Consider the following 72,089-nt stretch of genomic DNA (forward strand, 5'->3'; position numbering starts at 1 on the left):
ACATTTCTAGGTCCCCTATTTCATACTCTTTATCCTTTTGAGTCAAATCAGCATACCTCTTATGTCCATCTTGGGTTACTACCATCCGTCCTCTGATTAGATCTATTATATCCATGGCCCTTTGGGCTACTGCGGGTCCGAGCATCTTGCGCTCTACAACTTCATCCTAACATAAGGGAGATCGACATTGTCTTCCCTCAAGGATCTCATAAGGCGACATCTCGATAATGACATATGATCTATTGTCGTAAGAAAACTTAATCCGTGTTAAGTGATCATTCCAAATTCTTTCAAGTATATTGCACAGACTCTTATTATAGCTTTTAGCATTAGAGCTTTTGCTTCTTAATACCTATTCTTTTCCAGCTCGTAATCGCTACTACCTTCTGTTCCTAATATTATACTGGTTATACTTTTGCTTGTTAGCGTTCTATAACCTTTTAATAACCACGTCAACCTTAGTATCACGAATGTACTTCCATTCTGAATACCACCATAACTTTACTACTCCTTTTTCAGATGTTTCTATTTCCCAAAGTTTGATCAATCATATAGAAGTAAAGGAATTTGTTGAGAGATCACTATGATCATGAACACTTGTTCTATTGCATAGTTAGTACAGAAGGTGGCCAGCCTTTAGTACTTGGCAAGCAATTAAACAACAGATGGTATCCTACTAGGCTTCTATCACACAGATAGATAGTCATTCGGCAATACCTCCCCTTCTGGAAGGGTTGTTCTTCTCAGCTTACATGAAATGAAAAAAAGAGAAAAGAGCGAACTGAAGAGAATTGTATATATATGTAAAAATATTGCCATAAAATATCTGGCTTGGAATCTACCTCTGAACTATAGAGGTTTGTCATAGGAGAACAAAACATATATGTATTTATATCAACATCGAGTATTATAGCATCATATTTCACATGCCTAAATATTTTCGCTATCCCGTCCATCATTCTATGGACCCATGCTCTTCCTCGAGCTTATACACAATCACCTTTGAAACTACCTCGATATCGAAAATCGAATCTGGGATCCCATTCTAGACCTCATCGTTACTAGAACCCATTTCTATACCGCAACCTTCTTCGTATGGATAATACTACTCTTTATCGATAAGAAGGAATAAATATATCATAGGTAGATAATCGACTTAATTAGTCTATCAATGTTCTATTAATGATAACTTATACACTACCACGACCCGATTAGTGGTACTCAATCTCAACACCCATTCCAATACAACTCTCGCGGTTGTAATCAGCTCATTACTCGCAGAATCATTGCTACATTACTATGGCCCACCACTGACCTACTGTCGTCATTCAAGTTCCATGAAATCTTAATATCTAACCATACGAAGTCCATACATGTCGTATCAAATCCTTCTAAGGAGGTAACATAATCACCATTCCTGATTCATGAAGAACACTCCTGATCCTGACATACATTCATGACATGAAGCAGATAAAATTGCAGAAGAGTTTCAATCAAAGCAACGATAGCAGGTTAATACCATTCTTAATCGTATGCCTTCAATTGAAGACTTAACTCAAAGGTTCGTTTAGTCCTTTTTGAAATATGGTCCTGGATTATTCTCAAGATAGGACCTTCTAAGATAGATAGCCCGTTCATGGCAATTACACGAATTAAACCTTTACCAACTACTATTACGGTTGGGTATTGCACAGTCATCAGAAGGAATGTCAATCTTCCAAACCATAATACAACCTTTACGGCTTCAACCATCATCACTGTATTCCTTTGGCACAAGCGCCTATAATTATCCTCTTACCTTTAAAGTGTCGGCCACCTCTTTGGCCTTTCCTGATAGTAAAATTTCCCTACAGTCAATGTCATTTTAACCACCTCCAAATAAATTTTCTACCTCATTTCAATCACAGCTTATGTGAAGATGTTTTCCTTAAAATCTGATGAGTAAAAAAAATCACCATTTTTCGATAAGTTATTGCCTCAGTCTTTAGAGGTTAATCACTGTCACGACTGACTCTCAATTATACTTAGAACATCTTTTATCTTAAGTCCTAATTGCCTGGAACAATTTTGACCTTTACTGGTTCGATCCATACTTTCTCGTGGTTTAACACGTGCCCCACTTGGCATCATTATAATTACGTCATTTTTCCTTTATCAACATGTTTACTCTTGAGAATTTTGAATTTTACCTTTCTCCTTGTAAAACCTCTAAGGTTATCCTTGAATCGTTCCTCCTGTATTTCCTAGATACAGGGCATATCAAAATACCATTTACTAATACTAAAACCATTGTCTATATACTTCTGAAAAATTTCTCCACTGATTCTTAAAGGTTGTTGTTACCTTAACCCTTTCCAAATCATACTGTCAAAACTCATACTATCCCTATTAAAGGTGAAATGCCAACCTTTATGCATTCCCCTAGGATTCATTTTAAGTTACCGATGTTCTATCCTTAATTACACCTTTAAAAAGGTACATGCATCCTTCCATGGATAAATCAAGTCATATATCCTTGATAAGGGTGTCTTATTCAATCATTCCCACCTCGATAGTCTATACCTAACTTCATAATAGCATCCTTATTCAAATTGAGGTCAATCCATATGGCCTCCAAAAGATAACAATGGTCATCCGCTTTTCTTTCCTGATTTGGTAATGATAACATGGATGTTCTGGAAGACATTGGTCATGTTCAACGTGAACTTCTTCTTAATAATTCCTTATTTACTTTTGTTGTTTATCTCAACAGTCACCTCAAGGTTGGGATATCTCTCATACCTGGCGTCTCCCTTTCTGGGTATCGAGCCACCGGTCTTACATTTCACATTCTTGAAGGTCACTTCCTTCATCCAATTTTCCTACTTTCTTACTTTCTTGTCTCCTTAGTCTATCCGCGTCTTATTATTTATCCTTCGAACTATCTCAAGGTTTCCTTAAATCCTCCCAACTTACTAGGGATAAAATATATGTATCTCTTATGCCTTCACCCAGCAATTTTAAATCATGGTGAATCACCCTCATCCTGACGATTACATACTTTTCTATTTCTATTGCTACGAGTCTTTAGGGTTTCCTCATACCCAATTCCTTTATCATTCCTCAAACTCTATTGCCTTTATATTCCTTTCCACTTCAGTTTCTTTTTATTTTCCTTTCTCCTATCGTTATTTCATGAACCAACACAACATAAGCATTGATTTCAAACATCCCGTCATTCTGGATTCGTGTCCTTAGAACGAATCTTAACAACTTTTACAACTTAGCTTCATAATTCATCATACTCGTCTTCCTTTGTTCTGGTTCTAAAGCTTTTACACTATCTCCATAACCTTGGGAAGTACTTTCCTGAAAACAATTGACTGAACTTAAATCAGTTTATTATAATCTCTTGCTCCGTGCCTTCTTTGGCCTTTCACCAGCGGGTGGTCTCTCTCTTAGGAGGGTAAGTGACAAAAACAGTCTTTTGTGATTCGTCAATCATTCAGAATCTCAAATGATTCCTCTATTTCCTTTAGCCAGGCTCTTACCTCGGCTGGGTCAGCTTGTTCCTTGGAACTCTGAGAGCTTAGCGACTTAAAGGTCCTGAAAGAATTTCCCACTACATTGTTTCCTCAAGGTGGTGGTTGGGGATAATAGTCTAAGTTCTTTTCAGACAGGTCCATGAATTGCCGTATAGGAGTACCGTCTTGAGTCTCCTTTCCTTACTTGACCTTCTGTTTCCTTAGTCTGAACATTCCCTCCTCCTCCCCATAATCGGGGTCATCCTACATATTTTAAATCCTCATTTTCCACTTCATCATGTTATGGGTTCCTTCTATCTTGATGGCGACCTCCCTGACTATCACGTTCAGCGTTTGCTCTAAATCTTATTCCTCAAACTAGCTTTCATCTAAGATCTCATCTTTAAGCTCTTGAACATTTGGAACCCAAATTCTGTAGGAATACCTCATTATTTCCTTATCATCTTTCTCGGTATTAATCTCTTATCTATTTGTTGGCTCTCTTCCTTCATTCATCACTTTTTCTGGCACAATCTGTTCTTTTCCAATAATTCGGGCTGTATTGCAATCTCAAACAGCTTTTCGGTACCGGCTCCGGTTACCTTCACTTCTATTTCCATTTTCTCAAAATCTCTTATAAACTCTCTCAAAGACATTATCATCTTGAGTCTCTCCTTTTTACTAAGGGCATCAGCCACCACATTGGCTTTCCCCGAATGATAAAGAATCTCATAATCGTAATCCTTGATTATCTCTAACCACCTCATTTGGCGCATGTTGAGCTCTTTCTGCGTGAAAATGTACTAGAGCACTTATGGTTTGTGTAAATCTTGCACTTCTATTCATACCAGTAGTGCCTCCAATATTTAGGGCAAAACTATTGCCACGAGCCCAAGCTCATGGGTGGGGATATCGAATTTCATATTACCTCGATTGTCTTGACGTGTACGCGAGTACCTTGTTGTGCTGTATAAGAGCACCCTAATTTCTTATACGAAGCGTCAATACAAATCACAAAATCTTCTTTTCCATCCGGCGACGCCACCATAGGAGCCGTCACCAACCTTTGCTTCAGTTCTTGAAAGCTATTCTCGCATTTCTCTGTCCATTCAAACTTCTCAGTCTTACGAGTAAGTCGCGTTAAAGGGGGCTACTATCTTTACAAACTTGAACGAACCTCCGATAGTGACCGACCAATTCTACCTCTGGTAGTCGACCTAACCATGGTCATCAATTCATCAGTGGTCCTTTATTCATTCTTGTCAGGATCCTCCATGGGATCCTCCTCAGCAACTATCCCTTCTAGGACAACATCCTCAACATGAACATCATCCGATCCCACGTTAGGACGCTGTATCGGATCCATAATCTGATCTTCAATAAGTAATAAAACATCATCGCGTTGTTGCTCCTCAACCTCAGGGTTCGGAGTCCTGCTACCATATACGATAACGAACTACGCTTCTATCACGATATTTATAAGGGTTCCTATAAGGGTTTTAACTGTCAGTACTACGTTAGGTAGCCCGACTAGGAACTTGGCAAGAGCTCTTATTATCTTAGTGAACTTATTATCTTAACATCACATCATCTCTGAGGTTTATAACGCTTAGCTCTGATACCACTTCTGTAACACCCCCAAATCCGGGGTCGGGGATCCGGGTTGTCACGAGTTCCATTTCCCTTAATAACACCCAATCTTAATACACAATCAACTACTCTATACTGTGACCCCACAATAAACACACACACCACAAGTTATAGTCTCAGAGATGAATATCCAAAAATAATCACAAGTCGTTTTATTCCACAATTATATGTCAATACACCTTAAAAGGGTTTCTGAATAAATTTACATTTCTTTGCCATTATTACAATTCATAAATATACATAATTCTGGTACATCAAAAGTTGAAAGCCTAGCCTATTGATAGTTCCTACCTCAGCTACAGCGACATCAACGCCTATAGGAAACTGCGGAACGTTTCCTATCCGCTCGCGAATTGGGAGCTTGGTCCTGTTCATCTTGTCTATCTGATGTTGTGTGATGAAAGAAGAAAGCAAGGGTGAGCAACAAGCCCACCAAAATAATATATATAATGATTAACAATATATGAGCCTTCTCATAGTACTCATGAAAGTCTTGGTCAAAAGAAATGAACCAAGTTGATATCTTAATGTGATGAAGTCGCAAAATATTCAGTATATATACATATATACTTTTCAAAATCTTGGAAGTCCTCTTCCATGCATAATATACACAGAGTTTCAGTTTATAACTGTATAAAAATATCGTTGCAAAGTGATCTCATATATCTAACCTTGTCTCAACGTTTTTCTGAAAATCTTTGACATGCATAAGATAATCATTTACTAGATATAAGTTTAAAAGATGAAGTTACAAGATACTCCGATATACTTATATCTTTTCCACATACTACTTGAACTACCACCGTTCAAGTTATAATGAGCTTTCAAAAGTTCATCACATAGATGAGACTACAAGACAAGATTTGAATAGATTCAATCTTTGAATATCATTATAAATAATGAGGTTACGAGATACTTCATTAAGTCCCGATATATATATACACCTATATATATACATTTCATACACTCCTTGAAAACCTCTGTTATGAAAATTATAAACAGAGTTGCAATATCCAATGAATTTGGAAAGGAGAAAACCTTGGCATAAACCTGATATCTTGCTGATCAGGCAAAGATACCAATAAGTAACCTTTTCTACTAGTAGATGGACGAATTCCCCACTGGTCATCACCCTGGTCGTAATAGGACCTTATGCTGGACTGCCACTCAGCCACTTACACATTTGATGGACTCCCACTGAGCCACTTACACTATCATGGACGCCCACTGAGCCCATGTTGCTTATGCCGACTCGATAGATGGACTTACTTCCCGAACTTTGGGTAAGTAATAAATTCATTTACCAAAACTGCAACCTTGTTGCGAATATAAAATACACCACAGAGCCGGATCCCTCTGGTTTTGAGCGAGTATTTAAATCCCCTTTTTAAAAGGAAGATCTTAAATATATAAAAAATGAGTTTTGGGATCCGCTCTAACTTTTGAAAATCATTTTAAAGACTCGAAAACACTTTAAAGAGTGTTTGGAATAATGCTGATTTAATAAAGTAAATCAGTCTTAATATAAAAGAAATATCTGAATATTATTATTTAAATAATATTCCCATAAAGAATAATTGAGGTAGAAGTTGGAAAACTTATACTTGAAATGAGTATTAAATAACCAAAGATATACTTATACGAAAGTACTATCTTTATTTGAATAATCAAAAATAAGTTTGATTATCGACACCTTATTCTTTAATAAAATAAAGAAAATATCTTAGCAAATAATCGGAGTCATAGATCCTCAAATGAATATTCAAATAATATTCATTAAATAATATAAACTGAGTCATAAGCCCTCGAATGAATACTCAAATGATATTCAAATAATAAAATAAACTGAGTCATAAGCCCTCGAATGAATATTCAAATAATAAAATAAAATGAGTCATAAGCCCTCGAATGAATATTCAAATAATATTCAAATAATAAAATAAACTGAGTCATAAGCCCTCGAATGAATATTCGAAATAATATTCGATTAATAAAATAAAAGGAGTCATAAGTCCTCGGATGAATATTCAAGTAATATTCAATTAAGTAAAATAAAGGTATCGAATAAACCTTATTCGATCAATAGTTTTGAAAACCATATCCATATATATATATATAATATACTCGGGAACATCGACTCCCGGTTTAGAAATATATTCACCTTTGGGTCCCCTATACTAAGGATATACGCAACTACTGCTTATTTCTAGCATAGGTATTATGCAACTATAAGCATTGAAATCAACAGATAGATAACCAGATTACGAAACAGACATGCATATATACCATATCAGCATGCTCCAATATATCACAAAAATTGCTAATAACAATCATGCACTTATCACAAGATAATGCATATACATATATTTACATCACAACAACAGTATAACGGGTAGAAAACTTGCCTGAGCGACTGGGGGTTACGAATGGCTCGGGACGAGTCTGGTAACCTATAAGCAACAAGTAAGTTGGAATTAAACCAAAGTCACTTGTAAATCTATACTCTAACCAACTCAGACTCTAACGCTCGTTTTGCGCTTAACGATTTACTTAAGTCGCTCGAGTACCCTCGGCTCCACCATTTTTAATAATTTACCCATTACGAGTTTTAAGGCGATTCTTTCGCGAGTGTCTTATCAACTGCCTAACACACTCTACATAAATGTTTCATGCTCCAATTAGTCATTTAAGGGCCTTAACCAAGGTTTCAAAGTAAGGTGAGGGGAAAAGGTTCGTTCGCGAAACACCGTTACGTAAAACGATCGTTTCTCCTAAATCGTACATCGGATTCAAGCAAACCACATATCAAAACGAAGCTTGAAACATAACCTATCTAAGCATGGAAGTGGTTAGTTTATAGAAGTGGGTGTTCGGGTCCAACAGTTAATCACAAAACAGTTTATAGAAAATCGGGCATTACGACGGCTATAACCTAACGATTTCCAAAGTTTAAACTATACCAAATCATCACCAATTCAACAACAATCCAACATCCATCAACATCAAACTAAACCCATTCATCTAAGCACTATTATCATCCAAACAAACCAAACTTAAAACTAAGGGTTCAAGAGTTTATACCTTCCTTGGAGAGTGGGTAGTCACTAACAAGCCTCTAGGAACCTTGATCTATGCTTAATCAACCTTAAGCTTTCATGAAAATCAAGAAAATCAAAGTAAGTTACTATTCACTACTATTCATCATCATCTTTGATGAGTGGATTAGCTATGCAAACCATGGAATCTTGATCTTAAACTCATGGTATAACTAAGTTATGAAATATAGGATCCAAGGAAACAAACCTTGTAATTTTCCATGGCCTAGAACTTGAGTTTTGAAAATCTATTTCTTTATTTCTTGAAAAGGCCGAATGGAAGAAGAAAGAAATGGGGGAGAGCTTTTGCTTGCTTGTCTTGCCTTGATATTTGTGCAAAGAATGCATGGTTGTGGTTAATTATTGGCTAAATATCTTGTTTTCACTTGCTTATGTCATTGCTTGCATCACTACTTTGCCACATGCCTCATTCTTGTGGTGTGATGATGTCACCTTGCTTCTAACCACATGTTTTAGCTTATATTAGAAGCTTCCTTCTCATGTTACTTGCATGTGCTTGCCCCTTGGACGTTTATTTGTTTTACGGTTCGCTTAACTCTCTTTCTCGTTGATCGTTTGAGGGATCGTACCCGGGATCTTATTACTTGGGTTCCCTTAACCTTTCTCAATACATTATATTCCTTTTTATAATCCTCTCTTATAATCCTTGAATTTAAATCCCTTTAATCATGTTACCTTATACTCAATTCTTTCGGTATCTGGTGGATTTTCGAGAAAAATCAAAGTGTTCGGAATTGGATTCTGACGATCTTTACATACACTTATTTACTTTATGGAATACTAATACGATCTTAGAATATCCATAACAGAACCCCTACATAGTGTGGCATGAAAAGTTTTCTCATTCAGCAAAAACACTATTCATAAGGGTTTCAAAAATTTCCAAAAATTGGGGTTATTACACTACCTCTTCCAGTGAAGGAAGAGAATGTTCAATGCTGATCCACTTATGCTAGTTCAGGTATCTCTGGCCAGAGTGAATGAAATTAGAAATGAGTTTCTAATTTACATTAAATAGAACTAAGCATAGTGAATGGGAAAGCAAATGATTAAATAAGATAGGCTTGACACAAGTTCCATGCCTTGTATTTAATCGTGACATTGCAGGGTAGAAGGAATTGATTGTACGGTAACTACTCACTGAATAGGTTCTTGGTATTCTAAGCAGTGAATTCGTATTATCCGGATAGTCGCGATATGCTGAGAAGTATTCCTCACGATGTAGAATAAATATGATTAATTTATTAATTAATCATATTTAATGAATTAGAGAATTTATATAAATAATGATAAAATAGTTTTATTATTATTTATTTCTACTACCGGCTTAATATTGAACCTACAGGGTCACACCATAAAAGAGAATGATTTAATGGTGAAGGAATTAATTAATAATGGCTGGTAATTATTTATTTGTGAAATAAATAATTAATTAGCAGATTTAATAACTGATTAAATAAGATTTAATTAATTCTTAATATTATTAATTTAGAATTTAATTTTGGAAATTAAATCAAGTGAGAGAATTATTTTTCTAAAGTGTTTAGAAAAGGGATTAATGATTAAAAAGTGTTTTAATTATTAGTTAATTGGTTAATAAGAATAATCAATTAAAGGGTTAATAATAATAATATTTTATGGAAAATTTTCAGCTGAAAATTTTGCTTATAAATATACTATTATAAACCCTATTTGCCTCAACCCAAATAATTAACCTTAATTCTAAAGTAGAACAAGAGGGAGGCAACTAATTCTCTCAACCTCTTCCTCCTCCATCACATTGTACTCTTGGTGGATACCGGTGGAGTGCTTCACACTTGAGGAGCAGCTGCTAGGGATCTCCGCTCATCGTTCTTGGATCGCTATTAAAGACCTCCATCTTTCCATTAACGTAAAGCTTCTTAAGGTAAACATACTGAACTACGAATTAAATATTATTTTTCGCATGGATCCTGCGGAGTATTTTGGTTTTTTTCAAGATTTAAATTAACGTTATCGTTGCGTTTATGTGCTAAAAACCCTTCAATATACACCTATAATAACCTATGTAAAGTGTGGTAGTGTTAATCATTTGTCTATTAATTGCAAACTTGCTATACATGCACCCATGTCTGCACCTTCTTCTTTTCCTAACATGCCTATCATGCCTGTGAATGTTATGCCTGCACATAATTTAAATGCATAATTTCCTAATATGCCATTTGCACAAAATCCTTACTCTACATTTAGTATGCCTCAAATGCCATTTAGCATTCCTTACTGGAATAACATGTTTGCTCAAAATATGCCCTTCCAAGTAAATCAACATGTGCATGATAACTCTGTAATGATGAATGGTTTCAAAGGCTCTGCTCAAATGACTAAGGATAAATCTCATATACCTAAATCAAATGAGGACAAGTCCAAGAAACCTAAGAAAAAGGCTAACAAAATAGGACCCAATGAAGCTTGGGAACCAAAATCAACTTGATTTGATTTTGTTGTATGCAGGGAAATAGAAAGAATCTTTGGTATTTGGATAGTGGGTGCTCAAGGCACATGACTGGAGATTCTACCCTGCTCACTGAGTTCAAGGAGAGAGCTGGCCCAAGTATCAAAGCAGATCAAAGCATCATTCAGAAAGAAGCTAGACTCAACAATTGAACAAACCTTTACAATTACTACACATGGATTTATTTGGACCAGTCAATGTATTATCCATCTCAAAGAAAAGATAGTGCCTAGTAATTGTGGATGATTTCTTAAAGTTCTCTTGGACATATTTTCTAAAATCCAAAGATGAAACTAGTGAAATCATCATCAATCACATAAGGCAAGTCAATAATCATCCGGATTTCAAAGTTAGAAGAATCAGGAGTGACAATGGAACTGATTTTAAGAATTATGTGATGAGGTTATTTTATGAAGAGAATGGGATCATGCATGAGTTTTCAGCAGCAAGAACCCCACAACAAAATGGAGTGGTGGAAAGGAAGAACAGATCTCTTATTGAAGCTGCAAGAATAATGCTAGAAGAATCAAAGTTACCAACATATTTTTGGGCAGAAGCTGTAAATACTGCATGCTACACTCAAAATATTTATTTGGTTAATCAATCAAAATGCATGACACCTTACCAATTGTTCAAGAACAGGAAGCCAACATTAAACTTTCTTCATGTCTTTGGATGTAAATACTATATCTTAAGAAATCAAACTGATCAGCATGGAAAGTTTGATACCAAAGCAGATGAAGTCATTTTTGTTGGATATGCAGTTGGAAAAGCATACAGAGTCTACAATCTCAGAACCAACACTATTATGGAATATGTGCATGTTGTGTTTGATGATAAAAAGATTGAAGGACTGCAAGATGGATATTTCCATGAAAGCCTCATATTTGATAATGTTGAGATGATTGGTGATGATAAGAGTGATCAAGAAATCATATCTAAGGATAATGCAGAAAAATCTACAACTAATGAAGCACATAATTCAATATTCGTCGAAAGACCAAGTGCATCATCCGGTGAAAGACATTCGGTATCATCCGTCGAAAGGCAAAGATCAACATTCGTTGAGCCATCAATAGGAGTTGAAAATCAATATAGATTACAATCAGAAAGAACCACAACTTCAAGTCAAAGATCCACAAACTCAGGGAGAGTTTCTTCTAATCAAAACTCAGTCATATATCAAGACAACAATGAGGCCTCTTCATCTAGAACTAATCTACCACAACATATAAAATGGACTAGAGATCACCCATTTGAGCTAATTATTGGAAATGCATCTTCAAGAGTGCAAAGTAGGAAAGCAACTCAAGAAGAATATCTTTACAGTAGCTTTCTATCACATGAAGAGCCTAAAAAGGTAGAAGAAGCTCTGTTGGATCCTGATTGGGTTTTAGCTATATAGAAGGAGCTAAACCAATTTAAAAGGAATAAAGTATGGAAGCTTGTACCCAAGCCTAAAGGAAAGAATCCTATTGACACAAAGTGGGTATTCAGAAAAAAGATGGATGAAAATGGCATAGTTGTCAGGAATAAAGCTAGATTGGTTGCTAAGAGCTATTGTCAATAAGAAGGAATAGATTTTGATGAGACATTTGCTCATGTTGCAAGACTTGAAGCCATCAGAATTTTTCTAGCCTATGCAGCCCATACCAATTTTAAAGTCTATCAAATGGATGTCAAAAGTGCCTTTCTGAATGGAGATTTGGAGGAGGAAATCTATGTCAGTCAGCCTCTAGGTTTTGAAGATCCCATTTTTCCAGAATATGTCTACTATCTTTTGAAAGAACTTTATGGACTGAGGCAAGCACCTAGAGCCTAGTATGACACTTTGTCAAAATTTCTCTTAGAAAATCATTTCACAAGAGGTACTGTTGACAAAACTTTATTCTATAGAAATGTTAATGGCTCTAGTATACTTGTTCAAATTTATGTAGATGATATTATATTTGGCTCTACAGATGAGAAGCTTTGCAAAAAGTTTGCCAAATTGATGCAAAGTAAATATGAAATGAGCATGATGGGAGAACTAACTTACTTTCTTGGTTTACAAGTTAAGCAAGTTAGTGATGGAATATTCATTAGTCAAACCAAATATATTTATGATATTTTAATTGTGGTTGGACATCTACAGTTTACAGAGGCTAAGAAAGAAGAAAAGGTGAGGCTCAAACAACAAAAAAAGCAAGCTGCTTCAGATGCCAAGAACCAAGCTAAGAAGCCTGCAACCACAGATTATGTAATGCCTGCTATGACAGCTGAGACTCAGATTGGAAAGAAGCAAGTAGAACCAAAGCAGATTAAGAAAATAAGATACAAGCTCAAACTAAAGAGGAAGCTGGATTTCAATGAAGATATGAAAGAATATATGCCAACTCAATCTACCACCTTAAGTCAAACAGCCATGTCCACAATGGAGAAGGCTGAATTCAAGGTTTATCCTAACATGAATTTCCATGGTTAAACCATAATTCCCAAGGATGAACCTATAGATTGGAAAATCCTACCACTTCCTGATCTAAATATTCCAATCCAAACCAATCCAAGGAAAACAAAGAAGAGAGCAATCAAAAAGGTCAAGCCTGTCAAACTTCAATCCAAAACATTAGTCAAGCCCAAACCAATTGTCAACAAGGGAGATCAACTCTTCATCTGTGACATCAAGGAATTCTCAAATATAAATCTCTATCTGGATGAGCTAGAAGAAGTTAGAGCCATTGATGCTTACAAACATCTTCCAGAGAGATTAGTCTTCAGGTACAAGGGTGGAAAAGAGCTAACCTGGCCCCTTCACAGAATTCTTAATGAAGTCTATTCTATTTTGGTAAAGATTTTCTCCTCAATCAAGAAGAATTTTAGGTTTAGCATAGTTGCCAAGAAATGGTACTCAATAAAATTGAGGAGATAAGGAATAACTGGAGAGGACCAAATGCACTACCAAGAGTCCTAACAATTCCATACACAGGAAGTAGAGTATATTTAAGGCTTACTGGTTGATGGAGTTCAAAAATGAGAAATACATCAGAAGATTCTTCAGATTGGAAGATCAGCTAAAAATTTCAAGAAATGAAACTCTCATGGAGATACAAGGAATGCTGGATTAGACAAATGAGGATGAATCTGAATTCTACAGGCAACTTCAACACCAGATTGAAGAAAACAATGAGAAGTTGGGAAAGATGTTCAGATAGTTAAGGAAATAATCTAAATTTGCTCAGTCTAGAGGAGTGTAATATATAATAGATGATGTCAAAGATTACAGGAGCTAACAATGTCATTAGCATCTATGATCTGAGTGGAAGATTAATGAATAATTATTTTCAGTAATCAGTTAAGCTTGGGGCCAACCCTAAGTAAGTTGTATTATTATCTAATTTTGTATTTTGTACTTGTAACACTTAAAGTCTGTAAAAATGCAAAGGAGCAGACTGGAGTCTTTTTCCTAAAATAGTATCAAGCCTAAGGATTATATCTGGAAGAAGATCAAGACGATCATGCCTCAGAAGAATTTTGAAGAAGCTTGGAGTTGAATAAATCTGTTTGGAGAAAAATGTTCTAAGTCAAGATCTCTACAAGTCACAGATTTAATGTTATAGAGAAGTCATTCGAGAACTCCAGAATGACTTATCGAGAAGTCATTCAAACTCCAGAGAGTACCGACGGATAAGCAATATCTACTCGATGGATGAGCTATATATCCACTCGATGGATGAATAACATATACTCGATGGATGAGCAATATCTACTCGACGAATAAGCTATACATCTACTCGACGGATGAGCAATATCTACTCAACGGATAAGCAATATCCACCAGGAGTAGAGAAGTTAGGAAAGCTACTCGAGAACTCAAAAAGATATCGACAAGTCATTCTTTCACTAGAGAACTCAGAGTTATCGACAAGTTTATATCCATTCGAGAACTCAGAGATATCTACAAGTCAAGTGAAGTTATGAAGACTAGAGATCTCGATGAGCTGAAGACCTCTACAAGCCAAACTCATTATGAAGAACTAGAGATCTCGATAAGCCTTTGTACTTATCGAGATATAAAGTGTTCAAATGAATCAAACTGGAGATCTCGAAGTACAGTCTCAAAGTACAGAATTGCAGATTAGTTTAATATCCAAGATAAACAATCAACAAACAATCCAACAGCTGGATTGACAAGTCTACAAAAAGCAGCTTGAAGTGTGTGCAAGATCAATGGCAAAGATTAACTGACAGAGGAAATTAAAGTAAACACAGGATACTAAAGATATGCTAAGCCAGAAATGGAAGATTTACTTTTCTATATATAGAAATGACAAGTGACAGTTTAGAAAAGCTAATAGCATGTTTATTATCCACTGTGTAAACCAACAGTTAACTGAGCTATAAAGTTAAAAATGGTCCTCTAGTTAGAAGTAATAATTTAGATCTAAATTCTTGTAACACTCTCGAGAAGAAGTTGAGCTCTTTAACTTCGAAGAGCTTAGAAATTTTGTAGCAAAGTATCTTAATTTTTAATACAAAAATTAAGTGAGTTTTGAATATCTGTGTTCTTTATTTTGCGCAAGTTTAATTGCTGCATGAACACTTTTCTATACAAGATTTAATTTACTTTATTCAATCATTATCTTTCAAGAAAAGCCTAAAATCAGAAAAACACATTCACCCCCCCCCTCCGTGTGTGATCCATTACCTAACATGGAGCACCTTGAAAATGGCCTGTGAGATTTTCTGTAAACCTTCCTCTATATAATCTTCAATAATATTGCAGCACTTGTTAATTTCATCTACTAGAAATCAGTCTGTATTTATAGGGTGTTTTGTTATCATCAAGTTTCTCTTAATTTATGGCTGCAATTCTGGTAGACATAAATTGGGGGAGATTGTTAGGAATCTGTTGTTTACTTAATGATATGTTAAACAAAACACTTAGTAGATTCAATTTAGTGATTTTGTAGCTTTCAACGGATGATCATTTCAACATCCGTTGAAAGGGTAGCTTATGTATTAATAAGTTTAGTAGCACATTTCTGCATATTGTAATGCCTTAGAAAACTAGATGTTGTAAAATGTTTTAAGTCATGTTGACTACTAGATTGATATGCAAGATAGGTTGCCTAATTGTAAATATCAGATGCCTTGTAATCTTGTATAAATTAAATGGAGTTAACTACTATGAAGATAGTCTCGACGGATGTTCCACAAGGCTTTAACGGATGATCAACTAAAGCTTCAACGGATGATCAACTAGACTCTCAACGGATGATCCAAAAAAGTCTCAACGGATGATCCCACAGAGTTCCAACGGATGAACAAATTCAGAAGAGCAGTTGATAATGACTTGACAGTCACATGCATTGATTGTGTGTAAATGGAATGTGGCAGCCTACTTACAGGTTTTAGAGAACAAAGAAGCATTTTCATTTTCATGTGAAACTGAAGTTATTCAAAGATGTTGGATTGAGAAATGAAGAAGCATGAAATTAGACTACAAATACTTTGTCTTATTTTTTTGTCTTTTTAAATTGTAACTTGGTGATATATAAACCAAGAGTAGTAAGTAGAACAAGATATCCAAGTTAGTAAGCAATTACCAGAGAAATAGATAAAGCTATATCTATAAAGAATTTATCTGTACTTGTAAGCAGCTGTGTGCAAATATTACATCACAGAGTTTTCAAATTAATATATCTCTGGTGGAATATTTCAATCCACCAAAAGTTTTTAAATACTTGTATTTGATTACTTTATGTTTGATTTCTTCAATACTTTCATTCCGCATTTTAGCTAAATCAAACACAGTTATATATTTATAGTATAACAGTTCTTAAAATTGGAAAAGTAGCCAGAATTACATTCAACCCCCCTTCTGTAATTTTTTGTTAGATTGTTTGGGAATAACACATGTCGAACTTTCTTTGGTCACATTGCAGGGTATTTCTTTCTCCATTTTGTCTTAACTTTTTTACTTTTCACTTGTTATTAACATGAATCGTCTCTTGTCTTTCTATTTTTTCAGCGAATAAGGAAATCAACAACGCTATTGTGCCCGTTGTCGAGGAAACGTCAGGATGAAGAAGGTCGGGCTAGCAGTGCTAGATACTCGAGGCAAGGCTATAGAGCCCAACTTCTTAAGAAAGCATAAAGAGCATGTTATTGAGGCCTCTTTAGCTGGCATCGAGGTCGTCACGGCCAATCCTACTTCTCCACCTCCTAATGGCTCATTTCAACCCTTTTAGGGCTTCCGTTGAGGGGATATCATGGTTGGTCCCACAAAGCATTCCTGAGACTGTTCCTATCACTCCATCACCCCCAAGGACTTCAGGAATGTTATAGTTGGGCAAGACTTGGAGTGGGTGAAGCTCACGGGAGCTCAATCAATAACTTCGGTATTTTTTTCACTCCTTTAACTTTTCCTTATATCGTTATCCTTGATTTTTTTCTTATGTTTTGTTACCTTTTCAGAATAAATCTCACTTTTAGGCGATAGTTTAGCATGTCGAATCCTGGAAGAAGGCTTCGGAGAAGTCTGACAGGGCTTTGAAGAAGCAGAAGGCTGAGAATGCTTTTTTGGAGAAAAAAGTGAAGCAAAAGATGAGCAGCTATCTGAAGCCAACGCAGAGTTGGTTAAGCTTAGGGAGGAGCGGGATAGGACTATCGATGCTTACTTGGACACATACGAGTTTGCCCCGTCTATGCGAGATCGGGATGACACGCTGTTTCCCGGGTTTTACAGGACAGGTTGGGACACGGTCCTTGGGTATGTGAACGACGCGTGTCCTGGTATTAACTTGGCAGACTACCCTTGTTCAAATAACGAGACTTTACTATAAAGGTTTCATACTCGCATAGTTATCTCTGAGGACGTCCCTCACACCGAGCCTCCACCTCCTCCTCCCGAGTCATCTTCTAGAGTTGTCGTAGAGGACTTCGGCTCTTTATCTAGTGATAGAGGCAGCGAGTATACATCTAGTAGGAGTGAGGGATAGGATGATATGGACTTTGAGTCTTCTCCGGCCTACTGAGACTTTATTAGGCCCTATGTGGCTACTTATTTATGTTTAGAATTTGTATTGCCTTATTTATGTATGAACTGATCCCTTTTTTATCTATGTCTATTTTTTTGTTTTTGCACTTTGATTTATCATTTATCATAACTTCATGTTTCACGAAAAAATCTAAAGTCGTATGCCAAAAACTATTAGAAATCTTTGGGATTCAACCCTTATATAAGATATATTAAACCAGGAATGTGAAGTCTTAATAAAACTGAAAAAAGGAAATCCTAGAGAACTGGAATGCAAATCCTAAGGAGCCAAAGCTCATGGTTATTATGAACCTTATTGTTGTTTTAGTAATCCTAATAGATAAATACTTCCTTACTAAGAGGAATCATATATAATAAGTCTTCAAGTTATGTGCATGCCAAGTCATTGGTACTTCTTCCCCATCCATGGTTTTCAACTTGTAGGATCCTTCTCCTCGAATACTTCTGATTTTGTAGGGTCCTTCCCAATTCGGGGCAAGCTTTCCATTCTGGTCTTACCCTTGATGCTTTCACTTTCCTTAGGACCAAATCATCTTTCTTGAAAAACCTTTTATTTACCCTCAGATTATAGTAAAAGGAAGCTTTTTTACGATATTTCATGATATTTGCACGTGCTTCATCCTCTACTTCATCTATCAAATCCGGAGCTAGCATTTTCCCTTCCTCATTTTCATCAGTATTGTAGGCTTGAATCATTGGAGACGAATGTGATATCTCCACATTGACGACTGCTTCTGCCCTATATGCCAACATGAATCGCGTTGTTCCCATCGTGACCATACATATGGTCCTATATGCCCAAAGTATCGAAACTATTTCATCTACCCAATTGTTCCTGGACTTCTCACTCCTCTTCTTTAACCCATCTATAATAATCCAGTTTGCTACTTCTGCTTGCCCATTGGCCTGACGGTGGGCAACCGAAGTGAACAACAGCTCGATTTCATTCTCCTCATAGTACTTTTTGAATCCCTCATTGTTTAATTGTGTACCTTTATCGGTCACCAAGATACGGGGAATTTTATATCTACACATGATATTTTCCCACATAAATTGAGCAACATGCTTGGTTGTGATCTTAGCCAATGGCTTGGCTTAGATCCACTTTGTAAATTAATCAATTATCACAATCAAATACCTTCTTTGTGCAGTGGCCATCGGGAAAGGTCCAAGAAAATTCATGCCCCATATAGCGAAAGGGATGGGAGAATTTATGTAATTTAGCATCTTAGGTGGCTGCCTAACAACTGGTGCATGCTTTTGGGAATGATCACAGTTCTTCACATAATTCTTGGCATCGACCATAATCTTCGACCGATAGAAGCCAAAATGAGTTATCTTGTGAGCAAGGGCCATGCCCTAAGTGTTGGCCACAAATGCCTTCATGTACCTTTTCAAGGGCTATTCGTGCCTCATCAGGCCCGAGACACCTTGGGTAGGGAATCATAAAAGACCTCTTATACAAAATACCATCTATAAAGAAATACCTCAGGGCTCACAAAGATAATTTTCATGCTTCTATTACATTATTAGGGAGCCATCATGTCTGAGAATGAGCCTTAATGGGATCAATCCATGACTCTCCAAGCCCAATAGAGGCAACCAATTTAACATCAATGTTTTGTGTCTTCAAAACACGGAAATATACGCTTCCCGAACTATTCACAAATTTCAAGGAGGAAAATTTAGACAATCATCTGCCTTGGAGTTTTCCTCTCTTGGGATGTAGTCAACATGATATTCATCAAATTGAGTCATCACAGCTCTTACAAGTCACACATATCTGGCCATGATTTCATCTCTCGCCTCAAATTCTCTATTGACCTGGGACACCACAAGCTTCGATTCCCCGTAGACTTTTAAATTCTTAACCCTCAAAGTCTCATCTAGGCCAAGTCTAACTATTAGGGATTCATAATCTGCGTCATTATATGTGGTAGGAAAATCTAACTTCAAAGCATACTCAATCAAGAACCCATCGGGGCTTTGTAAAACTAGCCCGACTTCACTCAAATTTTTTTTAATGCCCCGTCAAAAATAGAGCACCAATAAATCTTTGTTCTTAATTTTCTTATCTCCGTCTTTGCCATCCATGCCTTGAGGTGTATCTTCTTGCCCCCTCTTTTATGGTACATTCAACCACGAAGTTAGCCAAAGCCTGTGCTTTGATCGCTGTTCTAGGTTTATACTTAATATCAAATTCCCCAAGCTCTATGGCCTATTTAATTAGCCTTCCATTGGATTTAGGATTGTGAATGATGTTTCTCAGAGGCTGATTTGTTAACACTTCAATCTCATGAGCTTGGAAGTAAGGACATAACTTCCTCGAGGCTATAACCAGGGCTAAAGAAAACTTTTCTATAATGGAGTAGTTCAACTCAGCCCCATGTAGAATCTTCCGGACATAGTATGTGGGTTTTTGAACTTTAACCTCCTCTTTTACCAAAACAGCACTCACAGCATTTTTGGAAACGGCCAAGTACAAATACAGGGTTTCATTTAGGACTGGTTTGGCCAACAAAGGGGCATGAACCTTGTATTCCTTCAATTATTTAAACACCATCTGACTTTCATTAGTCCACGCACAATATTTTACTTTCTTTAAAGTTTTGAAGAATGGCAGACACTGGTCTCCGTACTTGGAGATAAACCATCTCAAAGTAGCAATCCTCCCAGTGATTTTTTGGACATCCTTTATACAGCATGGAGGTTCCATATCCAGGATGGCTTTTATCTTGTCAGGATTGGCCTCGATTCCTCTCTTGGAGATCATTAATCCTAAAAAATTCTTAGATCATACACCAAAAGCACACTTGGCGGGATTCAGTATCATTTCATGGTGCCTCAAGATCTCTAAAGCTTCCCTCAAATGGATATATGATCTGCCTTTACAAGGCTCTTGACTAACATGTCATCTACATATACCTCCATGGTCTTTCCAGTAAGATCCTTAAAAATATTATTCACCAACCTTTGGTAAGTGGTTCATGAATTCTTGAGACCAAATGCCATAACAAGATAGTAAAAAACACCAAAGTCAGTGATGAATGGTACCTTTGGGATATCATATTTATGCATCTTGATCTCATTGTACCCGCTGAATCCATCCATGAAACTCAGTATCTCGTGACTCGTAATGGCATCTATGAAAGTTCTATCATTGGCAGAGGAAAATAATCATTTGGGCATGCATCATTTAGATCAGTGAAGTCAATGCACATCCTCCACTTTCCATTAGCCTTCTTCATCATTGCGAGATTTGCCAACCATTCCGAAAATTGTATCTCCTTAATGAAACCAGTCTCTAAAAGCTTCTCAACTTCTTGTTTGATGGCTTCCTGCCTTTCAGGGGCAAAACTCCTTTTTTTGCTCCACGGTCTTCCGATTAGGATCAACATTCAACTTGTGGGTGATCAGCTCGGGATCAATACCAGGCATATCTGCTACCGACCATGCAACCACATCACTATTTTTTTACAAGCACTTTATTAAATTTCCTTTGAGGGGCTCCTCCAGCGATGCTCCAATGAAAGGTATCTTCTCAGGATCTTCGGGAGCCAAAAGAATTGGGATCAAATCCTCCGATGGCTTCCCTCATTTCTCATCATTCTCATGGATGTCCATATCTTCAATGGGTAGAACTTCCCCCCGGCTTTATCTGCCCTTAACGAGGTTACATAACAACTTTTTGTCATCTTCTAGTCTCTCCTTTCTTCTCCTATTTCATTACTTGTTGGAAATTTGATCACTATAATGGGGGACTTCCATGAAGGCATGTATGCATGTCCTCCCCATTATTGCATTATACGTCGACCTAGCCTTAACCACCACAAAGTTCAACATTTATATAGCTTGCCTTGGCTCCTGGCTCATCGTCAAAGGGGGTTTAATTATCCCTTCAATGGGACATTCGACTCCAGCGAACCAAAGATCAGCATATCAGTCGGGGTTAATTGATAATCATTGTATCTAATCCTTTTGAAGGTATCATAAAGCAAAATGTCAACTAACGCTCCATTGTCTATAAGTACTCTCTTTATCGATCTATTCCATATGATAGGTGTTATGACTAAAGAATCATCATGAAAAAATTTAACCCCTTCCTAATTAAATTCATCGAATACCATTGATACTCCACTCTTAGCCCTTTTCGGGGCTTCTCCAACTATGTGCATGACCTCTCGAGCATTAGTCTTCCTTGAATGATTAGGGGAGCTAGCCGCAGTTGGTCTTCCAAAATCATATTAATCACTGGCCCTCGTGGTTGGGGGTTTCTCCCTTGATCATCTTGATCCCTCCTTTGGTCATCAAAATTCTTTCTCCCATTATTATTCATTTCTCCCCTCTCGCCATCTCCAGTATTTTTGCTCAACCTTTCTTTTCGAATAAGGAATTCGATATCATCCTTCAATTATCGGCATTCGCCAGTGTCATGACCTGCATCCTTATGGAATCGACAATACTTGCTCTTATCTAACTTGGCAGGATCAACCTTCAGACGTTTTGGCCAATGAACATCTCTATCCTTCTCAGTTTCCATCAAGATTTGACTTTTAGGAGCGTTCAACCTAGCATATTCAGTAAATTTATGTCTTGTTCATCCCTTTTTCAAGGGTGAATCGAAATCTTTAGTAACCCGAGGATACATGTCCTTGGCACATACTCTTGATCTGTCTTCCGCTTCTTACCACCAGCGGGCTTATTGCTTACCACCATTTTCTTCATGCTTTCCTCGACTGAATTAACTTTCTTGTCTTACTTTGGAGCTGTAACATGTTCTCTTGTGGGTGTTTGGCCAAGGAAATTTTGAAGAACTCGTCCTTGGTTCATTGATGTAATGCTATCATGGCCAGTTATCCACCTTATCATCAAGATCTGGGACTTTTAAAGCCTCTTTCGTGAAACGGTTCAGGTAGTCTTTAAGGGATTCCTTTGCTCCTTGCATAATGCTCATGAGGGAAGCTGAGCTTTTTTCATGCATCTTTCCGCTGATGAACTGTTTGATAAAAGCCTGACTTAGATCTCTAAAGGATCCGATCGAATTAGGGGCAAACGACTATACCATCTTTGGGCCATACCTGATAAGGCTTGAGGAAAAGCCCGACAATTAATAGCATCATTCACGGGTTGTAATAGCAATGCATTAGAGAAAGTCCTGGCATGATTAGCCGGATCCCCAGTCCCATAATAGTCCTTTATGGTGGGCATCTTGAACTACCTTATAATATGGGTATTCATGATCTCCGCTATAAAATGCGAGGTTGGGTCATCAGGATCTTCGAGGGGGAGTAACTCAAACGGGTTTCCCCGAGGGACATCCATCATTTTCCTCCTGGGAATCTCTTCCAAGTCGATGACTTGAGTAGTTTCTCTAGTTCCTCTAGCTCAGTTGGTTCTTGGTGGCTGTTTAGCCTGACTAATCTCCATATCTCTCTTAAGCCTTAGCATATCTACTTTATGGGCACATATCTTTTTCCCAAAAGTTTGGAATGCCATCCTTGAGTATCCTGAAGCTCGGAGCGCCTACCTCCAACGGGATAGGGGTGCCTGCCTCCAACGGGCTTCTTTTCCCTACGTCTCCTCATGTGATGATCATCCCCGTCAATTGATTTCCCGCTTTCTCCGGTTGTATAGGGTCCAGAGATATCTCGTTCATTATTGATTGGATGCAGACCTATAATATAATTAGGGTCATGTTGAGGTGGTGGGGGCTGCCTACTTGCTCCAGCCTCAGAGTATGATGTCATCCCATAGGTAGGGCTTATTGGCCTATGGTGCACCACAGTTGACATCTCAAAACCCGCAGATTGTGCCCCCAAAGGAACGTTTAGAGTTGAGTTTTGATGATTCACCCCTAAAGTTGGGATTGACTGAGATACGGATTGGGGGACGATAGGATCCCCTGTCCCTTGAGAGTAGGTTGAGTGAGGTGGAATCTCAATGGCGGATGAGATTGTTTGGGTAGTTCCAGCTGATGCTCCTTTAGGAGCATTGTTTCCGCTTCGTGTGGTTACCATGATTGATGTCTTCTTCCAACAGACGATGCCAAATATTATGGGTAAAAACTAAAGTGTATTTAATACTAGGGTTCGCGAGCTCAAGGCCCTGGATCGACTGCTCTCGTGTTTCATAACTCGGTTCAGCCTTCACAAAATGCCTACGTACCTTGCACTTTGCCGAGGATCAAGTCAAAAAATGTAGTTCTGATATATGGGGTGAGTTATGTAGGGTGAGTTCCCTTATATAGGCGTGGAAGACCTTGAGTTAGATTAAGGTTAGGACTTGGTAGGCAAGTCTCAAACTTAGAATGGACTTTGGAATCCTAGAATGCAGGAAATTGATTCCTTATCCCTTAGATGTTTCTTGGAGGCCAATCTTCAAGGAATTATATCCTCAATTGGATACTATTTAACAACTGATTTTGCCCATATTTACTAGTTAAGAAAATAATTAATATTTAGGGTTTCAGGCCTCATTAAATGAGTTTTACTTGTAGGCCAAATTAGGTCTAATTAATACGACATTAATTACGCAATTAGGGTTTATTTTATTCCCTATCAACACTCGAAATCAAGAATTCAAATCACCTTAGATTATAAATTTAATCTTTAGTAACCCATTAAAATGATAAATCTCAAATTTTGAACTTCTTCGCGATTTCATTTATGACCGGATATGTATTTGTAATTTTTATCAATAAAAAATATTTTCCCTGGAATATTTAAAACACAAAAATTATATGGAATGAAATGATCTTTTTGAAAAATTCAATATCAACAAATACTGATATGATAAATTTATCATATAACTGATTTATGTTTGTAGAAAACTCTAAAGATTGTGAAGAAAATATGATGTATCTAGTGTTACAAAACTATATACCTACTAAATTACTAATTTTCTGTAATTAAGTTTGATATATATATATATATATATTACTCATTATTTTAATTTAATTTTAACTCTTAATCACTATTAAACCTTAATAGTTTTTTAACATTCTTTTATCATTATGATTATTATTCTAAAAGTTACGAAATATTAAAATGTCCTTAAAAACGAATTCGGTCAAAAATTCTCAAAAAATTATATACTCCAAAGTTAATGACACGTCAATTCTAAAAGTCTACTCTTAAAAAATAATGTATCGGGTCACACCTTTAGAAATGCACTGATGCCATATTTAACACACTCTAAATGATAACTGACCCTTGATATCAATTTTAACACTCTGCACTTTTTCGGAAAATTAATTGAAGAAAAACTTGAAGTACAATATAGTTTACTAATTCAAAATTTTTTTACAAGGATAACTATTACAAAAGCGCAACTAACAACGACAATCGAGTCAATCTACTCCAAATCTAAGATTTCTCGAATTATGGTGTTATCAAACTCGATCGTATACCGAACCTAAAAAGTTTAAATAATGAGTTATGCAGTCCAAAAAAAATTAGTTGATCCGACTAAGCGGATTTGATAACATATATACATATAAAAAATTATATTATTATAACAACTCCAGTCAAATCCCGAACCTTTTTCGAAAATCGGATCAAGTTCTAATTCTAATTCCGAATAAGTCAAAGCCTATCAACCTAAATGCAGTTAATTTGGGTAGTTCACAAGCACATTAAAAGTCTCCAAAAAATCATGATTTGTTGATGCAATTATAAGTACTTTGTCTTATAAACTGAACTAAAGTATCAGCTCTTATTGATATGGGACTAGGGTGTTACACACTCCCCCACTTAAATCCCGATGTCCTAGTCAGGCATCAATAGACAACCTATGGGACCTTGATCGTACCTCTGTAGCCATTGTGAGAAATATAGGCTTACTTTGTGTCCCCACTTCCGTATCTATATCCATTATGGGATAATGCAACTAGCCTTAGTGTCCCCATCTGCGACAACTTTATGAAGCAAGCTTCTGAGAGCCACATCTGATACCATTTCAAATAATTAGAGTCAAATTCCGAGCCTTTTCTGAAACTGAGTCCAGTACGTATTTCGAGTCCAAATAAGCCTAATCCTACTTGTCCAAAGACAGTCAACTTTGCTAGTTACAAGCCTACCACATGCCCAACTCTTGTCGATGTGGGACTGAGACGTAACACTAATTCACTACGATATAAATTTTTATGCACTTCCATATATTTATTTAGTGTGGTACATTACCACATAAACATCAATAACTAAAAAAAATAATCTACCTCACAACAAACCCCGTGATAACAGTCCTAAATTTTTAGAAAAATGTCAATATAACTCGGTGGCTCGGTCTTAAATTCTTATTTTCACAAACCATGATGGTGTAAATCATAGTCTCAAATTATAGTCTAAACACCACACATATACAACAATACATCTCAATTCAAAATATATCATCAGTTAGTTTAATTTTGATGATCAAATTTATGGACATTACGCAAATTTTTTTAAAAAAATGGAAAAATCAACCAAAAACTTACCTTTACACCAAAAAATCAAGAATTCAAATCATCTTTGATCATATATAATCCTCAATTATACATCAAAATGACACATCTAAAATCTTAAACTTAGTAGCGATTCTAATTCTATCAAGATTCGTAATTTGTCATTTTTACTCTCCAAATGATATTTTCTTTAAAAATTAAAACATGGAAGCTATATGTAATAAAAAGATATTTCTATAAAATTCAAAATCAACAAATTTCGACTTATAATTTACTATGAATTTACAACATAGCTGATTTGTGTGTGAACAACTCAACAAAATTTAATAATAAAGATGATAAAAGAATATTATGATGTATATACTGTATATTGCTATAAAACCCTAACTCTAAGCCTACTAATTGTTGACGGGGGAATTTGATAGCAATAAAATTCGAGGTTTGTAGCCGAAAATAAGATCTATGACGGTGGTTCTTCGTCGGAAAATGTGAACAATGTTTGGTGGTTGTGATAAATGGTGGCTGAGATTGTTTAGAATTAGTGGTGGCTAATTTGCGCTCTCAACTTCTGACCCTTTGCAATTTGCCTTCGTATCCCTATTTATAGGGAACCAAACCAACGTAGTTCTTGGGGAACAAGAAATATAATGGGCTTATATTTCTCATCCCGAGGCCCAGTAGGAAACCTACTGGAAACCGTCTTCTACTAGATTTAGGAATGTCCACTGATGAGATCCAACCACAAAGGCCCAAGACTCGTCGAAAGCTTCAAGACCTCGCAGATAAGCCATCTCCCTGGCCAAGGATAACCCTCCGCTACCAGCTATTTCTCTAATCTATGAACGCAGTTATAACCATGGTGCACCCCAAATATTGGACGCATCCTTGTCCCCCGGATAAAGATCCCTTACCAGATTACAAGACAAGTGATCCCAAACTTTTGGGTGCAAAATGGAGGATACTCCAAAGTCTCCCAATGAAAACACCTGTTGTAATATCCGGGATATATCGTGTAATTATTTTTGCTATTATATAATTATTATGTGTGTTCAGTATCTATTCTGTGAGCTAATTGTTAAGTGTTATCTGTACTTGAATATTCAAAAATAATATTAATTGAGTATTTTAATTTTTATATGTCCAAAATAAAATATAGATAATTGTCATATCTTCCTAATTATTTTTATGTTGATTTATGGATTTATAAGAATCATATGAAATTTCTAAAATCTTTTTCCGGGTAATTAAAATCTATTTTATAAAAACGGGAACCAACCGACGTCAACCGTTGTTACGTTTTTGGAACCCGAAACTCTTTCGAGAACTCCTTCCTAACCTAATTGTAATATTCCGAGCATTTTCCATGTTTCGACTTTTTCGATCCGGCGTACGGTTTGTCCTGCGCGGGTCCCGGCGCAACATTTTCAATACAATATTCGTTTCGGTAAATCAATAAAACCCGTATTTTCGATAAACGGGAGCTTTTTATTAAACTATCACAATTATCACTTCGTAATACGTGTAACCAGGCGCTGAGACCAAGACCGCAGTACAAATTGTACTGATTTGGATAATTATCCCGAAAACCGATACCGTTTGGATCAGTTTTTACAAATAAACGTACCGTTTTATATCCGAAATGATCCAACGGGATACTAATTTTCCGTAATTATAAATAGCCTTTTACCGTATTTTATTTCGTATCAAAATCATTTGCAGACAGATAATTATATAATTTTCAGAGAAAAACCCTAATTTCCTAAAACTGTTCTAAGAATCAAACAAGCATTTTGAGGTGTTATTGAATTCGGTTTGGAGAGCTCGAGTAACCAATCTGAAGGTCTTGAAGAGCTCTACCAGATTCTGTAACCCCTACACCTGCAGAAATCAAGGTTATTTTTCTAAAAAATTATTTATTTTCGAATTTATTTTATTAAAAATATGAATTTTTGTTCGGATGATTGTTTGTATGATTTGATGATTGCATGTTGTAGAGCTTGTTTTCCTGATGATTTTCATATGTCATACGTCTGATTTGGAGTTCAATAACATGTTCAAATTTGAGTTTGATTTTCGAATTTTAAAATTAGGGTTTATAACCCGTATGAATGTTCTTAATTGAAATTTGGGGGTTTCTTATTCTGTGATAGATTGATGTTGTGTTATAGTGGGTTGTGTTCTCTGTGAAATTTGCAATCTAGTCGTATAAGTTTCATGAACCATCGAGGTCTGTAGAGAAGGGAGTTGTGTTTTGAAGTTTTCCGATGTTCGCCGGAAACTGGAAAATTTCACGGTCAAATTACGGCCAACTCAGGGATTGTTAGGATGAATTGATTGCATGGTTGTGTTCCTGGTGTTGTGTAGATGTGATCTGGAGGTGATGGTGGCCTGAGCATCCCTGGAACGTGTTCTCCGGCCATCCCCGACTGTTTTCCGGCGACCCCCTGGAAAATTACAGTTTAGTACCTATAGTTTTGAAAACGATGCAGTTTGGTCCCTGTAGTTTCCAGACTTTGCAAAAATTGGATTTCTGTTTTAAAAATGTTTAAAAATCATATTTCCTATTTATTTTTATTATAAAAATTCATTTTTAATTTCTGAAAATTCTAAAAATTATTAATTTAATTCTGAAAATTATTTTTAATTCACAAATAAATCTAAATTAATTAGTTAATTAATTTCAGTTAATTTCTAATTGATTAATTGGTCAATTAATTCGAAAATTAATTGATTAATTAATTTATTTAATTATTAATTGATTTTAATTATTTATTTAATTAGATTTAATTATTTACAAATGATTTAAAAATTCTGAAAAATAGTTTCGAGCTTTAAAATATTATTCTAAATTATTTCCAAGGCTCGATAATTATTCTAAAATTATTTCGGAGCCAGAATTGGCCAACCGAACCCTGTTTATTAACCCGAAATTGATCCAACGACCCGTTTTAATTCCGAAAAATATTTTAAAAATCATTTTAAATACCAGAAAGCCTATTTATGACCCGAGACTTCTTTATAAATAATATATCATTGATTACTTGATGTATTATGTGCTATATGTGACTTGTTAATTGACTATCGGTCTATATATTCGGTGTTTACTTGATTATTGCATAACTTTCAATCCGTTAATCGGATTTGGGTAAAACGAAGGGTAGATAGAAGTATGTGTTGAATATAATTCCATGAGTAAATTATTGATAGATGCTTATGATATGTGAGCAGAAGAGGCAAGACGCAGGAAAGGGAAACAGATAGTTGAGGAGTAAGACGCTTGTGATTGGAAGCGAGTGTAGTGTAGTAAGCTAATATCAGGCAAGTGTTCTGAACTTTCTCGAGATATTGTAGTATTTGATAGTCAGATTGATATTGCAAGTGCTTTGAAGCACTGAAACCTAAACTCTGATTCCAGTTATTGTTCTTGAGCCATAAACCTTATTCTTTCTAGACCATTGATTGTTGTATACCTAAACACAAATCTCAAGTATACGATATTACTCCACAAATACATGTAAACAAAATTCCAAACACTGAACTGAATTACTTGTACATTCAATCATTGTATCCTATGCTTTGAAAGCCCAAATCTTTGAAACCCTGAAATGTTGATTCCTTTGTTATCCATTCTTTCATTACCCAGCATCCAAGCTTTTAAATTGCCTTATTGATCCTTATAAGGATTGAAACCCTTTCATTGTTAAACATTTATTGTTGTTAATGATTTCAGTTATTGTTTATTATTGCATATTCTGTTATTATGTTAGAATTGGATTGTTTTTATAAAATTGTGGACCAGATTCGTGGTCAGACCATATAATGGTCAAGTTAGGCCAATGTGTGCCTTGGATCCAGTAGTTAGAGCAATGCTGTGTGCCTTGCTCGGGGTTAGTGCGTGACTGATCAGCAGCCTAACCTTGGTTTTTAAATTAAAAGTATAATATCCAATTCTAAATCATAATCCAATGTTCACTTGATATCATAATCATATTCACCTGATGATCATTATTCTCAGTTTTGTCATTGTGACTTGTTGAGCTAGTTTGCTCATTTGTGCGATGTTGTTTATATTCTTTCCAGTTAAAAAAGAACCAGTTGGTAGCGAGGATCCCCTGTCCAGCGCGAGAGCTAGGGGTTCAGGTTGAGAAAGCTGAGCTAGTAGGCTTCTTTTGGGATAATTTAAGTTTGTAAAAGTTTGTAATAATGTTTAATACTCAGTTTGAGTTTGAAATAGTTGGGATTTGAACGGTTTGTAATATATTAGTGTGTTTGGCTTGTGTGCATACTTTAACCTGTTGCGGTCCGTGGTGGTTGGTAAGTAGGGTCACTGCATATATTATTATTATCTTTATTATTGTTATAAGCAGGTTATAATTAAGGTGTGTGTGTGGACTCCAAACTTCTGACCCGGGTTTGGAGGGCGCCACACCTGTTAACTACAGAGACAGAGCTCCCAAAGCACACAACAAAGTTCACCCCACATCCCCAATGAGGACACGCATTGACTACAGGAGGAGGCCTTCCGTCCAGGCATATCCTTGGAGGTCACTGACCATGGACACTGCCTTCTTTTGGTTGCATTACAGGAAAGGGTTTTTCAATAAAGTATCTGCAAAAAATATGTTAGTAATAATCATCCATCATCATCCTTAAGCATCTAAGGAGTCCGTCCAAGTAAGAATGTTAAAGTTGTATTACGCGCCAAGTAGAATCTAAGGACGTGCCTACACAGTTGTACTATGCGCCAAGTAGAAGCTAAGGACGCACCCAAATATTTCTGTATATTGGCGCCACCCTGTGTCATCAGCCTTTGATCTCCACTTTTGTCATTCTACATTATAGGGCGCGCCCTAACCTATTCAATGGTTAGGGCTCGCCTTAACCATGTCCATGAAAATCTAAGATATGAATCTTTCAAAATAGTCATGTCCGAGAAATCCGTCCAAGAAATCTGTCAATCAAACATTTAGGGCTCGCCATAACTTATCCAAAGGTGAGGTTTGCCCTGACCTGTCCAGGGATGTTGACTCGCACCAACCTGTTCAAGGGTTTTGGCTCGCACCAACCCGTCCGCGAAAACCCATTTTCTTGGCGTCCACCCAAATTGAGTTATGTTCACCCGAATTTGATTCAAATATCTTTTGTACCTAATTTTGGCTATGACCCTAATCATTCGTATTTAATATGATCCATACTCATTATTCAAATTCAATTTTAACTTCTATTTTTTATCAAATTTTAATCATTTTTAACTTACTTCTAAGACACTGTATAAACAACATATGTATTATATACTTTGATTCTTGAATGTACCTAAGTTACTTCAAAATCAATACTCCTAGTTAAATCTTAAATAAAAATAATTATTTTAGAAAAAAAATTACAAAAATTTGCAATTTAACTTTTTATTTTTTTTGAAGGCAACAACAATAATTACTATTCTTAAAACACATGTATATGTTAAATTAAAAGTGTATATTTAAAGAAGAAATTGTCAATTATACTAGTTTATAAAATAATATTCTTATACTTTCAAGCGTTCCATATTTTCTAAAAAAAATCGAATATTTTACTAATATTTTTCCATAAGCAATTGTCTAAAATTTTAGACGACATTTTTTAAATAAAAACTATAAAAAAATGTGTAAATATTTGGTTATTTCAATAACACATTATCGTTAACTAAAAATTTAGCCAACCTTATTATGACTATTAGTGATGGGCATTAAATCACTTTAAATGCGAAATCGACTGGCCTAGTGCGATCCCCGCTTCCGATCTCCAAATTTAGAAGTGTTTCTCGAACCGCCCTGTTACTCGAACATAATATTTTTCCCACCACGATCCCCGAATGAGGATATTTCTCCCTCCCCATCCTGGCCAGTACGCGAATGAGGATCCTCGCTCGTGATTCAGGATTTCTTCTCATTTAAAAAAAATTAAATAAATAATCAAAAAATTATTTTAACAAAGTTAAATATTATGTATATATAAATATTGATATCTTATATCAAATTTAAATATTAGTTTGAATTAAATTTATTTATAAGCTGAAGAAAAGATAAAATAAAGAATACACATACTCTACCTTGATATTTTTAATTAATAGCTATAATAAAATGTTGTAAGTTTATTTATATATATATGTGTGTGTATATAAAAGATGTCAAACTATTTTTAATGATTTAATTTATATTTTAATGTATTTTTTAGTTATAAATGGTGATCGGGGACAATGAGCGGACAATACCTGGAATGAGAAATGAGAAATTTTGGAACGGGGATCTCAAAATTACCTGCCCCTTTTAATGCGGGGATCAGGCATGGTCAAATGTTGAGTATACATAATGACATAGTAACAAAATATCATATCACCCTTTATTAAAATTAAGTAATATATTTTTTCTAGCAAATTGAAACCATAAAAATATAGTATTTTTAAAATATAATCAATAATATCAAGCTGAACAACTGCAGAATTGAAGATGTTTTAATCTTTAATCTATCATAAAATAAAAAATTACCAAAATACCTCTTTTTAGATGTCCTTTTGCCCAAAATATCCATTATGAAAGAAAGTGCCCAAAATACCCCTCTACTGGAGTATCTGGATGATACACCACTTTGGAGTATCATGATGATACTCATTTGTTGGTAGAGTATCATGACAGATACTCCTCTGTCAGAGAAGTATCAGTCCTAATACTCATTTCCCAGTATAGTATCACTTTTATTTTTTTAAAAAAATCTTTTTTAAAAAAAATAAAAATAAAATTTTAAAATTTTAAAATTTTAGATAATACTCCACTAACAAAGGAGTATCTCACATATTACTCCACTGACAAAGGAGTATATGAGTCAATACTCCACTAAGTGGAGTATCTGATATGTATTTTGGACATCTTAAAATTATGATGGGTATTTTGTGCGATTATTATTTAAACATGGTTATTTTGATTTTTCAGCCATCATAAAATTTAGAAAAATTGTAATTGCTCTAAACTTTTTATGACAAGACTCAAAAATTTTATATTAATTATCACATTTTATATTTTCTCCATAATTCCATCTTTGTTCTTTTACATCTGAATTGTTCGACATGTTCTTTTTAAGTTGTATATAAAATATAGCTTTTAACTTCTTTTTTTTAAATGAAAATTTAAATATTTAAATTTTATTTTAAATTATAAAATCTTAAAAAAATATGATATTGTATTTTATATACACATTAAAATGATTGTGTGACGATTTCTCCGTAATATAAAAAATTGCGGGGATCGAGTAACATTTAACCATTTAATATAATGATATAATGTTTAATAACAATTTTGTTATTCAAATTACATACTGTACTCGTAAATATCGATTTTTTTTGTGAAGTAAATATCGAGTTTTTTAATTCTCAAGTCATTGTCATACACATACTTTTTTCGTAAAATTACAATATAAACTGTCCACAGGTATAAATGTAAATAGATGTAATACAGTATAAACTGTATATACAGAGCGGAAAAGCAAGCAATTCGGGTGCAGACACCTCATTCTCTCGGTGTCTCCGCCGTCGATACATTCAATTCAAATGCCGACTATTTCGCACTTTACGCCGTGCCGATACGCCGGCGACAAGCCTCTTGCCAGTCTTTTTACAAATTCAAGCTCGTTTCAGGAGGTACACTAGCTATTACAGTACTAGTTTTAATCTCAATTTAACTACTACTCCTATATATTGCATTTTTTATCATTATACAATTAATAGTAATTGCATCTCGTATTAATTTAGTATTTCAATTTGTTACTAAACAGAATCATTTACAGTTTCTTTTTTCTACAATCTCTCTAATTAGTTTTAACTTAAAATGAAAATCCGAGTGATTAGTGATTTGTGTTGCTGTAAATGAAGATTTTATATTCGAATCGTGATTCGTGAGTAGTAGTACTACACGATTTATCGGATTTTAATGTAAATTTGGTTTTCATTTGAGCTAAAGCATACACATTAATGTTATCAACAGGGATGAGTTGTTATAAGTTGAAATTTAACAATGTGTTTCATTTTCAATCTTTTTAGCAGTGATCATAAAATTAATGCGTATAATTTGACTTAGTACTTGAGTTTGTTACCAAGTGTACGGGTAGCTACTAGATTTTACAAGCTTAGATGTAGAAATCATATATACATGTTTCATATCTATATATGTATATTGTGTGTCTGTGTGTGTACAATAAGCGGAACCTAGCAATTAGCTGCCTATAATTGGCTTGTACTATTAGATTTAGTCTAAAATGATTGATCCTAAGTGGAGGCGCTTGGTGAATGATCCAGAACAAACTTAATAATTTCTAATTAGTTGTTGTATTTAAATCTTCGCCTTAGTGTTATTAATTTCTGTATTTGCTCTTATACAGTTCTGATATGTTGCGTCTAAGTTACTGGAACTTGTTTACAAAGTGTTGCACTATCTGATCTAGTTTTATAATGCAAATTATGTGGTTGTAGAATAGCGCACATCAGTTATCAGTATCACGGTTAGTTCGTACTCCTTCGAGGAAGGTATCTAATAATTTAAGGATCCGTGCCTCATTAGTGGATGACAAACTTGTACCTGGGAAAGTTGTGTTGAAACCTTCTGATATATTGGTAATGAAACTTGTTGCCTGCCATTTGATTGATGTGAAGATAATGAACATCAGAAGAACAATTGTTTTTTCTTTTCATTCTTTGAGATTTCTGATCTGTTAGTTTATTCTATTTGTAGGCTTATAATCTTGTTCAAGGAGCACTTGTAAGTACCTGTTTTTTATCAATCTTCTCGTGGCAATGTTCATTTCTTTGAGAGTGAAATATGTTTACTTTTTTGATTTTGATACACCAGTTGCTCTTATATGATTTTGGTTGTGAAGGAATGTTGTATATTTTAATTGATCTGCTAAGGAAAGATATTATACATTATCATTCTCTCACTATTATTCGATGACTCATATTCTATATATATATATATATCATGGTTGTCACGTCGAGGAGTCGAAGCGAGTCGATGGACCTCCCGCTAGTCGGCTAGTCGACTAGTCGTAGACTAGTCGATAAAAAAATAATATATTATTATAAATTATATATCTGTGATTAAATATACACACATATATATTTGCATTATGTAATTTAGATTTCTAAGTTATAACCTCTTCCATAATGTTTTTTTTAGATTCCAAGGAATGCAGTAATTGTGCAGAATGGAGATTGCAGAAAAACAGAAGAAAAACATAGCAGAAAATATAATCTATAGAAAAATAAGCAGAATTATAGAACAAAAAATACATGAAAATTAAACTGCAAAATTCAGAACTCAGAATGCAGTAAACACAAAAAGAGAAACAATTAACATAACATATTCTGCAGAGAATTAAATCCTGGAAAGTGGAAACAATAGAAAGACAGCGACAAACAGAAAGTCAGATGCTCAATCTGCAGAAAACAGGGCAGATTTCGAATAGTGTGATTAAAACAAGTTTAAACTTTAAACTCATCTATTATCAGTTATCACATATGTATAGATACATATATATATATAATTATACATACAATATACATACATATATTCAAATGATGGTTTGTATATATAATTATACATACAATATACATACATATATTAGACAGAGAAGAAGAAGAAGAAGGTAGAATTAAAGATTTGTAGAAGGAAGAGAAGAAGAATTAGAGAAGAAGAAGATTTCTTACCCGTTAAAGAAGTAATCGGTGTTGGAATAGAGAGAGGAGGCTGTGGCTGGTGGGTAACAGGGTTTTATTAGACCCGTTTCTTTTTTTATTAAAGATTGACCGGGTTTTGACCGGGTTTGGACCATTTTTAGTCCGGGTTTGGACCGGGTTATAAACCAGTCGGTGATCCGAACGACTTAGCAGCCCGACTAGTCGACTAGTCGACCGCTTAGTAGACGCTTAGTAGACTAGGCGACCGAAATATCAACATTCACCGAGTCGAGATGTTGAGTCGATAACTATTCACCGCTTGGTCGACTAGTCGACCGACATGACAACAATGATATATATATATATATATATGTATGTAGGGCCAGAAAATTAAATATGTTAGTCATACAATTTCGTTATCCTGTCAATTATACCCTGATCATGATTCCTAATAGATGTTATTAGCAGTATCCCTAAATATGTATTATTGCAGAAAACACGATGCTATCTATCTGTAAGAGGTGCAAGTGTGTAACTGTAGAAGTTTCTACTTTTCTAACCTGTTGAATATTTAGTGTATCAAAGATTTCTGATTTCTAATAAAAAAATATAATCATACAGATAACATAAGCTTTTATTATGGTCTTACAGATTACAATGCGCATAGGTCTATAGCACTTTTGCAGGGTTTGCTATTAGTTATGCCGTGTGACGGGATAAATCAACTAGGGGAAGGAATGTAGACTAGCCAAATGCATATTATTTCCTGCACACCTTGTGAAGCAATTATTATCATGCACTTTATTAGCTCATAGTATGTATTAGAAGAAAATGTGCATAAATATTATAATCGTGCATACTTTATAAGCTCATAACTTGTATTAGATGAAAAGGTGCATAGTTCCTATTGAAATAATATTGGTCTGTAATGGGAACACTTAATGTAGGAGTCCTCTCACAGTCTTGTTGTTCTCAATTAGTATAGATGTATAATGGACTTTTGGTTGAGAACCATAGCCCAAATTGGGATTATAGTTTATATTAGCAATGGTGGGGACGCTGCCTTTTAATATATTTTACTCAGCAAGATAAATCAAGTTAATAGATTCAGAAGGAAGATAATTTGTTACAATCAATTTGAGATTTGATTTTGCAGGAATTCATGTTTGAGCGTCAATTACTTGTCTATAAAATAGGCACCCTAGAAAGAAACCTTGAAGTACATACTAGACTCTGATATGTTCTCTCCAAGCTTACATATTAACCTACAACTACAAGTTGTTTTGAACAATTTTTTCAGAGTTACTTTCTTTTTTTAGTTTTGTACCATGCTTATATTCAATAAGATATGATAACCTACAATGGTAATATATTCTAAATCTGAATATAACTAAAAGTTTAACGTTTTTTAACCAAGCATGTTGACATCGACTTTTGATCCTAGGTAAGGTGGAGCTACATCGACAGGTCGGCAATTGAACCACCGACGGCTGTTCTTTTGCATGGAATCCTAGGTAGCAGGAAGAACTGGGGTAAGTACTTATTATCTGTGGCTTGCTTTTCGAATTCCCGAACGGATTGCAAACTGTACCAGTTTTGAGAATTAGGAACCCGAGATAGCACTTCTCTGCAGTAGGACACACATTTTTTTGTTTTGCAGTAGAATACAGCTGAGATGGTAATGTTATGTAGCATAACACTGTATTTTGCATTGTGTAATGCAACATTAATTCGTCAAAAATAACAATTAGGAGACATTAATCAATTGGATTTAGAGAGTCACTTAAAATTCCTTAGAAAGTATTTGCCAAACTTAGTGTTTTGAGTGTGTATGAATATGTATCATATTTGAGAATATTTTAATTGTGCTCAATTGTTCAAGTATGTATATATGAATAAATATGGATATGGTTGATCGGTGGGGATAAAAGATGGACTGTCCAAATAATATGTTATTATGATTTGCTCAGCATTGTTCTAATGTTCTTCCAACTGTGCAACATAGCCAATTCTAACTGATGTTCTAACTTTCCCTTCCTTTTTAACACTTTGTGTTCTCTTGAACTTACATCTCCGAATGCATAACCATATATCAATTTCTAGATATAATTAATATTAGTTAAAATATTCCTCTTATTCATTTCCCTATCTTTTTTATTCACAAGCGACTAAAGTGTTACTAGCTAAAAAAATATCGAATTTTGTTTTGCCAAAAATTTTGAATGTAGGTATGTGGTGATGTTGGGTGGTTCATAGTTGTTTCTAGCTCATATTTTCTCTTTGTAATTTGACATCTTTGTGTGTGGGATTTGGTGTGCGATAGAATATTTGTTACTCCTGACCTAAGAAGCACCGACACTGATACGGCGACACGGGACACGTGACACTGGACACGGGGATTCCTCAATTATCAAAGTGTCTTGGATGCGGGACACGGCAAAAAAAAGTAATAAAAATATAAAAAATATAAGATTTATATGTCAAATATTGGACTTCGTTCATAATAATAATAGAGTTTTTTTCATAATAAGTGACAAACTACTATAAGATTTATTCTACATTTTCATTCAAATGATCATCTTGTGTAAAAAGAACAACTACCATTTCCGGTTCATCAAGAAACAAATTTGCAATTTCTAAATGATTTTCATTAAAATGATCATCTACTGTAACCTGCAGCAGTATTACCATTGGCGCTGGAACTCATTGACACACTCATAGTATGCGTCCTTCAAATAACAAGAGAGATCTATAGAGATATATGTGTTATATATATAGATGTATATATATAATTGACTGTATATATATAGGATTCTGTATTTTATCGGATGAAAAATGAACAGGGATGTTATAAAAGACAGAGAGACGAGAAATTAGGGTTAATATAAGATGGTTTGGGTTTTTAATGATGATTTTGGGCTTTTTTTGATATGGGCCTAGTCGGTGGGCCATGTCGGTCCCGTGTCGGTCGCCTATTTCTGTCGACACGCCACATAGCGTGTCGGACACGTACTCAGCCGTGTCGGTGTCGAGTCGCCACGCATACGGCAGCCTTTTTGGAGTGTCAGTGCTTCCTAGCTCCTGACAGATGTTTGTGCTGCTTTTGTATTGGTGACTCATTTTTAGACAATTTAGAATGTGCTAAACTTACAATTGAGGATAGCAGCACTATTGTAATGTTATGTGTTTACACGAATGCTATCTCAAAGATATTATATGTAAACTTTTAACTGTAACAGGGACCTTTGCTCGGAGATTGGCACAAGAATTTCCACATTGGCAGGTTTATTTTTGACACTGCTCATATTTCATGTTATTCCTACAGTAAATGTTTCAAGACTGGCCTTGATATTTTACTTTTAGTCAAGTACCATAAGAAATAATAGGATGGTTGATACCTACAAGTAGAATGATGGAATATAGCAAGATGGGCTGCTATTGTTTCATGATAGGCTGCTATTGTTTCATATCAATTTTTAATGTCCATATTTTACTATAGGAGGTTATGTGTACACACCCAAATTTTATAGGTGCAAACCATTTATTAGCAAAGAGTCTGATGAATGACTTGATTATAGATAAAGTTGGTAAATTTAATTGGATGATCTTCTTTTAATCTTCATTGTTCATATGAATTTACTTATTTTAAATTTAAATTATATATATGAACTCCAATCATATTTGAATTAAACACACACTCTAACTGTTTTGTGAAAAATAATAATAATAGTAAAGTATAAAAAGTATATCTTGGTGAAATTAGGAGTTATGAGGATTGATATAATACCAAAATTATTTTTCTGAAAATTGATAAATTTTAATTATCGTAAAATCAATTATTATACTTTCTTTTTTATTTTAATTGTTCCCAACAATTTTTTCAGTACTGTTGTAGGGAGAATTTGGTACAACGGTCATTTGGACATTATAGCATGATGACTTCTCAAGAAAAATGAATATATAATGGGTTTTTCTCTTACTCTTTGTTGAGTGTCAATTCACATTATCATACAAGGTGCTTACGTACCCTATTTGTAGGAATCAAGCCTCGGGGAACAAATCACACAACTAGGGTTATAGTTTTCATGCCCATGCAACCCAAGCCCATCTCGAAGTCAGGCCTTCTGCCAATTAATTCCATAGATCTCAACCCGCCCCGCATGTTTTCCTATAATCTCGCGACAACATAGGTATATCGTAAAGTATATATACTTTAAAATTAAATCCTGACTTGTTATGGTCCATAAACAATTGGTCTCATTATGATTAAAATTTAGGGAAATTATTAATAGTACCCTCTTGATATTGGTTTTTCTGAGTGGTATTAACATTTTTGACTTGTAAGTGATACCATTGTATATATGAATCCATCCATCTGTCAAACAAACGTTAAACAAACGTTATAAAATTATGAATTATACCATTATATAATTGACTTTTTTCATGTGGTACCATTAAATATTTTTTACTTCTGTGTGGTACCATTAAATATTTTTTACTTTTGTGTGGTGCCATTTTCCCTTACTAAAATCATATATTTTTTCATAATTTTCACAATTTATCTATATATTTCCCCTACTAATTAATTAATCCTCTTAATATTAGTATTTCATATAAGATTTTTAAGTTATCAATTTTTTTCGTGCCCAATTTTATAATACAATCTAATTAAGAGTTCAATACATATATTTCTTTTTATTTCATCTAATATTTTAAAATAATTTGAAAAATGATTATACTTATTTAAAATTATATACAATATAATATATAAATAATAAATATTAATAGAATTTGAAATATTCCTATTATTATTATTTTTTATTTAAATTATCATATTTCATTTACTCGAATTATAGTTAGTACAAAAACATGAAAATATTAGAAAAAATATTAATATATACTCATAATATTTTGAATTAGTTTATATTAGGTAAATTGATGTTATATCTCTAATCACCATAATGTTTTTTTTGCTTATTATTTTTTATTTATTTGAATTTTTAATAGTAGAAAATTAATATATTTTTTTAAAGAAATAAGAGAAAATATATTACTAATGGTACCATTATACAATTCATTTTTCCGATTTATACCCTTAAAAATAACGTTTGTCTAACGAATGACTATCGGAGCGGTGTTATATTAACGAAACAATAGTACAATGGTACCACTTAGAAGTAAAAAATGTCAAATGTTATCATTCAAAAAAGCCAATACCATGAGGGTACTAATGATAATTTCCCTAAAATTTATAACTAGAGGCTAAATAACTACGTTGTATCCGCATTTCTTTCCAGGATTAAAGGAATGTCTCGTGTCAGCCCCGGGATTCACGATAAACCAGTCATCTATGGGTCAATATCCATATCATAGTCAAGATTTGGGTAATGTGAACCGGCCTGGTCTCTCGGCTCGCACCAACCCTCCTGGTGGGTCATTCCCACCTCCGACGGGAAATCATGAAGTGAGTCGCCATGACGTCACTTTGTTCTCTTTTCCGAATTTCGTTTATGTATTTGTATTTATGATGTGAACCGGTTATCGTCTCACCTCACTTTAAATCATCATAATAGTCCAAGTATGGTGGTTCCCTCCACCTTCTAAATCTTGCTCGTGATGAGAGCCGGAGCTCCTGCTAGCAAAGTGAGGTCCTAGATCCTCCCAGAGGAATGAGGTCGAGCTCCCGCTAGCGAAGTGAGCCCAAGCTTCTGCTAGCAAGGAGAGCCCGAATCTCTTCTAGACAGGAGATGATGTAGGACAAATTTTTAGAAAGATGAATTGTAAATATAAAACAAGAATAAACGATTAAAGCAATGAGTTATACGGTTCCCAATAATAATTAATTAATATTATTCCCAAAAAAATGTATAATCAAAGCTAAGTAATATGTAAGGGTTACAATGCTTATATAGGGAACCGAAATCTAATTAAATAACTTAAACCAAGGCCCATAAACAATTGGGCTTATTATAAATAAAATACTTAACTAATATACTCCTAGCCCCACATATAAAACATATAGATGAAATACAATATTTATCTTTACACTAAATAAATATAAACTACTTAATAACATATATATATTAGTTCTTTATTCTCATTCCACATCGTTCTCCCCTAGTTAGAGAAAACTGGACCACGAGTTTTGTAAAAATCAAGAATCGCGCAAGGATGAAATGGAACCAAGATGAACTTCAGGCTCTTCTGGAAGAACGGTGAGGTGCGAAAAATTCTGAAAATTGATAAGCCAGCGAAGGAGTCTTAGGCACGTACTCCGGAATGATGAAGTTGATGTGCTCAATCTCAATAATATCAACTACATTATGATTCTCAACTGTTTTAAAGCAGTCAGGCTTGGTTTCTTCCACTTGTTCACTAGCAACCTCAATATGCTCAACTTTTTTAACCTCCGTAGTTAGATCACCTGTAAGTTGTTTAACCTCCTCAATTGGATCTTCTATAACAGCTTCTTCAATACGCTCAACTTTCATTTCCCCTTTGACCATTTTCTCATTCTCCAAAATAAGATGTTTTACTTTGGGATCTGAGAGTCCCAAGATTACTCTTTGCCTCATTTACTGCTTGATTTAGTTTCTCATTCTTTGCTCGACTTAGTATTGTACCTCTTTTCCACTCTTTTAAGTTCACCATACTAATTATCTAACTCCCTCAGAGTAGGTTTATATTGAGTTAACCAACGTTCACGATGACAAACATAGACTTCATAGTAGGTAGAACTCATCATATTCACGCTTAAGAAAAAAACATTATCTTCCACAACATCAATTTGACGCTTGATGTAAGCAGACATGAATTAGACACATGGAAGAACAATTTAGGAGCAGATTTTGAAATTGCAGGAGCTGGTGGAACTTTCTGGAAGCTGAATTGTAATCTATAAAAGCCTTAAGGGCTGTTTTGTAAGGTTGAGAAGTCAGATTGCAAGTGTTTAGAAATCAGGGACAGAACTGTGGCAACTGACTTGTAAAAATCTGAAAATTCTGGGAATCTTTTGGCACAAAGTATATATGAACACAATATACATGTATATATGTAAAGATTGGGGTTACCGGATTTTTTTTTAAAAGAGAAGCCTCTATAATAAAAAGTAGCAGCCTTTTCCCCTTTTCTGCTCAGATTAATGAACTCGTGGGACTGAGATGGTGGCGGCAGCAGCGAACTATTTCGGAGAGGCGACGGCAGCAACAACAAGCTTTTCTGTTCAGGTGTTACTCTTCTCTTGTCCGCTGGTTAATGTTGCAGCGAATTAATTGAAGTGCTGTATTCTAGGTCAGGTTTTAGGGTTCCTTTGGAGTCGATTTGGGGATTAAGGTTTGTAATCGGGTCAGGTCAAGTATCTAATTAGGGTCCAGAATATGGGGATTAGGGTTTTTGTATACGGGTTGGGTTTGCAATCAGGTTTTAGATTTTGGGGATTTAGGGATTTGGGTAATGGACATGTAGGGTAGCAATTAGGGATTTAGGGATTTTGCAATTAGTTTTTTTTTATACGGGTCGGGTTGGTTTTACACTAAATAAATATAAACTACTTATTAGCATATATATTAGTTATTTATTCTCGTTCCTCATCAGGAGAGCTCGAATCTCGGAAAGAGAGGAGACCCTGAATCTCAGCTAGAGAGGAGAGTCTGAATCCCTTAGAGAGGTCAGCCTGAATCTCTTAGAGAGAGGTGAGAGCCCGGATCTGGGCTAGAGGGGGAGAGCCCGAATCCCTTAGGGAGGTGAGCCCGAATACCTTTTGAGAGGGGTGATCCCGAATCTCTTCTAGAGAGGAGAGTACGGATCTCTTGGAGAGTTGAACCGCCATCTAGCAAAGTGGGCCTGAGCTCATATCATGCTTGCCTTGAGTTCATGTATGTCGTTGAGTTTTCTTCCATCTTCAGTGTCTACAGTAGGCTTAATCTCAGTATTCCATATTTCGTGAGGTAGGCTGGAGCCCCGGCTCTCTTCAACCTGGGGGCTTGGCCCAATTCTCTGGAAACTTAAGGTGGGCCTGTTTACTCTTTAGAGCCCATGTCCAAATTTTGGCTTAATAATTACTATTATTTGTTTTTATTCGGCATGAACTTTGCACCTAGAAATTAAAATAAATGTAAAGCATTTTTAATCATTTTAACATTTGAACAATTTTTTATTAACTTGTCATGTGATTGTCATGTAAATTATAACACATAGATCTTTTTTTCTTCAGAAAATTTATATTAGAAATAAAGGAACAATACATGCATAAACATACAAACAAATAAAAATATAAATTTATAAGTTTCATTGTAATATGTCCATCTCTTTATGAAATAAGGGAAAAATAATCACTCACTTGATAAATGGTGTGCACATATCAGATATATATAATATTAGTATAATTAAATTGAATAAATGGCGGTGGGAGGACTCGAGACCGAGACTAAAATGTGCTCGATACCATGTTTAAGTAATGAACTCATCTAAAACCTTAAGATGTTATATTATTCCACACTGATATTGTTATTCCTTGAATAACAACTTTGTCCTAATGAAAGCAACATCACAAATATTAAAAGTTTAGAAGAATTATGAAGTATGAAAGAAACAAGATATTTTGTAATTAGTTTTTTTATTATTGTATGAAGTTATGGATACTCAGTCTGTTGCTTGAGTTAGAACGTAATACATCTTCTTTGTGCACTCAGTTTCTCCTAGTTGACCTGCGCTGCCATGGTGACTCGGCATTAATCAAAAAGAGGGGACCGAATACCGTTTCTTCAGCTGCTCTTGATGTCTTAAAGCTAGTATGAATCTTTGCTCACTGGCTTCCTGAACAGCCAATTTATACAAAGATATTGCTCATTGTTTGCACGACAACGCTACTTATTCTCTGTGGTTTCATCTTTAAACGAAGTAAAGTTATTGTGGTAGCCTTTCCATCAAAATAAAGCTTAACTTTTGAACTTTAGGTCACGAGTTTCACGAGTAAGGGGCTACAGCTATAATGAGGTTGATCTGAGACAAACGCAAAGCTAGTCAAAAGTAGATAGCACAAAAACTTGTTAATTTAACATAATACGCAAAATTCTCACTTTCGTCACCTAAATTAGCCTAGTTTTCTAGGTTCATATATTTAATTACAAGCACAGGGGAGTTAAAAGAACATCACATTAGAAATGAATAAATACCGTAAATAGGTTTTATAAGGAAATTGTTTGACAGCAGACCGACTAATGCATTAACATAATGCAAATGGTTTTGTGTGCTACTCAGGGTAGCCCACTATATTATATTGCAGACCGCTCTTTTAATCTAGAGAGAGTAAAATCATCTTATGTGGTTAGCGTAGATTCTTATGATAATTTAATATGTTGTTGTATGGTTACTTTTAGATTAGTGTATAAGTTGATACCAGAGTTAATTTGAAAGAAGCTTTCAGAGTTATGACATTAAACTACCCTACCCAATACAACAAATCACTATTATGTTTAATTCCTTGCTCTATTTATTCACCCCCTCTTTCAGAGAAAAACGAGCTCAGTTTTATTGTCATTATTGCTCTGCTTATGCATTTAGTTCATATCATAATTGACCAAGGCGATATATGTTATATAATTAACAAAATTTCTAAATTCTAATGTTTTATCTGTGTAGCTTGGGCAGCTGAGACTAACACCACGTGTTGTAGTGGGTCATAGCTTTGGTGGAAAAGGTAACCTTACAGGATGTTCTCATAACATGGTTGTTCTATATGAACAGAAGTGAAACGGAAATCTTGACATCAATGTCTTTCACGATGTGTGTACTAAATACCTTCTATTATGTTTATGCAGTTGCCTTGAGCATGGTAAATCAGGCTGCAAAGCCACTGGCACGACCCGTCAGAGTGAGTCTGCAGATTCTAAGTATTCGTACACATTAGTCCTATTAAAGCTTCTTTTGTTCTAAAGTACCATCTACCAAGTAAAATACCTATTCTTTCAAATACATTGAACCTTATATGTCTTGTATTAGATTTTGGGCAGCATGAAACTTTCCATACAAGTTATACTCTAGTTTCTCTTTGTTCATTTTCAAGTTTATGGTCTACGTTTCTGTAGGTTTGGGTTCTAGATGCCACTCCTGGACAAGTTCGAGCTGGTGGAGATGGAGATGATCATCCCGCCGAGCTGATTTCTTTTCTGAGAACCTTCCCGAGAGAGGTGTTTTCTTTGGCTCCTCTTTCCTACATTTTACGAATTTAGTAAAACTTTTGGTGCTTGAATGAAATGATACATTGTTTTAAAATTTAAACAGTGGGTGCATGAGTGCGTTTAACTATCCAAAAAAATTACTAAAACCTGGAAGAAGAAATACCTTAATCAATTTGCACAACCATGAAATATATTGGCAGTAGCAGTTCGCTTCATTCTTGCTGATCCGACCATTTTAGTTGGGGCCTTTTAAAATGAAAATGCATAAGTTTAAGTCTGTATGGTCACTCTGATGGTCGGACATCCTTCACATAATTTCTGGCAGCGCTGACATGGTTTACAATATATTTTTCATGTTGAGATATCAGCTACATGTTCTGCCATTTTCTTAACTGTTGGGTTCCAGAGATTTCAGATTCCTAATTTTAATTTGGTGGGAATATGCCACTGGATCAACATATAATCATGAGAGGATAATTGCAATGGAGAAAGGAGTGTATCTCAATTTGTTCAGGGAAAACTTCAATTCTTCGTGAAGAACATACTTTTTCTAATTGCAATTTTGTTTTTTGAGGGTTTTGAGGTTGAAACTGTATGCTACGCGTGAATTGTAGTTACCCCGTACTAGTATTGACAAAGGGCGCTATTTTGGAGGGTATCTTAAATAAGGGGCCTAGTACAAGATCAGACGACGATTAAATGCTTTAGTTCTCGTGTTTCCTACCCCTGTATTCACTTGTTAGCATACATATGTTGAATTCTATACATTACAAACCAGTTTGCATTTTTCCTCCTTCTAGATCTCCTGTTTATTTGGGTTACCAATTACCATACATATCCAGTAATGTAATCACAAATGGCATTGATGGCTATACAAGTGTCCTGTAAAACTAAAGAAAACCATAAAGTTTCTGTTACTCTCCCATTTTATAAGCAGTACCTGGCTTCCTACAGTCAATTTAAAATATCAGATTATACATTGCACTTTGCTATTTTCTGTATAGTTGCTTGGATGTAAATGGAAATGTCCAATCGGATGCATATAATGAAGAGCCTAACACAGTCACTCAAGTTTGCAAATAAATCCCCTTGTATGAAAAATTTCTAGCATCCATATCTTTGTCTGACTGTTGTTAACCACAGGTGCTTTAGAACAAAGTGTGATCGAACTTAGTAGTCATATAACATGATACTTATATAGGATTCCATCACTGCTTTGTTGATATTTTGCGGATATATTATTATTTTTTTCTATCTTGTGATGTCAATATTTGTAAATCTTTTGTGTTTGTTCAAGGAAGATCGCTTCGAAACGGGATGTTGTACAGGCTCTTGTACATGAAGGGTTCTCAAAAGACGTGGCACAGGTATGTCAAGCTTGGATATTAGTTTGTAATGATTTTTTCTTCACAATGTACACAACACATGCACAAGGCACATATATACTTCCTGTCAATTTTTAATTGGTGCCGTTGTCAGCACAACAACTGTTATTAACAGAACATTATTATGTATGTTGAGTACTCGTGTTCACAGCAAGAATGTTTCTTTTCCAATAAGGTCCATGAAATTGTGAATTGAAGGTAGTACATGTGTCAAAGTGGTCGTGTGATGCGGAACAAGGAATTATAATTTGTATTCAATTTTATGTTATTAATTAAGAGTAGATGTGATTGTAATGTGATTCAGTATAGCTATTAGATTATTAAGAAAATTCTAGGTTATAGTAGTAGAATTATAAAAAGATGTATTTTCTTTATTAGGAAGATTTTTACTCTGTGGTTAAGTTTTAGGATTTATATAAATTATTGTAATCTTCATTATTTCATAGAGTTGATTATAATAAATTGAATCTGCATATTTTTGTGTGTTTTTGCTGATTCTCTGCAAAGATGGGCCTTTATCCCCTAGTTTAACCCTTTGCCCACCCTTGTCCTACATCACTGTGTGAGTACTTCCATTATGGAAGGTCTTCTGATGTAGTAATTGGATGGATGTAAAAAGTGGATTTTACCAGACAGTTCAAACTGTTCTTATACTTTGTTCCCTCCTATCTCTTCTTTGCTGGTTCATACTTTGTATGATATCACTGCTTTGAGATACTCTTCCCACTTCTGTTTTAAAATTTATTGTGTGTTTAAAATATGTCAGATATCTCTATTCTTGTAAACGTCTCCCAAGGTACTCAAGCTTATTTATTTAGTTCGATGTCTTTTATTCCAGTGGGTGGTTACTAACCTTCGGCAGACAGGCTCTCCGAATGCATCATCGCCTGGCTTCTCATGGGCATTCGATCTTAATGGAATTTCAGAAATGTATCAATCTTATGAAGAGACAAACTTATGGTATTTTTTTTGTTTATCGACTGGAACTATTTTCAAATCCGGTATTATCCACAAAAATTACCAGGTTTATTAATATAAAATGGTGTCTACAGGGTCGGACCCAGGATCTACAACCAGTGGGTAATAAGTTAAAAAAAATTATACGAAAAAAGAAAATTTTCGAATCTTGAGGAAAATATTTTGTTAGCGAAATATTAATTTTGACCAATCCTATACATAAATTGATTTACCCGCTAAAACTAGGATTTCACTTATGAACATGTTCATGTTTTAACTTCTATTTTTTTATAAGGGAAATAGAAATTTAGCAACATCTGAATTTAAATCAAGTATATCGGTATATGTTATAAATTTTTTTTTACAAGCTAGCTAGCCTCCACTTGGCCTTAGCTGGGTTTGCCTTCGGGTGTCTGCTCATCCTTAAAACAATTAAGGGTATGCATGTGGCGTGTACTGTTGTGTTGCTGCAGGCAGATAAATTTTTTTTGTTCTTGAAAGCATCTTTCCTGCTCAATCGAGTCCAAAGTGAATGACTTTTTCTTAGATTTTTTGGTACTGTTAACTCTCTAATTATTATTTTTCTATAGCACTGCGCTTGTAATGTTTTAAATACGTGCAGGAAGATAGTGGAAGAGGTGCCTCGAGGTGTGCATATTAATTTTCTGAAAGCAGAGCGAAGCTTGCACAGATGGGCCCTAGAAGATCTCCAGAGAATTCATTCTGCTGAGGATCAAGCTGTCGAAGAAGGAGGGGGAGTTGAAATGCATGTCCTTGAAGATGCTGGCCATTGGGTATGTTTTAAATCGTTTGCCCCACATTTGTTGTGTGACTTGCTGCAGCAAAGATACTATATTTGTAACACCTCACTTAAACAAGTAGAGGCTACACAAACTAAGCCTTATTTATTAATGGAAGTAAAAACAAGCTAAACATAATTTATTAAACTAACAAAAGTTCAAAAGATCCAAAATAAAGTTCTCTAACAAGATCCAAAATAATATGGAATAAAACATGTCCTTGACTTTATTTTCAACTAGATAAACAAGCTAAAATCTGGGCAGCACTCATCACACCCCCGCTTTACCCCTGACTACCCGTGAAAAGAAATAAATACGAGTGAGCCAAATGCCCGGTACGAATATATCATTAAAAGGTAAAACAAGAGAATATATTTGATTTTAATAATTAGCCAAGAAGATGAGTAATATGACAGTAATTATTTAGAATCAAGGAACAAACTAATCCAAACAAAATTAAAGAAATGGCTGAGAACAAGTAGGGTGGGTACTAATAAGGGTCTATTATAAAACCTCAGCTCACTAGTAAACACCAAGCAAAGCACAGTGCAAACAGTTCCTTCTCCGGTTATCCACAAGAAGGATAAGATGAAATGTGTAAAACATTTCCCCAAACAAACAAAATGATCATGATCTTAATCATGCATCATACCCCAGAGACATGCTCGTATACTCACAGCACTGATACGAGTTAGTGCCGAGAGCACCAAAGACTGCAAAAACTCCATGTGTCTCGTCTGTGATTTATCCACACAGATAAGTTTAAGAGCCCATAACAAATAGTTACAAAGTGTTGCCAATAGTATTGAAAATAAAAGTTGCATGTGACAAATCAAGTATACTGATAGGCAACATGGATCAAAAGTGGTTAAGCAACAACAGGTAGGGGTGGCAAAATATGGATTTGGGTCGGATTTGGGTGATTGAATATGGGTATGGGTTGGGTCCTGACCCAAAATTATATTTTACCCATTTTTAAATAAAAATAGTTAGAATTTGGTTTGGGTTTTAATGGTTCCGGGTCAAAATATAGGTAAACCATTTTTATAATTTTTAAATATAATAAAAATGTTACTATTTTTTTATTTATATAAAAATTTATTGAAAAGATTATATATAGTCTCTAAATTCTTCAATTTTTTTTATATAAATATTCGTACAATATCTATACTATTTTCAGCAAATAAAAATATAATTTAACAGGATCATTCAAATCTACAATATGTATGTGACTTGCCATCAACAATCAAAAATTAAGAAAATAGGTATTATCGGGGTCAATACAGTAATTGTTTTTTTATATATATAAAATATTGAATAAAAAAAGAGAAAAATTGACTGAGTAAATAATATACCGACAAGCATTTAGAAAATACTCTATATATAACAACAGACATCTCTAAATTTATTTACATAAGAGAATAATTATTACAATTCGCTAGTTAAACTGAAGGATGGATATATAAAAGAATTGGAATATAAAACATCTAAAGCGAGTTCATAAAGAGAGAGAGAGGACGGGAAGCAGCGCATCACCGCCACATCATAGCAGCAATTTGATTTAGAGGAACAACTGCTATATCTGAAAGCAGGATAATATGGGTGCAAATATGGGTATCACATATTTGTATCTATATTTGAGAGTAAATATGTGACTACAACCCAGTCCAGTCCATATTATAATTTGTGACTTTCGTATGAACCAAGAACCTGGATTCTGGGTTGGTTTGGGCAGGTAATTTGGATTTGGATCCAAATTGACAACCCTAACAACAGGAATCAAAGATGACTAAGCAAAAATTAACAAGTGTACATATACAAGATGTACAACTTAACAAAATAAAAATATGATAAGATAAATATGATAGGACAATAAGTAGAGAGAAAGAAAAAAATATTTTAAAAGGAGAGAGAATGGAGGATACTCGAACCTGGAATGAGTCTAAAATATTCAATAATGCTCACACAACTAGCTCCAAATAAACCTCCAAATCAATCTATAATATCAACAGAAATATAATTTATAAACGCCAAACTCTAAAACCCACTAAAAAGTAAAGCTAACAAAATTATAATATTTTATACAGTTGCCACAACTAATATAGATGATCACCATCTCATGCTAGAGTAGTATAAATATATAACTAACAAATAATCTGAATAATTTACAAGCTCGTTTATAAAATATAAAAGTTATTTTATTAATTTATAAAAAGTAATGTAGAAATATTTAAGTATATAAATTCATAAAAGTAGACAAATATAAATTATGGATTAATTTAACACATTAAATTGTAACAACAATTTAAGAAAATGATAAAAATAAATATAGCATGTATGCTCTCTGTTTAGCAACACATACTAACAAGATTTATCAAATCCACCTCTAGCACATTAATACTACACACTACTTACAAAATTTTAATTATTATGGCCAAGCATTAGATAATATAATTAATAACATATTGGTTATAAAAAAACAATGAGACTAAAGTTTCAAATATATTATGCATGGGAAAATATAATAATGTAATATGATTAAAAAATGTAAACAATTTATAATTTTAGATAAACAAACAACCAATTGTTAATTACTTAACTTAATTAACAAAATACTTTGACTACATATCTCCTGTAAAATAAAATACTATAGATATCATTAGTCCCACAAATACACATTTTGTCAATTTTAATAAATCTCAATAAACTAAATCTTGTGAAAATAGATTTTATTTTACAAATATTTTTACATATTAACAAACTAGCATAATATAACATGATAATATTGTGAACAACTCATACACATAACTGGTAAATAATAATTTACAAAACTAGCCGGACACTAGCAATATTAAAATGTACCATATCATCCACTTAATAAAATGTAAAAACCTGAGAATCATATAATTTCTTAAACCAACTTAATGACATAAAAATTAAAAACAAAAATAAACATGACTAATTAGATCACTACTAATTAAACACCTTCTGGCCAGTACAAATAACAATTAATTAATCAATTAAACATATATTAAACAATAACCTAACACAATATATAAACACATAAACAAATAATATGATAATTTTGATAACACTTACCTGAATTTAGAGCCTAATATAAGTATGTAAAATATGGGGTATTATAATATTAGACTTATATGGCAGTTCTTTTTATTGTTACGAGGAGTCAAAAGAAATTCCGTACTCTCTACACGTGGTTGCTCATATCTTCCTGATCTGAAAGACCGATCAATTGAAAAATAAAAAGATTAATTTTTACAGAAATACATAAATTGTTCTTTTCATTTCTGTGTGAGCATCCATGTGCTAGCAGATTATAGTATATTAAGGTATTTAACTACGCCAACAAGTACCTTTTGGTGGTCTATGATAAGTTCTCTGATGCGTGTTATGGAGTTTCTTTGCTTTTCATTAAATTTATGTGACCATATAGGTGCTGCAGTCATTATATAGTACACAAAAATAGTAGTATAGTACCCTCTAGGTCACACCTGTTTACTGTCTCTAATCTAATAATGATCATCCTAGAGTTCTGGTATACCGAGACAGAGAGATGTCCTGCCGGTCTACTATATAGGGAATTACCTGGCGTTCCTGTTTCCTGTCTGTTAACCTTTGTAGTCTTGCTGCATTATTTAAGTTAAGAGTTTACATATTTCCAATTTGGCAATCATTATCAAGCACTACCATTTTATTTTTCTATTCCAGGTACACGCTGATAATCCAGACGGACTCTTCAAAATCCTCTCTTTCTCATTTCAAGGAGTTTAACCTTGTAAACTATTGCCCTAGGCAGTGGGAAATTGAGATAAATTGCAGTTTTGCATCTCCCATATGGTCTCCTGTATGTACCATTCGATGATTATGTTTGCCGATGTACATTTGTGCATGTAGTGATCTGCAAAATTTTCCTAACTTGGAGCTTCAATATAAAACTTAGTGGTCAATTCAAGATTCAAGAAACAATTAGTTACACTAACAAGTAAATATATGAATGGGATACTGACGGTTGATGAACCCAGAATCAGCGGTACCTGTAATTTTTGAAGTGTAATCATTCAGATAAATGAAACTACAGTTTTAGCTGTTTGTTGTACGGGTATTTGGGTCCATGAAATGTATATTCGATCGTATTTATAGAGGTCTGTACTGTGCAATTCATATTGTCATATTATTGAACCCATGTCACTTGATAAATGGGACTCGCATAAATTGTACATAGTCATTGTTAGTCTTGGGACCCCCGTTTATTGATCCCGCCTTTTATTCGCAACTATAAAAATATTAATGTGAATATGCTAAATATAAAATATCCCTGACAAAAAAAAACATAAAATATATGCCTCGGGCAATGTTGTAAAACATAAAATATCCCTGACAAAAAAATATAAAATATTAATGTGAATATACACTTGTAAATCATTTACTCCTACATTTTTCAGTAAAGCCACTCTCAAATCTCAATTGTTATATATCATATATATATATATATATATATATATGCCTCGGGCAATGTTGTGAAAAATTTTAATTGTACCTAATCGGTATAGATACTGATTAGTGATTAATCGATAAATTAGGATTAATTGGAATGATTAATCAGACCTATTTTTAAATAAGTATTATGCCGGTATTACACGTACTTTAGTATAAAATTTGTTAAGATTAATTTTTTCAGTGTATAAATATTTATATAATTAATTTTTTTTAAATATTATTTGATAAATATTTATATTTTATTGTTATATGTATGTTAGGTAATTAATACAACACAGATGGGGTGAACGTGTTTTAGATATTTTTATGACTTTTTGAATATTTGTTACTTGGTTAACAAAGCAGATTAGAAATGCAATAATATTATGTAAACTGAAATAAAACAGTGCACACAATATTTTAAAACTCACTTAATTTTGTATTAAAATCAAACTACTGTTTTGCTACAAAACTTGGGTTTTTTGTAAGTAAAGAATTCAGCTTCTTCCTTGAGAGAATTACAAGAAAAACTATATATGTTTGATACACTTTAAAACAAAGGATCAGTGTTTACTTTATAGAATAGTAACATCATGCAATAAGATGTACTAAACCCTACTTTAATTTATCTCTAAAGCTTTCCATTTCTGGCTTAGTGTATCTTTGCATATCGTGTAGGTCTGTGACTTTTCTTTGTCAGTTAATTTTGACATTTGATCTTGTACTCTTCAAACTGCTTTTGTAGACTTTTCAATCTAAGTGATTAGATCGTTTGTTGATTGATAATCTTGAATATTTAACTTGTCTACATTCTGTACTTGAGGTTCATATCGAGATCTCTAGTTTGGTGTATAGAGAACTGACCTCTCGATAAGTGTTAGAAATATGTGTATTAGTTTGATGATAAGTTAAGCAAAACACTTAAGTAGAAATCTAGTGTTTGTAGCCTCAACGGATAAGACCATCTTGGCTATCCGTTGAAAGAGTAGCTTTACTTAGCAATAAGTTTAGTATTGCAGCACATTTCACTCTCTGGTTTCAAGCTGTAATTCTTAGATGTTGTTAGGAAATAATCAGTCATGTTGACTACTAATGGATGTACAAATAGGAGGGCTAATTGTAAATATTTCATGCCTTGTAATTTTGTATAAGTGAAGAAGTGTCAACGGATATTGAAGACCTTCAACGGATAAGAAACAAAGCTTCAACGGATGTCTCTAATGCTTCAACGGATAATATCCATCAACGGATAAGTGCTTCAACGGATAAAGACTTCAACTGATAATGCATCAACGGATAAAGCTTCAACGGATAAAGCCTCAACGGAGAAGGCATCAACGGATGAAAACTTCAACGGATGCTTAGTTCATTAGCAGTTGATAGTGACAATTCACAAGCTGACAGAGGCACATGGGTTGACAGAGACACACTGGAATGTGGAAGCCTCTAGGAGGAATCAAGAAAATGCAGCATTTCCATTCTGATGCAAACAAGGAAGTATTCAAAGATTTACAGATTATCCTAGATTGCATTGGATAGAGAAATGAAGAAGAAATATGTGAAGAATCTTTTCAATTGTATTTTACAGTTTGTCTTCACTTGTAAACTTGGTGATATATATAAACCAAGTAGCAGCTAGTAATTAGATATGAATTTTCCTGAGCTGTTTAGAAATATCAAAAGAGAAAATCATCTAGTTTGTACTAGGAAGCAGCTGTGATTTAATTCTTTGAATCACAGATTTTCTGAAATAACAAATCTCTGGTGGAACAACAAATCCACCAGAAAAGTTTTTAAGTTCTTTGTGCTCATTACATTTGTGTTTGAATATATATATCTATCTGCATCAGCTTCAAGCAATTCACACACATTTGATCACTCAAACACTTAGCCTTAGAAACTGCTCAAAACTTGAAAAAGTTTTGAGATTTACATTCAACCCCCCTTCTGTAAATCTCATTGTTAGTCCACTGGGAATAACAATTGGTATCAGAGCAAGCTCTTAACATACAAAGAGTTTAAAGATCTATTCTGCTAACATTATGAGTGCACAGAAGAATCCTCCTGCTAACATCATGAGTAGGAAGGATATTGGTGTAAAGATCCCAGTCCTGGAAAAAGATAATTATCATCACTGGAAAGTGAAGATGCATTTACATCTTCTTTCTCAAGATGAAAGCTACATCAACTGTATTGAAAAAAGTCCTCACATCCCTCACAAAGTAGCCACAGCTGCTACTGCAACAGTTGCTGTTGGACAGTCCATTCCCAAGCCAAAAGCAGAATGGACTATTGAAGACATGGAAGAAATCCGCAAGGATAAGAGAGCCATGAACATTTTGTTTAATGGCTTAGATCAAGATATGTTTGACAATGTCATCAATAGCCAAACTGCAAAGGAAGTTTGGGATACTGTACAAATCATCTGTGAAGGTACTGAGCAGGTCAGATAGAACAAGATGCAGCTTCTTATTCAACAGTATGAATATTTTCACTTTGAAGAAGGTGAATCATTAAATGATACCTTCAACAGGTTTCAGAAACTGTTGAATGGATTGAAGCTGTATGGTAGAGTGTACCAAGTCAAGGATTCCAACTTAAAATTTCTTAGGTCTCTGCCAAAAGAGTGGAAGCCCATGACTGTCTCTTTGAGAAATTCTCAAGATTATAAGAACTTCACACTTGAAAGATTATATGGAATTCTGAAGACTTATGAACTTGAAATGGAGCAGGATGAGCTGTTGGAAAAGGGAAAGAGAAAAGGAGGAACAGTTGCTCTTGTAGCTGACATTGAGAAGATGGAAGCCAGGAATGAGGAGAAGATAATACCAAGTCTGAAAATTGGCACAAGCAAATCAGAATCAAGCAAGGGTAAAGAGCAAGTTGCTGAGGATGAAGACAATTCCAGTCAGGATGAATCTGATGATATTGAAGAACATTTGGCCTTTCTGTCCAGGAGGTTTGCAAAAATGAAGTTCAGGAAAAACACAAAGTTCACTAAGCCAAACAAAAACATGGTGGACAAATCAAAGTTCAAATGTTACAACTGTGGCATTAGTGGACACTTTGCAAGTGAGTGTAGGAAGCCAAATTCTGAGAAAAAGAAATTTGAGCAAGTTGATTACAAAAATAAGTATTTTGATTTGCTCAAACAAAAGGAAAGAGCTTTTCTCACTCAAGATGATTGGGCAGCAGATGGGGTAAATGAAGATGATGATGTGGAATATATCAACCAAGCCCTGATGGCTAATTCTGATGAAAATGAAACTAGTTCATCAAGCAACCAGGTAATTACTACTGATCTCTCTCAGGTTTCTAAACATGAATGCAATGAAGCCATAAATGATATGACCAATGAATTATATCATTTGCGTGTTTCCCTTAAATCACTAGCAAAAGAAAACACTAGGATCAAGGAGAATAATGTGTTTTTAAGTGATAGGAATGCTATGTTAGAGGATCAGGTAATTGAGCTTGAAAAGATAAAACTTAAATGCTTGACTGTTGAGAGTGAACTAGCAGAAGCTGTTAAAAAAGTAGAAATTCTGTCTACACAGTTAGAAAGTGAGCAAGAGGTAATCAAGGCCTGGAAAACATCTAGGGATGTTAGTGTTCAGATTGCAAAGGTTCAGGGAATTGAATCATTCTGTGAGGATGCCTGGAAGAAAAACAAAAAGGAGTTAGAATTAATTGATGGATTGTCAACGGATGTGGAATCAACGGATGATGAAAGTTATCCGTTGAAGGAAGAAAAGGAGCATCCGTTGAAGGCTCATCAATTAAAACAGGCAAGTTCTTTTAAAAATAAAAATCTCAATAAAAAGAATGATTCAACTCTCAAGAACTTTGTCAAAGAAGGAGCTAGCACATCCAGAGATGTCAGTAAGGTGAATATAGGACACATGACTTTAGATCAGCTAAAAGATAGGCTTAAGTTGGTTGAGGATAAGAAGGAAACTAAAAGAAAATCTAAAAGAAATGGGAAGGTAGGGATTAATAAACATAACAATTACACACCTGATAGGTATGCTCCTAGAAAAAGCTGTGTGCATTGTAAAAGTGTTAATCACCTATCTGATAATTGCAAATCTGTTAAAAATGCTCCCATGCCTTCAAATCCCTCCATGCCTAACATGTCTATGTCACCTCTGCATGCTATGCCTGTTATGTCTCACCAGAATCCCCATGCACATTTTACAAACATGCCATATATTAACAATCCTTATTTTACTGCATTTAGTATGCCTCAAATGCCATACAATATGCCTATGTGGAATAACATATTTGCACAACCTATGCCTTATCAAATTCAATCAAATGTGTTAAATGATTCTGTGACTAACCCTACACTTCAACCAACCACATCTGAGACCAAGGTTGACCCAAAGTTACCTAAGTCAAAAGATGCAGGAGGAATGAAGTCTAGGAAAAAGACTAACAAGGCTGGACCCAAGGAAACTTGGGTACCAAAATCAACTTGATTGATTTTGTTGTGTGCAGGGACAAAGAAGGAATCTATGGTACTTGGACAGTGGTTGTTCAAGACACATGACAGGAGATTTCACCCTGCTCACAGAGTTTAAGGAGAGAGCTGGCCCTAGCATAACCTTTGGAGATGACAGCAAAGGATTCACTATGGGATTTGGCTTGATTTCAAAAGAAAATGTCATCATTGATGAAGTTGCATTGGTTGATGGTCTCAAACACAATTTATTGAGCATCAGTCAACTATGTGACAGAGGGAATACTGTTTCCTTCAATTCTGAAGCCTGTATTGTCACAAGTAAAAAGGACAATAAAGTGGTTCTAACTGGAGTTAGAAAAGGGAATGTGTACTTAGCTGATTTCAACTCTACAGATGCAGAATCCATAACTTGTCTTCTCAGCAAAGCAAGTCCAGTTGAAAGTTGGCTATGGCACAAGAAGCTGTCCCATTTGAATTTCAAGACAATGAATGATCTAGTCAAAAAGGACTTAGTTAGAGGAATGCCTCTAGTGGAATTCACAAGGGATGGACTGCGTGATGCTTGTCAGAAAGGAAAGCAAAAGAAAGTATCATTCAGTAAGAAGCTTGAATCTGCAATTGATGAACCACTACAACTTCTACACATGGATCTTTTTGGACCAGTCAATGTATTGTCAATTTCAAGGAAAAGATACTGCCTAGTGATTGTAGATGATTTCTCAAAGTTTTCATGGGTTTATTTTCTTGGATCAAAGGATGAAGCTAGTGAAATCATCATCAATCATATCAAGCAAGTCAACAATCATCCTGATTTCAAAGTAAGGAATATTAGGAGTGACAATGGAACTGAGTTCAAGAATTCAACCATGAAGTTGTTCTGTGAAGAAAGTGGGATCATGCATGAGTTCTCAGCTCCAAGAACTCCACAATAAAATGGTGTGGTGGAAAGGAAGAACAGATCACTAATTGAAGCTGCAAGGACAATGCTTGAAGAGTCAAAACTCCCAACTTATTTTTGGGCTGAGGCTGTTAACTGTGCATGTTACACTCAGAATATTTCTCTAATCAATCAGGCAAAATGCATGACTCCCTATCAATTATTCAAGAGAAGAAAACCAACTTTAAACTTTCTACATGTCTTTGGTTACAAATGCTACATCTTAAGGAATCAATCTGATCACAAAGGGAAGTTTGATGCAAAGGCTGATGAAAGAATATTTGTTGGTTATTCTGCTGGAAAATCATACAGGGTCTACAATCTAAGAACCAACATTGTCATGGAATCTGTACATGTTGTGTTTGATGATAAAAAGATTGATGGACTAACAGATGAGGGACATCATGAATGACTCAAATTTGACAACATTGAGATATACTGTGATGATAGTGAAGATGAGAATGATGAAGAAGGCATCTCAAGAAGAATTCAGAATCTGCCTGTGGATAATGCACAGAATGCTGCATCCGTTGAAAGTCATAATTCAGCTTCCGTTGAAAGAAGCAATGCAACATCCGTTGAAAGACAAAGTGCATCATCCGTTGAAGTTCATAATGAAGCATCCGTTGATCACAGTCTGTCAACGGATAATCAATTCACTTCATCAGTTGATAGAGCTCCCAATTCCTTTCAAAGGATCAGCAACTCAGGGGGAGTTTCAACAAATCAACATTCTATCTCACATCATGACAATACTGAGGCAACCTCATCTAGGGCTAATCTACCACCTCAAAGGAAATTGACCAAGAATCACCCTTTTGAACTGATCATTGGTGATGCTACATCAAAAGTACAAACTAGAAGGGCTACTCAAGATGAATGTCTGTACAGTAGCTTTCTATCACAGGAGGAACCTAAGAGAGTGGAAGAAGCTCTATTGGATCCAGATTGGATTTTAGCAATGCAAGAGGAGCTAAACCAATTTGAGAGGAACAAAGTATGGAAGCTGGTACCTAAGCCAAAGAACAAGAGTTCTATTGACATAAAATGGGTATTCAGAAACAAGATGGATGAAAATGGCATTGTCATAAGGAATAAAGCCAGATTGGTTGCTAAAGGCTATTCTCAACAAGAGGGAATAGATTTTGATGAAACATTTGCTCCAGTTGCCAGACTTGAAGCCATCAGAATCTTTCTAGCCTATGCAGCTAATGCCAATTTCAAAGTCTATCAAATGGATGTCAAGAGTGCATTTCTAAATGGGGAATTGGAGGAAGAAGTTTATGTAAGCCAACCTCAAGGTTTTGAAGATCCAAATTTTCCAGACTATGTGTATTATTTGTTGAAAGCACTCTATGGACTAAAGCAAGCACCTAGAGCCTGGTATGAGACTTTGTCAAAGTTCCTTCTAGATAATCACTTCACAAGAGGTACTGTTGACAAAACTCTCTTCTTTAGAAATGTTAATGGCTCTAAGATACTTGTACAAATTTATGTAGATGATATTATATTTGGATCTACAGATGATAAGCTTTGTAAAAAGTTTGCTAAATTAATGCAAAGTAAATATGAAATGAGCATGATGGGAGAGCTAACTTACTTTCTTGGTTTACAAGTTAAACAAGTTAGTGGTGGAATTTTCATTAGTCAAACTAAATATATTTATGATCTTTTAAAGAAGTTTGACTTAATGGATTGTTCACCTGCAAAAACTCCCATGGCCACTGCCACTAAGCTTGAATTAAACAAGGCTGAAAAGTCTATGGATATTACAAGTTATAGAGGCATGGTTGGCTCACTTTTATATTTAACTGCCAGTAGACCTGATATAATGTTTTCTACATGTCTCTGTGCTAGATTTCAAGCTGACCCTAAAGAATCTCACTTAGTGGCTATTAAAAGAATTTTTAGATATCTCAAAGGGACTCCAAATCTAGGAATTTGGTACCCTAGAGAGTCTGGTTTTGATCTAATTGGCTACTTAGATGCAGATTATGCAGGTTGCAAAATAGACAGGAAAAGCACAATAGGCACCTGTCAATTTCTAGGGAACAAGCTTGTATCATGGTTCAGCAAGAAGCAGAATTCTGTTTCCACATCAACAACTGAAGCTGAGTACATTGCTGCTGGTAGTTGCTGTGCACAGATACTATGGATGAGGAATCAACTATTTGACTATGGTCTGACTGTTGACAAAATTCCAATATTCTATGACAACACAAGTGCCATTGCCATTACTGAAAATCCAGTGCAACACTCAAGAACCAAGCACATTGATATCAAGTACCACTTCATTAGGGAACATGTGATGAAAGGTACAGTGGAACTTTATTTTGTTCCAAGTGAAAAGCAGATTGCAGACATATTTACCAAGCCACTTGATGAATCAACATTCACAAGATTAGTAAGTGAGTTAGGTATGCTTAATTATTCATAATCTATGTCATCTATATAATCTGTCTTGAAGCCTGAAATGAATTTGCTGCAAGAACAAAGCTGGCTTTAATTAAGACTTATCCTATCAACGGATATTCTCTATCCGTTGAAAGCCAAAATTGTTCTATCAACGGATGTTCATTATCCGTTGAAAGACAAATACATTTCTGGTAATTTTATCCTTCAACGAATAAAATGGTGTTGTTCATCAACGGATAACTATTTCCCTTATCCGTTGAAGTGTCACGTCAGTTACTATAAGTGAGTCACAGCCGTTGATTCTTTTACTCAACCGTTGATACAGATATACAGTGTTGTATGTATTTGTATTTAAGGTAGTTTTCAGAATTTCTACAGTTTTATTTATTCTTGAACGGCTGTAACTTACTTAAAAGTGTCATTTAATCATTTTATTTACGTTTTAATTCAAGAAAGTATAAAAGCCCAATTGAACTCTTATTCTCACTTTACGCTTTCTTGCAATTCTTATTCTCTTTCTCTCTAAATTCTCAAATTTTTCTCTGCAACCTCTACTCACAACAATGGCACCAGTAGTCAAAATTATGTCTCAAACAGGATTTGTTTATGAAAAGAATAATTTCATTGCCTTGGTTGAAAAGAATGAAGCCCATTCTGATTATCACAAGATGATGGACTTCATCAAAAATTGCAAACTAAGCTATGCAATGCTGGAAGCCCCAACCATCTACTGTGAGGTGATTGAGGAGATTTGGACAACTGCAGAGTTCAACTCCACAGATATGGCTATTGCCTTCTCTCTCAAAGGTAAGGACTATTGCATTAATTGTGATGATATACAATCTTGCTTTAAGTTGCCTGAGAATAATGCCATGACACCACACACTGATAAAGATGTCTCTGCTATGCTAGATTCCATAGGCTATGCTTTTGATTCTGCTAGTTTAGGTAATATTAGAAGGAAAGGCCTTAGGAAAGAATGGAGTTTTCTTGGAGATGCCTTTATTAAGGTTTTCTCTGGGAAGATTAGCAATTTTGATGCTATCACTTCATCTCTTGTTAATATGCTCTATATGCTAGTTTCTGATAGGTACTTTAATTTTAGCAACTGTGTTATGCTAGAATTAGGTTCCAGATTAGGTAACAAAGCTAATAGACCACATAACATCTACTATGCTAGATTCTTTATGTTATTGGCTAACCATGTTGCTGAAGGTTTGGTTATATCCAATGAGAATAATAAACTCAAATGCTGGGCACAAGAGAAAAGGGTCCTTGCAGACCTTTTGAGAATGAACCTCAACAGCCAGGTGCCATTGGTATACTTGCTAATCATGAATGCACCACAGGTAAGTGAGGTAAATACTTCTATAACTCCTACTATTTCCAACCCCAATGTTTCTTTGCCTTCTAGTGTGGCTATGGAACCTGTGTCTCTGTCCAAACAGGCTCCTACCAAAGCCACCAAATCTAAAGTTTCCAGAGTCAAGTCAAAGAAACCTACCTCTGTTGTTTCTCAAAAGACAACAGTTGTAACAACTACCATAAACCCTGAAGGGAGTGAACAGGGTGTGAGTGGTGAGGGGAGGGGTGAACATCAAAAAGACCCCCAGGATAAGGTGGGAGAGGTGAGTGGTACCCAAACCAGCCAAGCCACAGTCTCTCAAAAGACTGTGGTGGTTCAAAAGGAGTCCAACACATCCCTAGTTGCATCCTCCCAAAAGGTTGTAACTATTGAAAATAGTCCCCAACCAGAGACACAGAACAAAAGAGGGAGGGATACTGAAGCCACACATTCACCATTTAAAGCCTTTTCAAGGAAGAAGAAGGCCAAGACCCTAGTTTCCACACAAGGGACACACACAGCACAGATACATCCACCTGTATCTGTGCCTTCTCAAATTCAGCTTGATGTGATTCCAGCAAATGTGGAATCACAGCCCCATTCTCTCAATATAGAAACACACCATTCATCAAACTCTCCAACACCCTCTCTGGATGTGGATATGATATTCACATCAATTCCTGATTCTCCCTCATTAAAACTCAGGGAGGAGCCCCACTCAAAACCTGGTGATCATCATCTTTTAGATGATTTGTTGGATCATCAGCCAATTATTTCAGATGTAGTTGCAGAATCTGTGTCACCCCACTTAAAATTAATCCACACAGATTCAACAATTATGTCACTTTCTATATCTACATTTTTCCTTCTTCAACGGATATCTCTCATCCGTTGACAAGTGGTTGTTCTTCAACGGATAAGCTTAACAGCAGTTATCCGTTGATGCCATCAGTTTCCACTTCAACGGATATTCCCTATCCGTTGATGGTCTCTAAACACTTAACAGTAACAATTCCAACTGTAGAGGATATGGCAACTGTACAATCACTTTTAGGTTTGAGGGAAGAGAGTGATCTTTTGAGTGAGAGGCTGGGTTGCTCCCAGGCAAAATGAGAGGTTGAGAGTCACCATATGCATGCTATTTCTTCCAGCATGGCAAAAGTGAGTGAGAGGAGTGCCACCTTAGAAGGTGAGGGTGAGGGTGTGAGGGTGTGTGTGAGCCAGGGGGAGCCCCTGATGCAAGAACAGAGAGAAATTGAGAGAAAGGCAGGTACAGAAGCTATAAGGGTGGATCCAGCCATTGCTAGTGAGTTAATGAAAGTGGATGATGCAGACATGGGAAGATAATTTCAGCAACATTACAAAGCTGTCATTGATAACATTTCCTTGGATGCTGACACTTTTACTCACCCTGTTTCAGCCTATCAATTATTGGCTGCATAGGGCAATGTGGAGGCAGAACATATACTACACATTGTACACACTTCAGAATCTCTTCTCAGAGACAAAGCTGCTGTCAACAGGCTGCCTTCTCAAGCTGGTGAGCCATCTGAAGAATTTGGAGTAAATTCTAATGATGATGACTCTAACTCTTTGAATGAGAGCATGAACTTAGGGGGAGTAGCAGGCCCAAGTTCTGTTCCTGATCTTCCTGAATGGGCATGGGCAAAACCATCAACACCAGGAGAGTTTGGTGTCACTTTGGTCAGACAAGTCATGACAATTCAGAAGGTCCTTCAGGAGACTCAAGATGCTGGTACCAAGGCAATTCTTCAAGCTCATCTGGAATCTCTGCATCTCTTGCAGTTGCAGCATTACCAGCAAAATCTAAGTGTGGATGAGCTCAAGCAGGAAATTGCTGTTCTGAAATCCTACAATACTGAGAAATTGGATTCAGTTATACCCTATGGTACTATGCAAGATTTGTTGGGGAGACTGAGGAAAGCATCTGATGCTGACAAGAGGCTGGCCAGATTGGAAGATAGGGTTCAAATCATTGAAGACACTATGGTCACCATTCTTCAGAATCAACAAACTCAAACAAATCTACTCATGCAGCTGGCACAAGCACAAGGCTTGACCCCTACCCTTGATGATAACAAAAAGGGGGAGAATAAAGGGGAAGGGGAAGGAGAGCCATCTACAACAGTTCAGATTTCTCAAGTGCTAGTTCCTGTCATCACAACTTCTCCAACTATTCAAGTCAAAGGAAAGCTAGATGGAATTGATCTAATCCAGATAGCAACAGCTGAATTGCAAGTCAAAGAGCAAAGGAAGAAGATTGATGAAAAGATGCAACTAATATTTGGTTCTACAATTTCTCAATCACAATCTGTGAAGCATAGCACAAAAGTGGAATCAATTATTATGGAACTCAAGCCAGTAGGGAGGCATAAGGATGGAGAAACTTCTTCCAAAGATCTGCAACCTATGGTTCTCAAGCCCAACAACAGATCCATAATAAAAGAATGATTATGTTGACATCTGTGACATAAAAGAATTTTCAGACATTGAACTCTATCTGGATGAGCTGGAGGATGTAAGGGGAATAGCTGCCTACAGACATCTACCAGAAAGACTAGTGTTCAAATATAAAGGAGCTGGGGAAAGAACATGGCCTCTTCACAGAATTCTGAATGAAGGCTACTCTACCTTGATCAGAGTCTACTCAGCCATACAAAGGGATTATGGCTTTACCAGGACTGCCAAGACTGAGATTCTCAACAAGATTGCCAACATAAGGAAAACTTGGAGGGATCCCAATGCTTTGCCTAGAACTTTACTCATTCAAGAAAGAGGAATTACAATTCATAAATCACCTCATTGGTTGATGGAGTTCAGAGACAACAAAGGAGTCAGAAGATTTTTCAGAATTGAAGATCAACTAAAGATTGCCAGTAATGAAACTCTCAAGGATATGCAATCTAAGTTAGATATCAATGAAGAAGATGAAGCTGAATTCTACAGACAACTTCAACTTCAAATAGAGGAGAATGACAGGAGGCTAGGAAAGAAAACCAGGGATCAAAGGAAAAGAAAGTAATTTGCTCAGGCTAAAGGAGCACCCTTGGAAACAATGTAGTTCTTCAATTCCATCTCAGCATATACATTTTTGTAGCACTTTTGAATTTCTGCTTTATTACAGTTTATATATTTGTTAAGTATTTTGTTATCATCAAGCTAAACCCAAATTTATGCCTACAGTTCTAGTAGACATAAATAGGGGGAGATTGTTAGGAATATGTATATTAGTTTGATGATAAGTTAAGTAAAACACTTAAGTAGAAATCTAGTGTTTGTAGCCTCAACGGATAAGACCATCTTGGCTATCCGTTGAATGGGTAGCTTTACTTAGCAATAAGTTTAGTATTGTAGCACATTTCACTCTCTGGTTTCAAGCTGTAATTCTTAGATGTTGTTAGGAAATAATCAGTCATTTTGACTACTAATGGATGTACAAATAGGAGGGCTAATTGTAAATATTTCATGCCTTGTAATTTTGTATAAGTGAAGAAGTGTCAACGGATATTGAAGACCTTCAACGGATAAGAAACAAAGCTTCAACGGATGTCTCTAATGCTTCAACGGATAATATCCATCAACGGATAAGTGCTTCAACGGATAAAGACTTCAACTGATAATGCATCAACGGATAAAGTTTCAACGGATAAAGCCTCAACGGATAAAGCATCAATGGATGAAAGCTTCAACGGATGCTTAGTTCATTAGCAGTTGATAGTGACAATTCACAAGCTGACAGAGGCACATGGGTTGACAGAGACACACTGGAATGTGGAAGCCTCTAGGAGGAATCAAGAAAATGCAGCATTTCCATTCTGATGCAAACAAGGAAGTATTCAAAAATTTACAGATTATCCTAGATTGCATTGGATAGAGAAATGAAGAAGAAACATGTGAAGAATCTTTTCAATTATATTTTACAGTTTGTCTTCACTTGTAAACTTGGTGATATATATAAACCAAGTAGCAGCTAGTAATTAGATATGAATTTTCCTGAGCTGTTTAGAAATATCAAAAGAGAAAATCATCTAGTTTGTACTAGAAAGCAGCTGTGATTTAATTCTTTGAATCACAGATTTTCTGAAATAACACATCTCTGGTGGAACAACAAATCCACCAGAAAAGTTTTTAAGTTCTTTGTGCTCATTACATTTGTGTTTGAATATATATCTATCTGCATCAGCTTCAAGCAATTCACACACATTTGATCATTCAAACACTTAGCCTTAGAAACTGCTCAAAACTTGAAAAAGTTTTGAGATTTACATTCAACCCCCCTTCTGTAAATCTCATTGTTAGTCCACTGGGAATAACAATAAGTATAATGGCTTATCGAGATTTTTTAATTCTCTATAAGTGTCTTTGACTTGTCGAAGTCTCTGAGTTCTCTATAAGTGAATTTGGCTTGTCGAGATCTCCAAAACTCTGCATGTAGAGATGACTTGTCGATATCTCTGAGACCTCTATAAGCATTTTGACTTGTCGATATCTCTGAGATCTCTAGTGAGAAAATTGACTTGTCGATATCTCCAATCTTCATATCTTCATTTTAACTTGTCGATAACTCTGAGTTCTCTATATGCAAAATGACTTATCGATATCTTCAATCTTCATATCTTCATTTGACTTGCAATATCTCTAGGACTTCTCTATAAGCCAATTTGGACTTCTCGACAAGTCATTCTGGAGTTCTCGAATAACTTCTCTATATGACTTGATCCGTGACTTGTCGATATCTTGACTTAGAATATTTTCCATAAAACATATTTATTCAACTCCAAGCTTCTGTATCATTTTTCTAAGGCATGATCTGCATTGATATTCTTCCATAGTTTATTCCTTAGGCTTGAACTGTTTACAAGAAAATACTCTAGTCTGATCTTTTAACCATTTGCAGACTCAAGTAATACACTATATAAAACAAATTTAATTACCAATATAACTGAATCTTAGGACTGTCAATTTGACTTAGTCTTGTTAAAATACAGGCATGTCTTGCACAACAATCTCCCCCAATTTGTGAGAAGATTGCTTATCGCAAATTCATGCCCGGTAACAAGACTAACCCCAAGCTACAATAAAACAATAAGGATTACATAAAAATTGACAAAATTACAAGTACAACTTTTATACCTTGAGTGATTACATGAGTTTGATAAGTACATTTCATTACATGAAATCCTCATAGCTTGGCTCTTATCTAATAAGGTCCTTAAGATTTACTAGCACTTGAAGTTCCTTTATTATTTCAGTTCCTCTTAGAGCTTCCACAAGTTTGAGCCACTCATTCGATGAATAACCATTCAAGTAACCAGCTATGAATCTTGAGAATCTGTCAACCTTTATATTCAGAAAGTGTCCATCCTTAGAAATTCTGCTCAACCCCTTTGCCTTGAGCTCATTTGATCTTTGTTCAAGTCTTACAATTTCTTCTGCATATTTTCTATCTTTTTCTTCCTTTTCAGCCTTTGCTTTTGCATTTCTGTCATCCCTTTATTTCACCCATACACACAACACAACCTTCCAAGCCCTTGTTATTGTGTCCTTATCCCATATCAAGCTAATCACTCTTTTGAATTATGTGGTTGAAAGTGTATCCATTAAGTTACTGCCAAGTAGAGTAAATGTGCCATCCTGGTAATATATTCTGACTTCTGTGTAGGATACAACCCATACTTTGACTATTTTTTCAGCTAATTGTTGAAAGTAGTCATCATCTGTAATGCACCAATTTTGTGGCAGAAAATTAGTTTGATCAAAACAGTTCCAGATAGCCCTATCAGTAACTTGCAATTTCTTTGGTTTTCTCCCAACAGTCTTGTAATGAGTTTTGATTGGTGGCTTTGAATGAGGGTAGGTTTGTTATTTTCTTCAAGGTGTATTGGCTAGATGTGATTGGTATTTTGAGTAGGGTGTTTGCAGTTGGCTTGTATAAAAATTTGGGCTTAAGGGTCAAGGATAGTTGAATGTTTGATCTTGTAGGTTTAGTGGCTTGAGCAAGTTGGATTTGAATTGATTGGATATTTTTCTTTGATCCTTCACCATCTTCCCTCTTCTTTCTTCTTCTTTCTTCTCCCCTTTTCTTATCGTCTCTCTTCTTCTCATCTTGCTTCCTTTCTTCTGGTTTGTTGCCAGTTGCTTTAGAGGAATGACTTGGATTTGAGCCAGAAGATTTTTGCTCATCATGCTTCTGCTCATCATCATTCTTGTCATCTTTTAAGTTAAATTGTGAGTTTGGCAACATGGTATCAGCATTTTGAAGATATCTTTCCAAGATTCTGATCATCTCCTCATCTTCAATTTTCTTGTTCTTCTTGGACTTTAGACTAGTTTCAAGGGTCATTATCAATCTCAAATTTTCTCTTACACATTTCTTTGGAACTCTGAAGAATTTGCACTTTTTGGTAGTTGAACATATGTAGGCCACCCCTTGATTGGATAGAGATAGGCTTCAGGAAAAGCAACTATCTGAGCCTTCTTGAGTTCATTTAGCAGTTGGGTGTCATCTGGAATTACTAGATTAACTCTGTCAATAATTACATCCAACTCAAATGCTCTCATGGTTTGAAGATTTGAGAGAGACGCTTGTAGACATCTGTCCAAGCCACAATCATTTACATTTGCAACTATTCTTTTCTCTAGCAAGTTATCAACTTTGACAAACACAACTTTGATAAAATTGATGTTGTTGGCCAGGGCTCTTTTGTAAGTAATATAGTTATTGTGAAGAGACATCCTTAAGACTTTTAATAGCTCATTGAACTCCTTGTCTAGAAAGGGTCCTTCTGCAGCTTTTAGAAGTCTGTCTTTTCCAACATCTTTAGATATTTGAGTTTGTGAAGAGCTTTGACCAATATGAGTTGATGTCAATTTTCCAGTCTCTTTAGATTTACCGGCTTCCTTGGACTGTTGAATCCTAGCTTCTATCTCCCCCTTAGTCTTGTTGGCAGGCAGGAATAGTGGATTGGGAATTTTTGGCCTCACAACTTCAGGAAGAGCAGGTAAAGGAACATTCAAGTCATCCATGATAGCTCCCAAATGAACTGAGTTCTGCATCTGAAGATGTTTGTGGGAGTCTACCAGAGTACTGATGTCATTCTGTTGACTCTGCACTAGAGAGGTGAGAGCTTGAACCTGAGCTGTGAGTGAGTCATTAGAGGCTTGTAGAGTTGAAACTTGTTGTTGTAGAGATTGAAGTTGGAGATTTGATGATGTAGATAATGATGTTTGAGAACTTGAAGAGGTTAAAGTGCCAAATGTAGCTTGAACAGCTTCCCTATTTCCTTCCATCAAAAGAGCAGATGGTTCATATCTAGCCTGATGGAGTTGATCCGGTTTGACCCTGATGTCATTATTACTAGTAATTTGATGCTGGATAACTTCATGTAAGGCTATGAAAGATTCCCTCAGATTCTTGATACTCTTGTCCACAAATGATAAATCAAACTTGGCCATTTGATCTGTAAATCTAGAAAATTTTTGCTTGAATTCCACCTGAGAAGAAATGATCTCATCCAGCTTGTCATTGACCAGTTTCCTTGTTTTGTCTTGATGATCATTCAGATTCAGTTTTAGAGCTTTACCAATGAGGTGAAAAGCTTTTAAGTTGAGCTTCATAGACATCTGTGAATAGACATCTATGATTGTATCATAGACTTCTTGTGGACTTAGAGTTCTCGCATTGCTGCCAAGGATTATGATGAACTCCTCTCTAAATCTGGCCAAAACCTCATCCATCTTAAGATGAAAGTTTTTATCCAACCAGGCATCATAGTTGCCATCCTATTCAGCTTCATTTACAATCTTTGTTTGATGTTCTTGAACATCTGTCTGATAGAAACGCATGATAGCTTGATAATCTTGATTAGATATATCTGATGTAAGAAGCTGTTGAGAAATTTGAGCAAGGCCAGATAGCTGATCAACCAATAGATCATTTATTGTAGTTGGTTAAGCTTCTACTTCCTGCAGCCACTGAGAAATCAAATAAGGTTGTGGTTGAGTAGGGTTAGAGGTAGATGGTTGGTCATTTGGATTTGAGGTGGAGGGTAGAGACTCAATAAAACCACATGTGACAGATGTCACAGTTTGACTGACATGTTGAACTGTGGTTATGGCAGTTTGTTGTTCTCCACTTATGGTGGGAACCTCCATTGGAATTAGAGGGGAGTTGACTAGCCCTAGCCTCAAATCCTTGTACTTCTTTCAAAGCACTGTCACTTAAATGTGATGTACTTGCCTCCCCCATAGCAGGATCATTGGAAATTGAACTCCTAACTTCAATTGTGAGAGCAATTTTAGCTAGGGTTTTGAGGGAATTTATTCCTTCAAGAGGAACCTCCAATTAAATTGAAGAGGATTTAGATAGCTCCCCCTCAGGAGTACTACCCTCAAACCTTACAACTTGTGAAGGTTAATTTGCACATGAAAGTGCATTTGAAACCTTACAACCTGTGACGCATGGTGATGATATGATCCTAGTTCAGATCTATATGGATGATATTATCTTTGGTTCTATAAATGAGAAGCTTTGCCAAAGATTCTCTAAGCTTATGCAGAGTGAATATGAAATGAGTATGATGGGGAAATTAAGTTACTTTCTTGGACTTCAAGTCAGTCAAAGAAGTGATGGTATCTTCATCAGCCAAACTAAGTATGTCAAAGACCTATTGAAAAAGTTTGGTATGGTTAAATGCTCACCTGCATCTACACCTATATCTACTGCTACAAAATTGGATGAAGATAAAAAGGGCAAGAGTGTAGATATCTCAAGCTATAGAGGAATGATTGGATCTTTGCTGTACTTAACTACGAGTAGACCAGACATCAAGTTTGCAACATGTCTGTGTGCAAGATTTCAAGCCAATCCAAAAGAATCGCATTTGATGGCTGTGAAGAGGATTTTCAGATACTTAAAGGGAACTCCAAACTTGGGATTATGGTAAGGGAACTGGTTTTGAAGCTTTTGGATACACATATGCAAATTTTGCTGGATGCAGGGTTGACAGAAAGAGCACTAGTGGTAGCTGTCAGTTTCTTGGACAAAGACTTGTATCCTGATATAGCAAGAAACAACAATATGTGTCAACTTCCACAACTGAGGCTGAATACATAGCTGCTGGAAGTTGTTGTGCTCAAGTGCTTTGGACT

At 35.2% G+C, this 72,089-nt stretch overlaps 2 protein-coding genes across 4 annotated transcripts; one reads left to right on the forward strand and one right to left on the reverse strand.

Moving 5' to 3' along the window:
- Window positions 1–18,165: 18,165 nt before the first annotated feature.
- Window positions 18,166–19,155, reverse strand: LOC141714002 (uncharacterized). Its single transcript, XM_074517552.1, has 2 exons — window positions 18,938–19,155; window positions 18,166–18,826 (listed from the first exon to the last, which is right to left on the reverse strand). Exons 1-2 carry the CDS (start codon window positions 19,153–19,155, stop codon window positions 18,166–18,168), a joined length of 879 nt encoding a protein of 292 aa, XP_074373653.1.
- A 14,566-nt stretch (window positions 19,156–33,721) lies between these two features.
- Window positions 33,722–53,425, forward strand: LOC141711997 (uncharacterized). Of its 3 annotated transcripts, XM_074514744.1 has the most exons (13): window positions 33,722–33,908; window positions 34,737–34,877; window positions 34,996–35,022; window positions 37,384–37,471; window positions 39,179–39,222; window positions 44,630–44,728; window positions 45,579–45,636; window positions 45,758–45,810; window positions 46,025–46,126; window positions 47,419–47,484; window positions 48,341–48,462; window positions 49,082–49,253; window positions 52,989–53,425. In XM_074514744.1, exons 1-13 carry the CDS (start codon window positions 33,819–33,821, stop codon window positions 53,049–53,051), a joined length of 1,125 nt encoding a protein of 374 aa, XP_074370845.1. In that variant the 5' UTR covers window positions 33,722–33,818; the 3' UTR covers window positions 53,052–53,425. The 3 variants fall into 3 exon arrangements, with proteins under 3 accessions (XP_074370845.1, XP_074370846.1, XP_074370847.1); XM_074514745.1 differs by lacking the exon at window positions 44,630–44,728; XM_074514746.1 differs by lacking the exons at window positions 48,341–48,462; window positions 52,989–53,425.
- Window positions 53,426–72,089: the final 18,664 nt, after the last annotated feature.

The sequence above is a fragment of the Apium graveolens genome, chromosome 3 (genome assembly GCF_009905375.1).
Source record: "Apium graveolens cultivar Ventura chromosome 3, ASM990537v1, whole genome shotgun sequence".
Lineage (NCBI taxonomy): Eukaryota > Viridiplantae > Streptophyta > Magnoliopsida > Apiales > Apiaceae > Apium > Apium graveolens.

Bases quoted from the DNA above. Each gene is read 5' to 3' on its own strand.
- LOC141714002 (XM_074517552.1), bottom strand. From the start codon at position 19,155: ATGGCCCTTGCTCACAAGATAACTCATTTTGGCTTCTATCGGTCGAAG. The intron at 18,827-18,937 runs GTATTTGATTGT...TATCATGTGTAG, and splicing joins ATGGCCACTGCACAAAGAAG to ATATAAAATTCCCCGTATCT.
- LOC141711997 (XM_074514744.1), top strand. From the start codon at position 33,819: ATGCCGACTATTTCGCACTTTACGCCGTGCCGATACGCCGGCGACAAG. The intron at 35,023-37,383 runs GTAAGTACCTGT...TTTTGATCCTAG, and splicing joins ATCTTGTTCAAGGAGCACTT to GTAAGGTGGAGCTACATCGA. The intron at 45,811-46,024 runs GTGAGTCTGCAG...ACGTTTCTGTAG, and splicing joins CACTGGCACGACCCGTCAGA to GTTTGGGTTCTAGATGCCAC.